The sequence below is a fragment of the Rhinolophus ferrumequinum genome, chromosome 10 (assembly GCF_004115265.2).
Source record: "Rhinolophus ferrumequinum isolate MPI-CBG mRhiFer1 chromosome 10, mRhiFer1_v1.p, whole genome shotgun sequence".
Classification (NCBI taxonomy): Eukaryota; Metazoa; Chordata; class Mammalia; order Chiroptera; family Rhinolophidae; genus Rhinolophus; species Rhinolophus ferrumequinum.
Window position 1 is genome coordinate 66,744,692 of NC_046293.1, and position 72,089 is coordinate 66,816,780.

The 72,089-nt window shown below is 37.5% G+C and overlaps 1 protein-coding gene across 2 annotated transcripts; it reads right to left on the reverse strand.

Annotated features, from left to right (window-relative positions):
- Positions 1–1,381: 1,381 nt before the first annotated feature.
- On the reverse strand, positions 1,382–34,272 carry TSPAN8 (tetraspanin 8). 2 transcript variants are annotated; one of them, XM_033118709.1, is made up of 8 exons: positions 33,928–34,270; positions 21,980–22,042; positions 16,192–16,329; positions 14,712–14,786; positions 14,504–14,611; positions 10,383–10,517; positions 7,490–7,573; positions 1,382–3,500 (listed from the first exon to the last, which is right to left on the reverse strand). In XM_033118709.1, the coding sequence occupies exons 1-8, from the start codon at positions 33,985–33,987 to the stop codon at positions 3,447–3,449; spliced, it is 717 nt and encodes a 238-aa protein (XP_032974600.1). In that variant the 5' UTR covers positions 33,988–34,270; the 3' UTR covers positions 1,382–3,446. The 2 variants fall into 2 exon arrangements, with proteins under 2 accessions (XP_032974600.1, XP_032974599.1); XM_033118708.1 differs by lacking the exons at positions 1,382–3,500; positions 7,490–7,573 and adding an exon at positions 9,395–9,733 and having other exon boundaries at positions 33,928–34,272.
- Between the last annotated feature and the right edge of the window lie 37,817 nt (positions 34,273–72,089).

Here is a 72,089-nt window from a genome sequence, read left to right on the forward strand (position 1 = left end):
TATTAGAGAGACCACTTCACAGACTGTGTAGATGCCCGACCACTGCGCCATACACCTGAAGCTGAAGTTATACTGAATAATACTGAATGCCAAATATATATATATATATGGTCCCATGGGAGGTGGAGTACAGCATAGGGAATAAAGTCAATGGAATTGTAACAGCTATATACGATGTCAGAGGGGTAGTAGATTGGGGGTGGGGTTACTTTGTGAGGGGTGTAAATGTCTAACTAATACATTGTTTTATACACCTCAAACAAACAAACAAAAAAGATCGAAATAGACGGGAGGGAATAAGTCAGGCTACTTCTCCCTTTCTCTGTTCTGACAGTAGCTTCATTCGGTCACCTTCATGGCTCCTATTCCTGCGAGGCAGTCCTTCCTCTGTTGTCCCTGCCGTGCTTCCATCTTCCACCCCTTGGTCCTGGATCCTGGGCACTGGTAACATTGTCATTGTCCCTCCAGTCCTAAGGGTGGTAGCAACTCCCTACTGCTAATTTCTGGTTTACCTTGCCATCCCATTTGGCTCCTTCCTTCTTCTCTCAGCTGTGTAAGCAGTAGTTGCTATGGACTGAATTGTGCCGTCTCCCAGCCCAATTCATGTTTGGGCCCTAACGCTCAGGGTGATAATATTTGGAGTCAGGAATTAATTAAGGTTAGGTGAGGTCATAAGGTTTGGGCCCCGATCCAATAGGATTGCTGTTTTTACAAGACATCAGAGAGCTCATTCATTCTCCCTCTTCCATACGAGGACATGCAAGAGTGTGGTCCATCTGCAAGGGAAGAGGAGGGCTCTCACCAGGAACTGAATCTGCCAGCACCCTGACCTTGGACTTCCAGCCTCCAGAACTGTGAGAAAATTAATGTCTGTTGGTTAAGCCACCCAGACTGTGGTATTTTGTTATGGTAACCCAAGCCGACTAATACAGCAATTCTCTATATTATATTTCCATTATTTAAATAGCTAGAGAGTTTTTGTTTTCCTGCCTACCCTGGCTGACATAGTTCTTTATACCATTGACACCATACAAATATTTCTAGAAAGTATCCTAATATGTGCCCGACACTATGCAAAGGAGCTTCCATATTTGTTTCCTTATCTACTTCTCCTAACAACAGTGTAAAGTAGGGCACAAATGATATAACATAAGGAGCACAGGTTTTGAGTCACTTAGACTGAATCACAACTCCTCCACTTAACTAGTTCCGTGACCTAAGGAAAGTTAGTTAACCTCATTGGGCCCAAGTTTCTTCATCTGTAAATTAGGTCTAATAATTGTATTCGCCTAAAAGGGTTGTTCTGGATTAAACAAGTTACTCTATGCAAAGCGCTTAGAATATTTTTAGGCATATAGTAAGCTCTCAATAAATCTAAGTGTTATTTTTAGCTACAATTTATTGAGTGTCTATTATGTGCCAAGCACTGCAATAGGTACTGGGGACATATAGACAAATAAGACATAATCAGTGTCTTCAAGGAGTTGTAGTATACTAACAGAGGCAACGTGTGAATAGATAATTATAATAAAATATGGCAAATTTATTTATTGACAGATTATGGGAAAACCGAATAGAACACGATCCACAGCCAGAGTCTGGGAAGGAATTGTCGAGGTCTGAGTCTCAGTTCTGTCAATTACTAATGGTTTGGCTCTGGACAAGTTACCTAACTTAGAGCTCCAAGTCTCTATTTTCTCACCTGCAAAACGAGGATAATAGTTGATAGTATCTACCTCATCAGGATGTGGTGAGAAGAAACAAGGTAATAAAAGTATAGTTTCTGTTATAGTTCCCAGGAGAGACATGTGCTCACAGGAGGACAGTTACTTTAATCATCAATAGGGGAGCACAGAATCAGGTTACCTAACCTAGTCCAGGACTCCCCCAAATTTCCCACTCCTTACTGGTCACTCCGATCTACTTGACAATGACTGCCATTCTTCCTCCTGTGCCTCCTCAGAAGAGGAGGTTGAGTTTGTCATACTTTTCTAATATCAGCACAGATTGGTACAACTGCTTTAGAAAAGTTCTTGACAGAATCTACTGAATATAAATATATGTATACAAAGCAATTCCACTTAAGCATATCTACCTAGAACTGTATACATATACATACTAAAAGAAGTAAAAGAATGTTTATAGCCGCTTTATTCACAATAACACCAAATCAGAAGGAAACCCAATGTCCATCAACAGAGGGATGGATGATATATATTGTGATATATATTCATATACAATGGAATGCTACATAGCAATGAGAATAAAATACAGTTGCATGCAATACTGTAGATAAATCTCACAAATGAAATGCTGAGGAAGAAAGAAGCTAGAGTGCACATTTTACTATTTCATTTATAGAAAATTCAAAAATAGGCAGAATGAATTTGCGGTCATAGAATTCAGAAGAGCAATTACCTGTGGGGAGGAATTTGCTGAGAATGGCAGTGGTGTACTGGTAAATGTTTAACAACCAGCTCTCAAAAAAAAAACAAAATCACTGATGTTTATATCATATGTCAATTCCCATGGTATAAATACTCCCACCGTGGTGGTTTTCAAGCTCCCATTGTGATGTCACGGAGCACAGTTGGGGAGAGATGTATATGGATACAGTCTGATTGGGCACATAGGTATGAGCCAGCTCTAGCACACCCTGGGAGGTGTCATGGAGGAGCATTCTGGTGTGCCGGAAATATCATATACCTTAATCAGGACACTGCTTACACAGGTGTACGCTTAAGATTTGTTTGCTTTATTGTGTATATTGTACCTCAATAAAAAGTAAAATGCAAACATGTCTGTGAGAAGTAGAAAGATAAAAGCAGTTAAAGCTATGTCCCAGAGGAAGGTCCAGAGAGGAACTAGAAATTCAATGGCTAGAAAGACAGCACTCAAATCTTGTCTCCATAAATGGATAGAGAGAAAAGAAAGACACTGTTGGTAGATACTGGCATAAATAAAAAGGAGATGGTGACTCTTTTAGCTGGGCCACTCTCTCAATCTTTCAGCTGGAGATTTAATTCAATCTCATCACTAATGGTCGATATACCACACAAAAGGGTGTTGCTTCTGAAAAGACCAGATGCTCTGCCTAAATTTACTATGGCTCTGTCACTCAGGGATGAAGATTATTCCACTGGATGGCTCCAGATGAATGTTTTAAGCACAGTACCACCTGAACACAATACGATCAGACCAACAAAAAAGCACCAGTGTAAAGAATGTTATTTTTATTTTGAGTACAAACGAACATTTATATCATTTTCCTAGTATTATTGTTCTAAAATCCTAAATATGTTCAGTATATCTGGGGTCTAGATAAATGAGAAATTTTAATAGGACAGCTGCCCCTAACATATACAGTACTCATATGTTTACAGTTACAAGGCCAAAGCAAAATTTTAAAGGAGTTTGACTGATGATACCTCGACACATCCACAGATTCATTTGTTCCCAATCTGGCAGAATAGGACCATGGAAAATACCAGACCAAGTATCTAGAAAACAAAACAACAGGATTAACATGGAATTTAAGGGGAAATGCTAGAGACATAAACAGCCTGAAAGAACATTATACATGAAAATAGTCTGGTTACTAACCATTTTAATTTTATTTATCTAAGTCATCTCTCTTCTTGGGAAACTAGAGACTCCAATGGGACAACAGAGCATTGAGAAAGTTCTCTGAGTACTTCTGTGTTTTAATCAGTTTTCGGCCAGCCAATCCACCTCCAACCTGCCCTATTTGATTGTGCAGTAGTAGCTGCCACCAAACACCCCACTCTTCTCGAACACACACCCCCTTTTGTAGGACATCTTCCCTGGAGCTTGGGGAACGCAGGACTCTGGGGGCTCAATGTGTCTACTGCTTCCATAAAAGGGTTATGATCATCTGGTCTAGATTATCTGCATAAAAATCAAGGAGTCTAGAATTTCTCTTGCCATATTGTTAGGCATTGCAAGAAGAATGAAAAAAAAAGTGTTTTCTTAAAAAACTTCTAAATCTATGGAGAAGAGCTTAATTCAGGAATTTCCTTTGAAGTGAAAAAGCACCGTTAAAAATCCAGGACATAATTTCTGTCTCATTAAGCGACTCTCCCAAGAATTAGGGACTCCAAAACTTGCCCTAACTGGCTCTGCAGTTGGGGACTTGCATGCTGTGGCTTTGTTATAGAAATGACCCAGAAAGACCGGTGGGTATTACGGATGGAAAGTTTCCTCCCCATTAGCCTGCTTTGAGGGGAGGCAGTAGGAGGGCTAGCTGCCATTTATGCTGAGTCATCTCAAGTGCTGCTACTGTATTGAGACGTCTTGTTTAATAATTCTTTCCTGGAAACGCATTTCAAATGAGTACTACTGCCCAACATTGCTGTCTTATTAAAAAAAAAAAAAAAAAGTAGGCACCAATTCTCTGCAAAAATAATGATTTTCATTCAGAATGTTCTCAATGCCACTCTTTTAGAATGACTTCAAAAAGCTCTGAAATGTAGTCTTTTTGTCTTGGTCCCAAGCCTCAAGTCTGGGAGACAAGCATCAGGAAAGAATAAAGAAAACGGGCAAAATACTGGAGAAGGCAACTATCACCTTTCACTGTCACATCCTTGCAACAGAAGCCACTATTCATCAGCAGACTAGACAGTTAATACCCCACTTTCTTGCATCTCACTGCCTCTGAGAAGAAAATTTATCCTCATTCCTAAAAATAGCAGGTAATTAAAAGAGATTCATCATATGGTAACGTATGTGAAGAGTCAGGATAAACTTGCCAAGTAGTGTGCATGATGAGTTCCCATATTCTGGAACAGTCTAAAAAATGTTATAAAATGATCCTTTTTCTGTCTTTTAACTGTGCTATTCTATTCCTAAGACCTCCTGTCAGGATAACTTTTATCCTATAAAGTGATGATGACTATCAGTGCCAGTGGCTTTTTTTTTTTCCTTAGTTAAAATGAGACGAGAACCTGCTGATCATTTTTTGTGCTTGTAAGTTGCACAAATGAGGAGAGATATGATGGTCTGGGTATTTAATTTGGAATAATGAGATTTCCAAAAATGTCCGTAGGTAAAATTTTCTTACACAATGAACCATTTTTGCATTGATTCCTAACAGCCGACCTAAGAAGAATCCCTCAGGTATTTGGTCTTAACAGAGCCTTGAAAATAACTAGTGGCCCATTCCATCAGAACCCGTGCATGAACAGACTAATACCGAAGGTCTAAATGCCAGAGACTAATTTTTTTCATATGGTATTTTTTATGGAGATAGTCTGAGTATATTTTCTTCAAAGATATATTTGCCCCTGTTTTCCTTCTTAAAAATATTTATTAGAGGGATTTTTCTCTCTCTGATTCTTTGTGATTTCTTGAATTTGAACTTGGGAAACGGAATGGAAACAGGTGTAAGTGTTAGGCAACTAGTATTATTGACAATACGACTGACTAATGTACATTTTTTAGATACATTTTTACAGATTGAATATCAGAAGACTATTTTCAAACCTCCTTAATGAATAAAAAGAGGGACTATAAAATAATGTTTTTCCCTTCAAATCTGGAGGTTTTAGATTGAGAGACTGAAACAAAAAATTCAAACAGTTCTTTAAGCCATCTACATATAGTGCAGAAATCACACTTAATTGTCATAACTAAAAAAATGTTCTATTTTATGATATTGACATATATAAATTCCACACCTATTAAAAGGGTTTTATTAAGGTATTCTCTAATCATCTTTAGAACAACCAATAAAAGAGCTAAATATGTAATGAACTCATGGAGTTTACCAATTTCATAGAATGCTGAAATGCTATTTCTCTTGTAATCTTATTTTCCATTAAATGTATTTAGATTTTGGCAATGCCTTTGGTTATGATATCAGAGACATCACTCTCCCCAGTTGATTATATCCTTATTTTCTCTGGCTTTACTTTTGAGAAGTTTCTTCAAAGCATCTGTGGGTTGGAGCTAGTCATGGTCAATTTACATCTAACATGGAATTTGATACTTATATTGACACTTACATTAAATACCTCATTTAAAGCCAGCTCTTTCAATCATTCATTTAAAGTCCACTCTAGCAACATGTATGTGTATGTGATCTATGTTTATAAATGTATGAGTATAAATGCGTGTGATTCTTCACTCACCTCTATGCCCACAAGCTCATATTTCTAAATTAGCATTAACCCAGAACACAAAGCAGAGAGATAAAGGACATTTCACAAAAGGCAAAACAGAGAGAAATAGACTTCATATACAGCACCATTTAACTTTGGTCCTGTATCAGACATAAAGAAAGACAGCCATGTTTCCAGCAGAGAATGCTTCATAGTTAGACCTATTCATGTGGGCTACCAGGAAGTAATACTCAATATCGCAATTTATTGCTTAATTGCCCCTACCTTTTCTGTAATGGCTGGCTGGGGCATTCCACTGGTAACCTAAATGACCACTTAGAACACTACATTGCTTCAATCCCAGCAAACATTCCAATCTGGCAATGACGTGGCACAAGAAAGAGGTAGAAAGCTACCAGAAATCCCAAGGAGGACAGTGCATAGCATTCCATGAGAGTGAAGCAGCAGTCACTCAGCTGAGCGAACGAGCCTCAGAGGCATTAACCTAAGAGACATCCCACACATCATTAGGATTCCTGCCAGTGCAATGAACAGGACTGGGAGCAAATCTGACGCACTTGATATCTAAATGAACCAAGAGCTAAGATGATTCCAAGAAGGCTTCTCTGAAATAGTTTTAGTTAATCTTTCCGGCAAAGTGTTTAGGCCATGCAAAAAGTATCCTTTAGGTTCTTAAGAAAATAAAAGAGCAAACATGCCAAGAAAGTCCATCAAGATAAAAATCCTATGCAGAATTTTTTTTTCAACAGCAATAATCAAAATTATAAGAGTAAATACATAAACCTCAAGTAGAGCCTCCTTAGAAACATCTCCCAGTGAGTCCAGAGTCCTTACAGTGAGGAAAATCAAAGGCAACTCTCTGGAGTTTTTAGAACTTGTTGGATTTCTCCAGAATGGAATAGCAGGAAAACAGCTCCCCACACTCTGGAGTTCGGTTTTTACTTTCAGTCTCAAAATCAGGAAGAGAGATGAGAAAATGTAAAGGTTGTATTTTGGATTTGTTTGATGCTTTTTCTTTCTACCTTCAGGAACTTTAACTCTTGTAAATCATTTTCAATGGGAAAAGTATATCTGGAACTAAGAACTAAGTGGAAATAAATTCAGTGTTTATTTCCCAGTAGAGAGATCACTCAGAAATAATAGGCTTAGCCCTGCTCAGTTCATAAGATTGCAATCCCCTCCCCAGACCCAAAGCCAGTAGAGGGAGATGATGGCCCTTGGGTACTTGGTACCCAGTGCTTTTCTGAAGCACCTGGTTTTTATTTTTCTCACCATAAATATTTGTTAGAAGAATTAATAAACAAACAAGAGAATGAATAAAGAGTCAGTAATGCAGGATTATACTGTACCTCAATAGCTGCCAGTCCAAATGCTATTCCAATAATTATGATAATGTGTTTTTTAACTAAGTCTTTTATCAAAGAAATGCATGGCTGTTAAAAATAAAACAAAATATAAAAAGTTACTTTTAATTAAATTTTAATGACCTTATTTGAAAAAGATTCCCCCCCCCCCATTGGGTTGACTTTTTACGTTGTTACCAAGAAACAAACTCAGCAGAAAGGAGTTGGATTATTGCCTCCACTTCACGCTCCTCCCCACTCCAAAAGGTGGAACTTAAGATTTTTCGTATCTTAGAAGGCATTTGAGACACAAAATTTTGCTTCAACTATGTCATTGCTGAATCTAAGGATCTTTAGTTATAAATAATAATTTTATCCTATATTACAATTATTAATTTCAGAGCTGTTATCATCTGGATTGTGTATTTTTTTAGTTTGGTAATCTGCAGCAGACAGTTCCCTGGTTGGGGTTTCAGCTAATTGTAGTGCAAATTTTCATTTTTAAATAAAGTTTTTCAAAAGTCCCTTACTGATATTTATCAGGTTTATTTTTACCTTACAAAGAAAAAAAAAATCATTATGTCCATTATTATGTCCTTACTTTAGATAAAAATGAGAATTTGGAAAGTTGCTTCTCTACTGTATTTTTTGAAATTTATTCAAACCAGCATGCAATTCCAAGCTTAAAACATTTCAGACCAGACCTAAAAATACCAAAAATTGTAAATTATATGAATAATTTTAAAAATGCAAAGTACTACACAGTGTAATAGTGCTATTATCTGGATTGCCAGAAAAGATAGCATTGCTATCTATGACAGCCTTTATATGTGCAAAGGGCTAACAAAAATATTGCTATTTGTTAAATAAAAGTTCTCCATAAGGCTGAGTAAAACAGTTTTTCCCCCTTCATTCCTGAAGGCAATGGGTTTCTCCATTCTCATCTGATCCAAAGTGGTAAACATTAGAAGAAATTATTATGTCATTTAGGATTAACCAGGAGATTAATGATTGTATCTACTGAGTCACATTTGTTATACTCAAGGAGTTCTCTCCCCCTTTCCTCTCTACATAACCAGGTTATCTTGGCAAAAGAGAGGGGGGAAAAAAGAAACAAATTATGGCCCATTTCAGATTTTTTACTTTTCCAGATTTCTTGTAAATGACACAAGGCAGATGGAAGTATTTTATGAATTTATGTCTTTCCTTTTGGGAAACTGCTGCAGCTTTCAGCCTATACTCAACTGAATTATGTGTGAATTTAGAGAGAATGCCTATTATTTTTTAAGAATAATGCTAGGGCTTTTCAAAATCTATCCTGAGGAAAAACGTCTTTGAGTTGAATCTTTAAAATGAATCAAGGAGACCATAGCAATCTGCAACTGAATTTACTAATTTCCTCATTATCCTAAGTGGAAGCCACATTTGTTTACACCATATTTATTTCCCTCTTCCTTGTGGATATTGTGTCACTAGAATTAGGTAGGAGGAAGGACGCAGGAAAGAATATAAAAAGTAAGAATAAAATATTTTTACTGACATTACTTGGACAATAAAAAGACATGTAGTCTGATAGACAATGTCTCCTCCATGTGTTACCGTAAATACTAGTAACGGCAATTCCCTTTCAGAATAGTCTCCTTAATTTTGATGATTAGTAAAATCATTAGGGATATGATAGTCTGCAGGAGAGAAATTTCTCCTGAGATACTTTCTATTTCCTAATATAAAATTAACCTCAGTAGCCATTACTAAACCAATGCTAGATTGAAAATAATCTTTAGGTGTTACAGAAATTAATTCATTGAATTATAATAGCTGTTATATATCTTTCTCCCAACTAGACTATAATCCCCTAAAGGATCCAGAAGTATGTCTGATTCTAGCAAGGGTCTGTCAGACACATAGCAGGGGCACTAAAGAATAACAAAATAAATGAAACATTAATATCAATTGTCATTTTTATACACATTCCTTCCAGGCCAAAGAAACAAATTATAAAAAGCTCTATGGTTAGAGACAGATACCATGCCCTCTAGGAAGCCATACTTTGAACCCCGAAGACGAAGTTAGATGGGGTCCCATAACACTTTGTGCCTGCCCCTATCCAAGCAATACCAATAGTTCTTTGGGTTGAAGTTGCCTAATTATCTTTCTCTCTTCCCTGAGAGCAGACACTGTGCCCTGTTCAGGAATGGATCTCCAGCGGCTGGTAGAAGGCCTGGCACATAGGAGGTGGTCAGTAAGTATCTGATGAATTCAGCAATAAGAAATATGACATTGACAAATTGCCATCCACGAGTGATATAAATATGACATCTACAACACATAAAAGAGAAACCCAGATTTTTCAATTGACTTTAAATATCTGGGGCAACTTTTAAATTGGAGTAATAATTAGACCAATTAATAAGTACACTTAACATCCAGAGCTGAAACCCCAAAAAGGCCAAGTCTTTTCCTTATACCTATACGATTACTTGAGAAAAGGAACATTAGGAAAAGAAAGATTTAATTTTAAAATTAAAGTGAAAGCATAGAGTTCTAGAACTTATGTTAAAATAGAAGAAATAGAGAATAATGATTAAAGTCACCAAAGAGAGAACAAAAATAAACCTTTATCTGTTAGTTTGTACTTTGCCTCCCTTTGCAGTAGAATGTTCCTCTGATCTATTAGAGTTGAATTTAAATGATGCCAGACTCACAGAAGAAATGAAATATTTTCATCTTCTTTATATCCATTTTTATCTTTAAATAAGGATTTCTTTTTTATTTGGGAAATTCCTAGGACTTTTATTATCATGATTCCCATTAATTGCAATTTAATTTTTTGTAAAGACTGGCATTGTGAAAAAAATTAACAGAATGACTTACTGTGCCAAATTTGATTTCTTCTTACCTGTTTGTAAACAGTCTTGCCTTCATAAACTACACAAGAAGAATCTGGCGTATTTGAACATTCACACGTCTCGTAGTTGTATTGAAAATTATTACCCCAGTCAGCAGCTCCATTGACCAAACCACAGCATTTAAACTGTTTGATGAAAAATAGATACAAAAAGCAGTCACTAAAGAAGATAAAAACACTGTCAATACTTTGACTCATATTCTTCTGAAACCATTCTTAAGATGTTTCTTATACTAAAATATTGCGTAAGTTACCTCACCTACATCTCTGAATGTAGAAGCAAAAATGACAGAATTTTCATTTTGGTCTTAATATTAAGCAAGGAAAAATGAGTTGCAGATGCAAAAGTTTGAAGAACTTGGAAAGAAGATAAAAAACTCACCTTCCAGTTTTTCAAGACAAAAAGAGAGGCAAAATCAGATTTACATACCCTAGATTTTTGGACAGAAGCTTCCCAAGAGGTCCTGAGAGAGTCAAGATCTCTTTAAAGAACTTTTACTCAAAGGAAATGAGAGGTTTTAAAAATGGAATTTCCATCTCATGATCTTTGATCACTTTTGGAAGCTAGGAGGGGAGGGAGGAGTAAGAGGCCTCTTCAAGGCCAAAGAAAATCCTCAGCGTGCCTCAACTCGGATTAAATTTTACATGGACCTCTGTACAAGAGGGAAAGGGGTACAAGTGAGACAAAACTCTTCGAATATGTCAGAAAGATTAAGGCCCAGAACAAACCGAAACATGGGGAAACACTATGGGAATTTGTGGTCATGTTTGGGGAACAGAAAGAAGGAAGTGATAAGCCCAGTGACTCAGTCAGTGTACATATTATTAGATAAAAGAGAGAACTAATTGTTCTTCATCTTGTCCTGTTTGCTCCATTAGGGAGAAAACTCTTCATGGAGAGAGGTAGATTCATGGAGAGAAAATTGCTGAAGCAAATGAAACCCAGACTGGGTGGTTTTCCAGGCTCAGATGTATTATAATGCCAGGGTATTGGAAGAACTTGCACTTACTGGCTGGGTGACAACATGTTACTTAAACCTCTCTGTGCCACAGCTTCTTCAACTGTAAAGTACAGATAATAATAGTTGCTAGCAATAGTATTAATTTGTAGATTTGCTGTAAAGATAATAATGAGAAAATCTATGTGAAGATATGAAGTGCTTAGCCCAATGGCTGGCTTGAAGAAAGCACTCAATATGTGTTAACTATTATTGTTGTTTTTGCTTTGTGGTTATTCCCATTATGTTCTCACTGCACGTGATCTGTTCAACATTGACAGCAATTATTTAGATAAAGATACGGAAAGTATCTTTTCAACTCTGTAGCTGATTAGAGCTGGGGGTGATGATTAATACATTGGAGAACAGAATTGAGCTCCAAAGATGGTTCAAACCATGGACTTAAACTAACAAGTTTAACTGATGCACTTTGGCTCAAAGACTTAATTGCAGAAATATATGACTCCATGGGCATTCATATGACAAAGAGCTGGAGATGTCAGTTGGTCCCAAGGTCAATCAATATGAGCAAAGAAGGCAATCTTGAAATGAGCTCCTTTCCTGTTCTCATGGTAGACATGATTAATCGCTCACTCTTTCTGAGTAAATAATCTTGAATAGTATTGATGCAGATATTCCAGACCAAAAGGAATATAAGTCCCACTATGTGCAGTCACATGTCAGTCCATATTTGTAATACAATATACCTCAGGATTCCTTAGGGAGGCATAGAGGCCTACACACAGAAGACAGAGTAGGAGTTATTATAGAACGGCTAAACTTGGCATGATATCTGGTCACCAGATCAGATGTGGGAGCAGTTGGGGAAGAAGTCGGTCAGGACTTGTTGAAAGAGTTATAACAGATGGATGAACAAGGCACTACGCAGGGAATGAGACAATAACCTCTGACAAACAGTCATCACCAAGAATCCAAGAGGGGCACATTCCATTATTATGTTAGCGGAGAATATGTATGGGAATTCCCTGAAATCCAAAGCAAAAGCCACTTAATATCTATACCTTCTGTCCATGTGTGGTGGGCCCCAGATCAACCAGCCAGAGTTTGAGTTAGGATGTTTTTCCAAAGAAGCATTACAGATGGATGGATGGAAGGAAAGAAGAAAGGGAGGAAAGGAGGGAGGGAAGGAGGGAGGGAGGGAGGGAGGCAGAGAAGGAGGGAAGGAGGGAGGGGGTCCTGGTGGATAAGAGAAAAAAAACTTAGACTGTACAATAGAAAAGAACTAAGGGGTCCTGTGAACACAAGGAGCTTCAGACACAGGATTAGTGTATAAGAATGAAAACAATTCAGAATTGTGCTACAACAAACAGAACATTTAGATCCCCACTGTTGGCACTGAGAGCTTGGATACCAGGGACAATGTGCAGCAAGTGTGACTCAGGACACAATCCAGAGACCCAGTGGTTACCTGTAGTACCTTTTGTTCCAGGACAATTACCAGGGAGAACCAAGGATGCTCAGTCCCACCCAGAGAAGGAACTGAGTTGCCTAAATTCTTCCTGCTTTAAAACTGGATTAATCCAGGATGTAGAGTGGGAATGATCCAGAGGGGAGAGGATCAAGGGATGCAGCTATGGGGGAACTAGGAAAAGCACAACACAGAGAAACTTGAGCAGGGACTGACTCATATCAGGTTTTGGCTCTTGGAGATGATACTTCAGGCAGAATTTTTACAAGTTGACGTCTATACAACTGGGAACTGGGGAATGCTTTGGAAAAATATCATCTGATAAATGGCTCAAGGAAGGATGTTTGAAACTGAACAGCAAAGCTTTTAGAAGTCACACGATAGCCATTTTCAAAGAAAAGGTTGCAGTGCATAGACCCATCTGTAGATTTGCTTTTTCCTCTGAAACTCCAGAAGGAAGAACTAGGACTAAATGATGTAAATTCTAGGGAGGCAGTTTTTGTTTCAGATTAAGAAAGAACACACTAATCATCAGACTTAGATATAAGTGGGATGGGGTAGGATGGGCAAAAATTGGTAAACTGTCAGCTCTTCAAAATTTAATTGGAGGGTCGATGAACAGAAACATAAAATACTTCAGTCAATGAGAAGTCAGGGTAATGTTCTGTAAAATCCAGTTCTCCTCTAAGATTCTGAGAGTTTCTACGACATATGTGACATGAATGCTACATGTAGTTAATATGATGAGAATTACGAGTAAAGAAGGTATGGTTGGAAGGATTTTCACTGAGTAAGTAATATTATTTCAGTCAAGCTTTAAAGTACATGTAGTATTTGGAAAGAAAGAGAAAAGCAGTAAGCATCCAAAGATGGGGAATGATGCAAAGGCAGAAAGGCAGGGATCCTGGGTAGACAAACCTAGCTGGACTAGTGTTTTCATTATGAAGCAGTGTTTCATAAAATTAAAATATTAGGTAGGAGCCTTCAATGCTTGCCCAAGTTGTGACTTTACTCCAAAGATAGCAAAGCAGCCTAAATAAATAAATAAATAAATAAATGAGCAAACTAACTACAAACTGGGGGGAGAAGGGGTTAGTGTATTGATTAAAGAGAATTAACTAGTCACACAGACCTGGGTTCAAATTCCAACCCCGTCACTTGTCAGCTGTCAGACCTCTCCCAGCCCTAATCTCCTCATCTGTCAAATAGGAATAACGAGGATAATTATAGTATCCACTTCACAGTGTTGTTGTGCGACTTAAATGAGTTATTCAAAGGTAAAGCCTGGTGCATAGTGAGTAGTAATAAATGAGAGCTATAATTATTTTTATGAGGAGGGGGCCATGGAGTGAGAGAGAGGGATACTCTCCAAACACCCCAAACATACTATCTTTCTCAATGGTAAACATTCAAACAATTATTGATTTGGCCCAAACGAGGCTTAATCTGTCATAAAACATATCTTCTTAATCTCTGTCATTCTAAACTGCTTTAGAACGTCACAAGATGCTGAGGGAAAAGTAGAAATATTTGTGGATTTTTCTTAATGCACGGTAACAAAATCATCAGTCAAAATCTGCAAAATGGAGAGATTTTTTAATCTGTAAGGAATCTGCCTGTTAAAAATTAAGTAAACCCAGAAGAATTATGTCCAACTCCCCAAATAACCTGCGAATTCTAATTACCTCATCTTGAAATTTAGACAGGGCTTTCTGGAATGATTTTGCATTATCATCGGTTTTGCTCAAGAGCTCTACGTTTTCATGAAGAGTTGTATTCATAATTTGTTCAAACTGAAAATTAAAAAAATATTGTTAAATTATTCAAGCTGCAAGGTAGTATTTTGATTTTTCAGACTTTCCCAAAATTATCAAATATCATATTTGTACACACCTCAGATTTGAAAGAAGCTCCTAGGATACCTGCTGCCACCTGCACGATCAGGATCAAAAGCAAGCCTATGAAAAACTGAAAAAAAGGAAAAGGCATGTATATTATTCCCAGTTCATTCAATAACATATCGGGACGTTATGACATGGTCCTTCTTTCTGCAATCTGGGTCATATCACAGTTTGACCCACCCTTTATTTAGTCCACCTTTTGCCTTAAGAAGCAAATTTTGGGACCATTACTACTCAGAAACATTTGCTCCAAATACTGACCACAGAAAGTGGTTAAAACGAAAACTTATTCATGAAATTGTAGGCATCAGTATGATGTCGAATGGGGGAAAGTTTAAAAACTTAGATAAAATTATTTGAATATTATCTTTCTCTTCATTCTTCATCAAACACAAAGTTCAAAACAAACCTCAGAACTGACTACAAAATGTTTCTACCACTATCAAAATCACCTGGGCCTTGCTATAAATGTAGTCCTGAAACCTGCCTCAGATCTGCTGAATCATAACTTTGGAGAATACAGCCCACAAATTAATTATTTTTTAAAACAAGCTCCTCCTGTAATTAAATTCCTCAAATTGCAAATGAGGCCTTATTAAATAAAAAATCAACCACTATGGATGTTATGGAGTCTCATTAAATCTCTTTCTCTACCTTCCCTCATAATAAACAATTAAAAAATGTTTTTTCAGGACTGATACAATATTTATTTTATGAGAGACACAAGTTTAGAGGAGCACTGGTAAACTCTTATGTCAGATTTATATCTAATCAATATTTGATGATTTTTTCTAATATTTTTCTATATCCATTTATTATTTTCTACTGTGTATTTTAAAAGTGAAGTCTGTGGGTTATCCTAAACCAATCCATCCTTCTTGAAGCTTTCTAAGTGACAGAAATGATTATCTCACTATCTTTCAATTATTTTAGCATGGGATATGATTTTGTCACAGTCCACACTCAGACTCATCTCCCATCATTTACCGAAAATAGCCTCTGCCACTCTCTAGCCATACCCAAGGCTTTGCAGTCCGCCCAAAAGGCCAGGTCCCCCCCGCCCCGGAAAGCTCATTACAACCTCACCTGTACAAATACCATATTCACTTCTGGCTTCTGCTTTGAAAGTTCCCTCCTATAACCTTGCCCTTTTCTTCTTGGGCCACTCCCATTGTAGCTAATTTTTTACTTGTCCATCTTCCCTAATGGGTTCTAATTGCCTTAATGTCCATGCATCATTTAGCATAGTATCTGGCACGTAGCAGGTATTCAGTAATAATGAACAAATGAAGACTAAATTTGTCTTCTCTCAGGGTGTCCTTTAACCTAAACATATTAGCTACCACATCAAACCCTCTAAACAGAAGTTAGTGTTAGAGTTCCATCAATCTTGGCAAGTCCTTTTGACAGACATCAGGGATGGGAGATAATCCTCAGAAGTGTGAAGGCTGGGATTTGTCTGGAGCACTCACCAAAAGAAGCATGCAGCGGCTCTCTTTCACGGCACCACAGCACCCCAGGAAACCCAGAATCATGATGGTAGCACCCACAGCAATCAAGATATTCACAGCAACATAGGGGTTAACGCCGGAGTCCCCATTGGTAAAAATCTGAAAATAAAAAAGAGAAATCAGAAATTTCCTCTCCTTGATGTTTTTTTATTCACCAAAAATCCACTGGGTACCTACTATGTGTCAGGCCCTGTTCTTGGGCCTTGAGATATTTCAGTGATCTATACTGAGGGCAAAAATCCCTGCCCTCAAAGAGCTTACATTCTATTGAGGTGTTACTTGTCTGAATAATGTTTCCAACTTTATATTTTTCTAAGCTGATATATTGGATATTGGATGGAAGCAATGCAATAGGCTTTTAAAACACCAGTTAGCTTAAATTTAGAAGGAACAGCATAAAAACCACAATGAGATACCACCTCACCCCAGTCAAAATGGCTATCATCAATAAATCAACAAACAAGTGTTGGTGAGGATGTTTAGAAAAGGGAACCCTCATGTACTATTGGTGGGATTGCAGATTGGTGCAGCCATTACGGAAAACAGTATGGAGGTATCTCAAAAATCTGAAAATGGAACTACCTTATGATCCAACAATTCCACTCCTATGTATCTATCCAGAGAAATCCAAAACTAATTCAAAAAAATTTATGCACCCCTATGTTTACTGCAGCAGTATACACAATAGCAAGATATGGAAACAACCAAAATGCCCATTGGTAGATGACTGGATTAAGAAACTGTGGTACATTTATACAATGGAGTATTACGCAGCCATAAAGAAGAATGAAATCCTACTATTTGAAACAATAAGGGTGGATCTAGAGAACATTATGTTAAGTGAAATAAGTCAGACAGAGAAAGACAAATACCATATGATCTCACTTATATGTGGAATCTAAAGAAAAGAATAAAGGAATGAACTAATCAGAAACAGTCTTAGAGACATAGAGGAAAAACTGAGGGTTGCTAGATGGGAGGGGGGTGGGGATGCGGGAGAAGGTGAAGGGATTAGAAAGCACAATCGGTCACCACAAAATGGCCACGGGGATACGAAAGTCAATTTGGGAAATGTAATCAATAATATTGTAAAGATTTTGTAGGGTATCCGATGGACACTTGTCCCATTAGGGAGACCACCTCAGGGGTGATGTAGATGCCTGATCACTGCACTGTACACCTGAAGCTGAAGCTGAACAATAATGAATGTCAACTATAATTTTATATATATATATATGTGTGTGTGTGTGTGTGTATATATATATATATATATATATATATAGTTACAAGAAGCGGAGTACAGTATTAGGAATAGAGACAGTGGAAATGTAATGGCTGTGTGCGACGTCAGAGGGGTAGTGGATGGGGGGAGGGGGGTTGTCACTGTGTGAGGGATATAAATGATAAACGTCTAACTATTACATTGTTCTGTGCACCTGAAACTAATTTGAAAAATGTTAAAAAAAAAAAGAAGGAACAGCTGTTTTCACCCATGACATCCTCTTTGGTTTGCATATTTTGTGTTTTATACATAAGAGTAACATAGTAAAGTATGCGGTTTTATAGCAATTAAATTAATTAAATTATAAAGCCCAAATTCCTCAAACTACTGATAGACCAAATAATATGAATGAATATCAACCACATTATGTTGAGCTAAATAAACCATACTCAAAATAGTGATTACTGTACGATTCCATTTATATGATAATCAAGAATGGGTAAATCTAAGCTATGATGATAAAATCGGAACAGTTCTTGATTTTGAGCTGGGTAAAAAGGAAAGGAGGAACTGACTATAAAGGGATATGAGGGAACTTTTATGGCTTAATAAAATGCTTTTTATATTGATTATAATAGTAACTTCACAGGTCTATACATTTGCCAAAACAAAAAATTTAAACTACGAAAAAAAATTTTCTAGTGTCTGATATTCCTCATCAATTCTGTCTCCTTGTTCCCCAAAGGTATAGTCCGTAGAGTCTTTCAGAAACTCTTTATTTTGCCTGACTGTTAAGTAGTGGGATATTCAGGCAAAAACCCTAGGGCCCTACGTGGTGGGTTGGGCTACCAACTTCCAGAATTCAATTCTTCTTCCCTACACACATACGCTTCTTCATCACCCTCATAACAGGTAGCCTCAGTCTACCATTAGTCCTCTAAAATCTCCAGAAGTAAATTATGATGAAAAAGTGAATTTTTGTGCCTGTGTTATACAGGAGTGACATTATATATATATGTGTGTATATATATATATATATATATACACACACATATATATACATATACGTATATGTATATATGTATATATATGTATACACACACACACACACACACACACACACATATGTGTATATATATATATCCATCTTTCTTTTATTACTTCTATTTACTGGGCTATTTCTAGGTAGAGCAGCTGATTCTTAGACTAATTCAGAGACTCTGCCTCCTAGAATCTTCTAACAGCAGGTAGGTCAGCTCCCTTAACAGGAAATAAAACAAAACAAAACACTACTATGAATGATCTTTACATTTTAAAAGATTTCTTTTTAAACCATCTCATAGCCTAGAGGAAACTTTTATTCAACAATCAGTAGGAAGGAATGTGGGAAAGTTGTCAAAACATTAACACAAAAATCTATATTCTAGTCTGCATCCTAGTATATAACTAAGTTTCTAACCCTGGAACAGTCAACTAACCCTGCTGGGCCCCAGTTTCCCATTTATAAAGAGAACTGGGTCAGCCTCTGTGATATCTAAGGCCTCCTTTGTCTCTAAGAGTCTATGCTTACAGATAATGTTTCAATTTACATATTTGGAAACCTTTTCATTTACATATGTCCTAAAGATATTTTTGTTTCTTTTTCATGTTTTGTATTTGATTGTGGTTTGTTTGCTTAAGATTGGAGCTAAGAAATCAGTTTTGTTAATATACAGGTATGGCATCTGGGTCAAAACAGAAAATGACAAAAAAACAAAAACACAAAAAACAGCTTTAGGAAACCCACTCTAACCACTCACCATCAAATACTACTTTACTAAAATGTGTGGCCAGTGCAGACAAACCCTAAGGCATTGGAGAGGGTTGAAGCCTCACTGAGTTATCAGAACTTTGCTTAGATAGCCCAGACAGAGAAATAACAGGTCAAACATCTGCAAGTGAGACCTGGAGGATGTAGCCAGCACTTATTCAGCAGGTAATGGAACACTTCTATAGCCTGATCTGGGCAGGTGACCTATGGCCAAAGACTGGCCAGAAAGCAGTATGCTGGCTGCCTGAGGATCAGTGTTCCAAGTTCAGCCCAACAAGTGGCTATTCTTATTCAGGGAAGACATAGAAATCTGAGTTCAGGTGTTTGCTCCAGGAGAGGGAGAGCAGTGTTAAAAGCTGTCTGGATGAACAGTGTCTGAGTATCTCTTAGGACAAGGGGAGAATTTCTAAAGGAAAAGGAATGGCGGAACCTGGAAGAAAAGGGCTCAAGATCCTCTTTGGATTCTAAGGGATCTCATGGGACAAGATCCACGAGATAGATATCCATGGGCTTTGCCTCACCAGGAGACACGTCAGTACAAAGAGTTAGGCACAAAAACCTCCCTGACACCCTTCTTGTCTGTGTTTATGCTCATGTTTCTCCTTCTAAAATTGCTACTTCTGTTTTCCACCAGTAAAATTCAGTTCTTTACACAGTCTGGAATCTGTCACTGACTTCAGATAAAATAGAAATCAAGCCAATTCATAGAAGTCCAGCTGATTAATGTTGGCCTGACAGATACTGACTTTTGTTCAGGGTTAGAGGCTGACAGAGCTCAATGGTCAAAATGTAACTGAAGATGCTGTCTAGCTCTAGTCATTCATTCTTATGCCCAGATGTGGAGAAACACACTCTCAAGGACAACAGTGCTCCTTTAAATACATTCAGTCTGTGTAATTTTTTAACAGACTAAACACAAAATTTGTTTACCAGAAGCACTGTGGGAAAATAATATGTTGTCATATCAAAGAGAAATAAAATAAAATAAAATAATAAAATAAATAAATAAATAAAATAAAATAAATGAAATAATGAAATAAAATACAGGCTGCACACACATCTTAGAAAAGTCAAAGCACCCTCTAACTAGGTGGCTGTTAATCTCTGTGCTTAATTTGACTCCCAAAGTCAGACATCAGTTTCCAGATAACAGAGATCCTGCACATCGTCAAACACCCTTAACCAGCTGAAATTCCAGAGTCCAAGCCCATCAGGAAGTCACGGTTACATTTATCAGGTATAAAACAATAAATGAAACCCTGATGGGCTAGGATGCTATCAACTAGTGGCCACACCTGTCCCCCACGCAATTTTTTCAACATGAGGAGACACAGAATGAGCAAGCAACTAATTCCCACTGTGATTCTCTGGGTTCTCTAACGATAGAAAGCAAATTTTAAAGGAAAAGGGAGAGGGAAGGAGAGAAGCAGGGAAGGAGGTCACCCATTTTAGGAAAGGAACCACAACAAACGGTAATTTGCTTTTACTCTGTCTTTCAACTAGGCTACGTCCAAAGGCATTTAGCTGCACCATGGTATAATAATTTTATACCTTCATTTTACATAACTTATACCAATAATTTTATATAATAAGTTGGCATGACCTTAATTGCCAACTTAATAATTACTGAATAAGAATCAGCATTCCTCTTAGAGAGGGAAACTTTTGGGGAAACCACTTTGAAGAGGCCCTAGCAGTAGAAGATGTGATCCTGAGTAGTGGTAAGAGCCGCAACAACAGACCAAGAAAACTGCCTTGCATGCGCTAAGAATAATAATTTGAACGGTGGAGTGCCCCGGAGAAGAAGGGAGAGAGAAGAATGGAGGCAGGGAAACCAGGAAGTGGTGACAGGCATGATGTTGGGTACAACTAATAGGACAACCCCCACACACACACCTTCACCCATTTTCCCACACACATACTTTGCCCACATTTGCACCACTGGCCTGGAACAGAAACAGCATATGTGGGATCCAAAGACTGGAGCCAGAATTCACTATATGAACCAAACTTCCTCCAGACCTGTGGAAATCTGGGGAAGAGCTTTGCCACAGGGCATGCATGACAGGGTGTGTGGTGAGGGCAAGGGGGTGATGCTAATCCAAGTGTGACCAGCCTCTTACTGTTATAAGGTGTCACCCGCATTTCCAGCTGACACAGGCAATTACCAACTATCTTTGTACTTTGTTGCCTTTAAAACACAGATTCAAATTTTTCTTCTCCAAGAGAACTTCTCATCTTCTTTCCTTTTGGACCACCATCCCACCTTGGGACGAGCCAAATTATTGTCAACACCTTACACTACAAAAATTTTTCTTGATGGGAAGGAAAGGCGGTCTATATCCTCCAGCTACGCTTATGGCTTGCCTTTAGCAAATAACAAAGGAGGTTCTAGTCTCCACTTTGGCCCCCTCCTGCCTCCACTTCCATTGCAATCATCCTATTTTGGGAATAACACCTTCTCCATTCTCCAGAAGGATTGATTCATGTCTAGCACAGTGTCAGGCACATAGTAGATAATTTTGATTAATTAAATTGAATTAAATTATAAACTCCCATATGCAAATGATTACATGAGGCAGTGAAGGAAAATGCTATAAAAATCATCATCATCATCATCACTGTCATTGCTTTGATCATTATAAGAGAAATAAAACTACTCTAGGAACAGAGAAGTTTTTATTTATTTACAGGGAAGTTTGTATTTATTTACTTACCTGTTGATCATCTTTGCTTACTCGTATCCAAATTGCTACTGCCAGGATCAAGATACCACAAAGCTGCAGGGAAAAAAAGTACAAATATATATATATATATAAAGTACAATTTAGATAAACTGCAACTCTAATTCCACATACCTTTAGCCATCTGGTTACAATGGTTTATCATTAATCACACCATTACAACCTAAAAGATATAAATGAGGTATATTCGTGTGCAGATAACTGCTACAATGTTCCACTGTAATTGGCAAATTCGCTAAGAATAATCTGTTTCCCATCCAGTCTATTCATAGGTGTAGGACAAGAAGTAATCTCCAGCACGGGGAAAGGGAAAGATGATTTTCCATGTTTCAATTCTAAATCTGTGTTTTTGCTAGATTTTAACATAAAAAGAGTCACAACAGTTTAAAGACACAATATCCTTATTAGGCCCCTGGGTTTGTCTCTGAGAAGCTGATTAGACCAAAAGAAAGGGAAGAACTGACTAATTACCAAACATTCCTTCAAGATTCAAGAAGCAAGAAGTTGGGAAAGACAGGGGAAAAGTAGAACATTTGACAAAATTTGCAGTTAAGCAACGAGGGTTTATAACACTTTTTATACCCAAATAAGCTCTTTTAAAATAAGCTCTTTTAGGTAGTAAAGCTTACCCAGAGAAGAGGAACAATGAGGAACAGTACTTAAAGTCTTAAATTCCTTTAATGACTTTACCAGATTATTTCATTTGGACCAAGGCCAACACATAAAATGTGAAACACATTTTACTTTCATGTAAGTAAAACCCTTGTCTTTTACAATTTTTTTCTTTAAAGATATATATGTTGTGGCCTCAAAAAAAAAAAAATCAACGATCTAGTATTAGATAGAGATGTTGAGAACAAGTTTGGTAACATACCAAACCCAGCAGGCCTTGGAGGACTTTCTAGACTATTCTGGCCTTATGGTGCTCTGACAGAGAAATGCCTGAGTCTTCCAAAGCCCAGTGACCTTGGAGCATCATTGCTTTCATACATGGTTGAGCCATCTGTCTAGAATCCCAAAACATCAGGTTCACTTTTAATGGTTTCTCATTAAGTGTGCCATGGAAGTAGAGTCAAGGGCTTTGTTAAGGAATGGGGAGTCCCAGGAGTAGCTAAATAACCAGAGGATCTGTGTTCCCTAAAAGATCTCAAAAATCATCCTGGTTCAAACTCTTCACCTCAGATAAAGAAACTAGAATCCTGAGCGGTAACAGTCACATTGTGAAAATCCAACACAACTCCTGTGCAGTGGAAAACCAAAGTCCTTTATCAAATAAATAACCTATACAATTTAATTATCTTACAGGCAAGCACATGCACACACTATAAAATACAAACCACTGAAAAGAAACAACTGTAGAGCCTGACAACCCATCTTATTTCTTCTCCCCATTTTGACTAATTCCAATTTCATTTGCAGATGAAGATAAATACTCATTTTAACAGTTCTTTGTTAATAAGTCTATAAAAATTTGTGTCAAATGATAATAAGACTCTCTGGGATTTTTCAGTAATTTTATAGCAGGTGGATTTTTTGTTTTTGATTTGTTCACTAATATTTTCTTTCTTTTTCTTCTCCTTTCATAAGAAGGTTTACATTGATTATCTTAACAGTCACTCTGGCTTTTCATTTTAACTGAAAATAATATAATTATCTAAAAGGTATTATGATTATCATTCTTATCTGATATTTATTGATGAAACTATAGAAAAAACTTGAAGAACTCTTAAAGACTAAGAGTATAATTTTGTTTAAACCCTTAACTTTTTTTTTGTTTGTTTCTGGGTGACTTCTTAGTTCACTTCTTCAATGTATTTAGACGTCAAATTATTCAGAGATCTTAGGAAATTAACCATATTTTCCCCTTAAATAATAACTTTTAGTCTTCTCAGCCATTGAAAGTTATCTGTAACATTAATATTTAAAAGAATGAGTATCAAAACAACAATGAAATACCACTACACACCTATTAGAATGGCCAAAACCTGGGACACTGACAACACCAAATGCTGACAAGGATGTGGTGCAACAGGAACTCTCATTCATTGCTGGTGAGATACAACATGGTACAGCCACCTAGGAAGACAGTTTGGCGGTTTCTCACATACTAAACATAGTCTCACTGTATGATTCAGCAACAGCGCTCCTTGGTATTTACCCAAAGGAGTTGAGATTTACATCCACACAAAAACTTGTAGAAGGATTTTTACAGCAGCTTTATTCTTAATTGCTAAAACTTGGAAGCAACCAAGATGTCCTTCAGTAGGTAGATGGATAAATAAACTGGTACATCCAGACAATGGAATGTTATCCAGGGCTAAAAAGAAATGAGCTATCAAGCCATGAAAGGATATAAAGGAACATTAGATGTACATTGCTAAGTTAAAGAAGTCACTCTGAAAATGCTCCATACTGTTTAATTCCAACTATATGACATTCTGGAAAAAGCAAAACTATGGAGTCTATAAAAAGATCAGGGGTGGCTGGAGGGGTTATGAAATGAAGAGGCAGAGCACAGAGGATTTTTGGGTCAGTGAAAATAGTCTGTATAAGGCTATAATGATGGAGACATACCAATGTAATTATACATTCGTCCAAACTCACAGAATGTACACCACCAAGAATGAACCCTAATGTAAACTGGTCTCTGGGTGATTATGATGTGTCAATGTAGGTTTATCAACTGTAACAACTGTACCGCTTTTGGTGAGTGATATTGATGATGGGGGCTGCGAAGCATGTATTGGGGGCCAGGGATATATGGGAAATCTCTGTACCTGCCTCTCACTTTTGCTGTGAACCTAAAACCACTCTAACAAATTAAAGTCTTTTAAGAAAGAAAAAGAAAGTATTCAATTATTTCAGAAGTCAAGAATATTTTGCCCAACTTCAGTCTTTACAATTAGATAAATTTTTCTTAGGGATTTTGAAGTTGGCCAAACTATCATTTCCATCCCTATTTCTATTTTTTCTTCAAACTGCATCTTAAAAACAAAAAAGAATACATGTTTAAAATATACCATCCTCATCTTATTGAAGAAATTCACATGTGAAAATCAGAGTGTCTTAATGACATGAAATCATTCATAAATTTGCTGAATGACTTTAAAAGTAAATTGATTTTCTCTCAAGAACAATCATTCTAGAGCCATGACTGATGCTAACCTATTTTATCCCAATTGTTAGAAGATGGGCTCTCATAATGGTTCTTTGAGCCTTTTTCCAGTTTGGCTTTAAGGGTTTGTTCCCTGATCTTTGTATATGGTTTTAAATAATTGGGAGTATAAATTAAGAAATATGTCTAGCTCTGCCCTTTCTTGTTGATAAGGTTCTAAAAGGAAATGGGCTGATATGTTGGGCCCCCAGGTCAGCCCACTGTGGGTGGACACTGCAGAATTAACAAGGCTTACTTCTCCCCAACCCCCACTCTTCAGTGAGTCATTGTGTTTGCCTCTCAGCTCTCACAAGACATCTTTCTTTCTATGGAATTAGGATGCAGTTGGTCTGAGCCACCAAAGAAATGAGGCCATTTTTGCTTATGAGCATGTGATGGACTGAATTTTAACCCTCTTAAATTCACATGTTGAAGCCCTGACTCACAATGTGGGTTGGGATTTCCAGTCTCTGTTCTATCATCTTCTTTCACATCTTTTATCTCTTTTTGATTTTCCTCTGGGAGAGCTTCTCAATTCGGGATGCTTAACCACTGTCTCCATGTAATGTGATTTCTAGAGTGGATTTTAATTCTATCATTGTGTTTCTGGTTTACTGGAAGTGCGTCTTTATTTTGAGGTAGGGCTTTTAGGAGGTAATCAAAGTGAAATGAGATCATGAGGAAGAGATCCTACTCTGATATGACTGGTGACCTTATAACAAGAGGAAGAGCTAGAGAGAGATCTTTCTTTTACTATGGACACACGCAAGGAGAAAAGGCCAGGTGAGGGCACAGCAAAAAGGCAGCCATTAGCAAGCCAGAAAGAGAGGACTCACCAGAAACCACATTAGCTGGTGCCTTAATCTTGGACTTCCAGCCTCCAGAACTGTGAGAAAATAAATTTCTGTTGTTTAACCCACCGAGTTTACGGTATTTTGTTATGCAGCCCAAGCAGACTAACGAAGGGCAGGAAGAAAATAGGAAGCACTATCCAGGACACAAATAAACGGTGTAGAACAAGCTGATTTGTCCTCTTCTCTGATATACAAGTAGTGTCCTTCAATAAACTTTACTCCCTCTCAATTCTAGCCTTTGATTTGGGTGTTTATCAAAGTATTTTTGAAGAGTGTTGAAAATAGAAGAAAGTGCAGAGTGTTATGCTGGGAGTAAGAATGTACTATGACCTAAATAATTATTGGTTCAAAATAGACACTCTTTAGATAAACTTAAGGGAAACCTTCCTATGCTGCTCCAGAGAGGTTACAAAAGAATAAGAAAATATCCAAATGGATAACTAGAAGATTTGTTTCTACAATAACCCCAGATCACTGGAGGACATAAGCACAGGGGCAAGGATCTTGACAGCCCTTACATTTTCCGACAGTACTGCTGTTGTTAGTTTTCAAGTTTCCTCTTTTATTAAATACGTATTAAAAGTCCCGTTTAATTGCACTGTGGTAAGATAATGCAGACTGTGAAATCATTGCTTGTGAGAATTTTTTTATATTAATTTGATCATTGTTTTTGTTCCATTTATTTTGTCCTCTTCTTCAGGAATACAAATTGTTCTGGATTTCCAGTCTCTGTTCTATCATCTTCTTTCACATCATTTATCTCTTTTTTATTTTCCTTTGGGAGAGTTTCTCAATTTGGGATTTTTATAACTGTCTCCATGTAATGTGATTTCTGGAGTGGATTTTAATTCTATCATTGTGTTTCGAGTTTGCCTGAAGTACTTCCTTATTTTATCCATTTCCCTTTTCATCTCATCCTATGGTTTTCCAGTTAATTTTATCTTCTTTTATGGCCTCCAGCCACCATTTCATGGGGGGTTATTTTCTGGCATTGCATTGTGGATTCCAATTTCCTGATACTTTTCTCAGGATGCTGGAGTGTTTCTTTCAGGGGTGTGTGCTTGTCATCTAAGGCTTCAGGGTGACATTCCCTCTCACTTGTTCAACAGTGTTTTTTTATTAAGACTTATGTAGGGGTTTTTCCCTTATTCATCTTTAATAAGATGAGACCTATTCTGATTTCTTGTTAATTGAGAGTAGGGTGTATGCTTTGTCTCACTCTCTAACAACGTGGATAATGTTAATTCTCACATCTCCTACTGGAGGGGAGGTTGCTGTGCATTCTCTCTGCAGGCATGGGTCTAATACAGCTCTGATTTACTGAGATGGCCTCCTAGCCTTCACACAGTATCTGATTTTCTGATGCTCTAAACCAGTGGAGTAAATGAAACACTACAATTCTTAGCAGGCTCTGCTATTATGGTTTTTCTATCTTCAGCAAAATGAATGTTTTGGCTTTTCTATCTTCCCAACATGAATGATATTGATTGTATTAATGCATGTTAAGTACACAGTCAATTGTCCCTATGGTTGCATCCATGTGTATCGTCTAAACCTGCTAAGTAAGCCAACCACCCAGTACAACTGCTGCAAATTCTAATTTTAAATAGCTCTAAATTTAAGGGAAAGAAATCAACCACTTTTCCTTTTGACATGAATAAGGCTTAGGCAAATGTGCTTCGGGTTATATTTTTTGTGCTAAAGTACAAAATCACTAAAATTCACATAACTTCAAAATATGTAAAGAGAGAGATGAATGTTCAGCATTTGATTAGAATCCTAATGTTTCTGAATCACATTTTTATCACTTTGTTTCCAAAGTTCAACTGCCATAAAGTAACACCTGCAGACCTGTACATACATTTGCAGGGCCTGGGATAAGAATACAAATAATAGACCACAGACCATAGGTCTCTATATTGAGAAGTTATATAAAATATGTTTTATCTTCCTAGCTTGAAAAATGTGCCCACTTCATGACCTGGAGGACAAAGTTTGATTTAGAATTTTCAGAAACCGGCCAAGGGAGAGCCCGCCCTGGCCTCCATACCTCACTTCCAGTTCTGTCTTGAACTCTAAGGGACATAACAGAATGGGTATGAACAAACTCAGCCTGCAAGCCAGTTCTGTTTACCCTGCTCCTATTCCTGGCAAATAGCTTACCTAGATCACTCCTGGAGAGTCTCATGCGGACCCTGGAAACAGGTGTGGGGCCATTTGGGCAGGGAAATTTCTGGTCCCAGATACCCAAAGTGGAGGCCAGGCTCAGGGTGAGCATATCCTCTAGCCTCACAGATTTCTTGACCCATGAGGACAGAGAAGGGTCAGAGTATGGCTAAAGTTATATTTAAGGTTTAAAAGCCCATTATGTATAAAATACTATCACACCAGATTCCAATACTTTAAAATTAAAAAGCAATAGGATTGTTGGCATTGGGAAAAATAGCATTAATTGAACAATTATCTCAAGAGCTCTGACAATTAGGTTCACAAACTTTGTTGTAACGATGTTGCTAACCTTTTTTGATATCAGAGGGATTATTCATTATGAATTTGTACCAATTGGACAAACAGTTAACCAAGTTCACTATCTGGAAGTGCTGAAAAGGCTGCATTAAAAAGTTAGATGACCTGAACTTTTCGCCAACAATCCATGGCTTTTACATCACGACATTGCCCCAGCTCACACGGCACTGTCTGTGAGGGAGTTTTTAGCCAGCAAACAAATACCTGTATTGGAAAACCCTCCATACTCACCTGATCTGGCTCCCAATGACTTCTTTGTTTACTCAACGATAAAGGAAATATTGAAAAGAAGACATTTTGATGACATTCAGGACATCAAGGGCAATACAACGACAGCTCTGATGAGCATTCTAAAAAAAAGAGTTCCAAAATTGCCTTGAAGGGTGGACTAGGCACTGGCATTGGTGCATAGCTTCCCAAGGGGAGTACTTTGAAGGTGACTGTAGAGATATTCAGTGATAAAGTATGAAGCACTTTTTCTAGGATGAGTTCAGGAACCTAATTGTCTGACTTCGTATGTCAATCCTTGGTTATAGGCTTTCATAAAGTACCTTAGTGAATCTTCACAATTAATCCTTCTAGGTAAAAGGACCATGCTCATTTCAACAAACGCAGAGAAGGGAGCACAGAAAAGTCAAGGAAACTGTTCCAGGCCACAACGCCATATGGAGTGAATTCAGGATTTGAATGTCTGTTTACAAAATATAATTTCTTTCCATTCCCTTCATTAGTGATAGAAGAAGTTCCACCTTTTAATCCTTACCATCTTATTTCCTCCTCTGTTTCAAAATCCATGATTGGAATTTATTCATCACTACACATAGTAATTTCATATTGTCTCATAAAAATGCTTATGCAATGTTGGCTGAAAGGCCTGTTTCTTAAACAGTTCTTTAGCATTACTCTGAGTTCTATATATGAGTTAAATAATTCACAACTCCATGGGGGGGATACCACTACTATTCATTCCCATTTTACAGCTAAGGAACACTAAAGTAGACAGGTTAACTAATTTCCCCCAGGTCACACAGCTAATGATGGAGGAGCTGCGGGGTCGGCCTGAGGTCTCAACCCCTAGGCTCCAACCTCTTTTGTCATTGTTATAGTTCCACCCTGATTGCCTAGTGGCGGGCAATTGCTGTATTTACAAAGTTCATACATTTCAGCCATGTCAGGCCATTATCTTGAGAGATTTCATCAACTGACAGAATGAAATAAAACTGTGCCCTATTTTTTAATGTACCCCTATCTCATAGTTATGTCTGCTCTGTCTAAACTCTTACTTGCTCTCAGAACAGCTAATATAGAGACCCAGGCACCACATAAAATACCCTGATGAACATCAAAATGCTCGTTCCTGGACACTCTCCAAATTCTGCCTTCCTTCTGCTCTCTTCAAACCACTTTATGCATTGGCTTCTTTTACTTGCTGATGCATTTGGCTTTACATCTTGGACCTCTTTCTCACCTCACCTCATTTGCGATTGGTAATGTTCCTTCACTCTGCTTTCCTTCATAAAAAGCTGGCCTCTCCATAGCTCTCCTCCTCTGGCAATGGTTCCACGCATCCATTGGCTGCAGGCCCCCTATTCCATGGTTACCCAGACTCCTAAGACAACCCAAGCATCTACAGTACTCTGAAGCCTAACTTACCTGAGAGGAGCGTAAGAAAATGTGGGCAGTTCATCTGTTTTGACACAAAACTCAAAGAAATAGGTTTTGTACCTATAATTTATTATTTACAATACCTCCAGTTCACTCGAACTTGCATCAAACTCTAGCATGAGTGATTAGAAGTGATTGTCACTTTCACATGTTTTTCTTCAATTACTAATTCTAACAAATGGAAATCACTGCATATTTATGTGGCATATCTCAAGTTCTCTCACAAAAGAAACTGGTATGTTTAGTTTAAATGACCATATGCCTATCTTAGAGATATTTCCACATCTGGCCCTACTTTGCAAAGGCTTAGTTTTGCAAGTTACACCAGAAAGAATGCATTTGAAAACATAAGGCCATGGATATCTACAAGAAAACCACATCAGTGGGACTGTTAAAATTCTGCTTAAGTAAACATTAAGGATGTGACAAATTGCTAATTTCCTACGAAGGACTGTAAAATTCCAACTGAGAACTCTGGGTCAGGGGTAAAGGGGGAGTAGAAGTAAGAATGGTTCCCTAACCTCAGAGACTACTCCTGCAGTCTAGATTTTCAATGAAAAGATGTTACCAGTTGGCTGAGAAGTTATCGTTGGTCTTTATAACTGCTGCTTTCATCCAAAGACTCTACTTCAAGATGCTCATATAGAGGTCATAGATCCCACCAGAAAATTTATGTTAAGAACAAGGCCTCTACTCCAGGGAAGTTAGAAATATTTAACTGAAATCTACAGTATCAGAAAGGCTTTATCTTCATTGTCAGAAAAACAAAGAAATAATGGTAACCATTAAACAATCAGAGTTCCCTAGGAAAGCAATAACAGCATCTAGGTACAGGATGGTACAGATCTCTACAACTCACCTTGAAATCTCCTCTTACATATATAATCCTGGACCCATAACATACCCCTTTGTTAGACTGTCTTTATCAGTTTGTTTAAAATTCTGATCTATTCCAAATTTCTGGTTAGCTATTTAATGAAACACTGACCTTTGATATATTCACTTTGCATGCTCTACTTTTACAAAAGAGATATATTTAAACTGTTTTATAATTTAATAATGAAGATTGCTACAGGTTTGGGTATTTTGGGACAAGTTATTAAAATAGGAGTCATGTATTTATTTGCATATTCAAATTTTGGGTTGTTTAAATAGGCCATATATATTCTGTGTCATAAAAAGACAATGGTTACGGTTCTTTAAAAACAGACATCAGGACATCTTGGAGAAATGCGTGATTTCAGGTCTGGGGCAGGAAATAGGGACGAGAGTCTGGAACATCTCATCATACCAAATAGTGAAGAAGTTATCAAAGTTCTTAGGATCATGTCAAAAAAACACAGGAGCCAACTTGAAGAGGCTCCCACAGGCCAAAGATGGAATAAATTACACATCAATGAGGATGAGAACTGTGACAGCGTTTAAATTTATTATTTCATAGGATACTTACAGGAATACTTGCTTATCACTGTTGCATGATACCAGAAAATTAACTCATCATTTTGAAATCTCTTAGGTAAAGAGTAAGGAACGTCCATTGCCATTTAAAATAAAAACTAGATACCAATGGTAACCAATCAGTAAGTGATCAATTTCTCCTTACTGAAAGCATTCTAGTTAATAAATAAAGGAAAACTAATAGAAATGGAGTATCACCAATTTGAAACTCTCAATGAACTAAGGATTTAGGTTCTTGAGCATCAGTGGCTACCAACATCATAAAACGTGACTTGGACAGATGTTATATACCTCCTGATGAAAGAACACAGCATCACTTATAAAGTAGTTGTATCTGCCAAAAGTAATAACCTGAATCTTGTCAAGCTGCCTGATTAGACTAGAAAATTAGATAAAATACAGAAGACAGAGGAAATACACTGTGGGTATGCAAATAGCAAAATTCAGATGGTGGAAATTGTGATAAGACAACGTACCCAGTACATAAAATTTCAAGGGAGAAAAAAAAGAGATAAAGATGGAGGGATCTTTGGGGATCTAAAGACGAAAATTGACATAAAAGATACATCAACCAAGCACAATGTGCAGACTTCATTTGGATTCTAATTCAAATAGGAATATTTATAAGGTGATTGGAAATTTGAACTCTGGATGGATATTTGATAATTGATTGTGAAATTCTTATTAAATTTTGAGTGTGATAATGACAATGTGGTGATATTTTAGAAAGTATTATTTATCTTTTAGAGGTATATACTAAAATATTTACAGAGGAAATGATACATCTGGGATTTGCTTCAAAATAATATGGGGTGGGGAAAGGATAAGAGTATGGACAGGGAAAGTTTGGCCATGGTTTCATGGCTGTTGGGGCTGGATGTTGGGGTAGATGACCTTGTCCTATTTTGTAAATGTTCAAAATTTCTCCGTAATAAAACAAAACCAACCAAAGTACACAGGCATTTCATTGTTTATATTCTACTCTCAATGTTTAACCAATTTAAAATATTTCAGGGAAGAAATTTATCAGGACTAACTTAAAAAACCGGCACATATTCATGAGCTTCATTTAATATATTTGCAAAGACAGCCCATTTTTCTAGACAAAAAAAGAGAAAGTACAAAAGACGGACCTTCTTTATTTTAATTATTTATATACTCACTTCACCAACATATCACCTGTATTCATTAGGGCTGCTGACATTGAATGGGAAGTCATTCTATACAATAAGACTATTATCGTAGTTACATTTAATTAGGTACATCATTAATTCAATACAACAGAAATTTACCAACATTTAGATATCAGCTGCCTATTTACTAAAGGTAACCAGGTAGAAAACAAAACCAGAACTTATATTGCATAAGCCAGTTCTTAAATCAATATACAAAATGCATTTTTCATTTGAGCACTTTCAGCTATTTCTACTGATTTACTTTTGAACAATCTATAATTGCACCATATATACTAAAAATGACAACATCAGTTTTCTAACATCCTGGCCTGCCCTTTACCTTATTGCCTTTCCAGATGTAATTTTTCCACTTTCCAATGACAGATTCTACTTATCAATTTATTTGCTATACCTCATATCAACAGATTTTAAGGGAACCATAAGAACTTGCTAAAATACAAACTCTGCCGATTAGAAGGTGGGATGATGACACATCAAAATCCTAATTTTAAATTGCTGATAAAAACCTGGTGGTTTAATTTAATCTTTCATGATTAACCAATTTTATTGTTTCCCTCTCAAGTTTTTTATATGATCCATTGTTTCTTCTTTGGGTCTCTGAAAATAATTCTCTTCTCATGTCTTTATCCTCTGACACCCCACCATGCACCTGTTTCAAACCCATATGTAAACACTGGGATTCGGGGGCTTGGACTCCATCCGGATGGAATAAGATCAGCTTTTTCCCACAGGGTCCTTCAACTAGGAAGGCCTGCATGACATACAACTAAGAATAATTGTCCTTTAGTAAAGGGGTATTTTTTCTCTGTGATTGTTTTTGCAACAATATCAAAACATTTATAAAATGTTTATCCTCACAGATCCTGAAGTGCACTTTTTTGAGTCATTGGCTCATTTTCAATTACTGAAATAACAAAAGAAAGAACAAACAAATCCAAACAAGTAAATGGACAAAGGCATTTTCCTCCTCCTCCTATTTCTGTAGTGCAGAGTCTGTTCTCGTTTATGATATTTATATCAAGATCCCCTTTCTTGCATAAAATTGATAATTAAAAGAAAAACACTTACCCAGAACAAGAAGTTGAAGATAAACATAGAATATTTTATACAGCCACTCACACCTGCCATGTCGCAAAAGGATCAGGAATCCAGATGCCGGTGAACTTAACTGTTCCTTATAGGATTGTCCTGCAATGTGCTCTGAAGTAATTTGCCTGTAGAGATTTCTGTGCCCACGGCTTCAGAGCAGAAATAGAAAGCAAAGAAGTGTGTTTGTGGGGGAATAATCTAGTTATTAAAGTGGATAAAAAATTAACCCACACATTTAAATATCATAAGGGCAATCTCTAAGGGAGTGTGTTCTTTTGCTTGTCATGGCTGCTGGGGCATGCGGCCAGGATATTTATGATCCTTTCGCAAAAACTGCCTCCTCTAAAGTAAACAGATATCAAGTTAAGGGAGTGGCCCTGAACCAGGGAGAGAATGGCACAGCGATACTAGGTTGTTAGATTTCAGAAACCACAGTCTGACTTGCCTGCCCTCTATTTTGACTCTACAGAAATGAGATCGTTGTGCTCTGAGAAAAAGGCACATTGTGTCTCAACTCATTTTTGCATTGCATTTTCTCAAGAATGCAAAATTTCTCTCAGGTGCAATAAAATGCAGTTAGAAATCTGCCAAATGTGAAGGCTTAGACAAGCACCCTTTTATCCTGAACCCCAGAACAGTGGGAACAACCATTACATGTACCTGCCTTCCAAAACTTCCAAATCTATTTCCAAACAATTTCATGGAGCTGCCTTAAGTGCAGCGTGGCTGGCGGAAGTGCGGAGGGAGAGGTTGCCCTGCTTATCATAAGCCCATTCAGTTTTTATCTTTATTTCTTTACTATGTAAAAGGAAAAAACTTCTCAGGAGTCACTCTCTGACTGCTGTGATTGTGTTCATTTTATAATGTGAAGTCATTTTGATAGTTCAGTTTGTTTTTAAGGCGGACACTAGATTCTTCCCTTTCTCTGGTAAGTTATGTCTAGCAAAGCTCGAGTCACCACCAACTCAATTTCTGGATTCCTGGTCTCTTGGACAAAAAAAATTCAAAATGAGGAGGTGGTCATAGTTCAGTGACCATAGATTGTACAATTTGTTTCTAGTGCTAATAGAAGGCAGCTGTTGCAGGTAAAGGCAAAATTCTTTGACCTAATTAAGGAGGTGTGGACTGCTTTTGTGTAAACAATTTGGGTCATGCTAGTCTCCACATCCTGCCTCTAAAAGAAGTTCTTTTTCCCTGAAATAAAAGAACCCTATACTTCAAAAGGTTTTTGGAAAGATGAATTCTTTAAAATCTTTTTTAAATTCTGCACGATAAGCAAGCATGGACTTTTAAAAAATTTGAATAGTTAAAAGATTATTTTTCTAATTTTGAAACAATCCCACTCCTTGACTATAAACATAATATACTTTTAATGTATTAGCAGTAATAACATTTAGTGTTAAGGCCAAATTTAGGATTAGATAAAAAAATATTGCTTAATATTTAAATAATCACTAAAATTGGTATCTGTGCTGTTTCCTCCTAGAAAAAGGAAATCATTTTACAAATGTCTATTGAAATATCAGTGGATAGATTATTCATAGCTAAAAGAAAAGAGATTTTTTGACTGAATGAATAACTAAATGGATTTATAGTCTTAGAAATGACTATTCATTATTTAAGAGGTAAAATCAAAAGAAACATATAAATTAAAATGCTGCTTTGTTGACAAGCATATATTGAATATCTACCAAATTTTAATTTGTAATAGATTTTTTTTTTGTAGGTGTTGAATCTCCTTAAAAAGAATACAGTCTTTAGTTAAACCATTATTGAGCTCCGAAACACAAAAATCAATGGTATCATTTTACAGGAAAATTACTCTATGTAATAGACTCCCCAGTCCAATTAAAAATCTACATGAAACAGTTCACTCCTCTAAATTCCTATCCCAGTAAGTGTGATAAGCACACATTTAGTTGCCCAAGCTAAATACTGCAGAATCATTTGCATTCCTCCTTCTTTCTTTTCTTAGATGGAATCACTTCCCACCATTTACTGAGCTTCTAAATTTCCTTCAAATCTGTTTCCTCTCATTCTTTTCCCACTGTCATTATTCAGCCTTTTGTCATCTCTCATGTGAGCCATTTCAATAGTATCATAATTAGTTTCCCTGCCAGTTTCTTGCTCCTCCAGTTTGACTTGGTACTCTAGAAATTTCTCTCAAGTACTCTAAAATTGTCTTTTTCTTTCTATAACTCTCTTTATAAAATATTCATTGATTATGTAATACGCCTGGAATATCCTTTCCCACTTTCTCTACCTGGTGAATTATTGTAACACCCCTTGGTACTCAGCTCAAATGGCACTTCACCTATGGGTCCTTCCCCTTCCACATCCACTGTCCCCTCTCTGGGTGGATCTGCTTGCTTCTCAATCCTCATGCCGTTATAATTTGAAAAAATCTTTAGTCTAAAATTACCATCCTGTATAATACTGATTTTTGTCTCTGCCCTATTTGATCTCTCATGCATGAAAAACCAAGATCCTGACCTACTTATGTCTATATCCATTGAAGGTGGCATTGGAGATAAAGGGATGTGTATTTGCAGCCCAGATTCCCAGAAAGTTCAACTAGGGGTTCCTTCATGGAGTGCTAGGGAACTACCAACATGTTACCCCGCCCCCATAAGAAAGTAAACTATCCAGTAAAGAAAAATAGTTTCTTAATTCAAGACTTGTCAGAATCTCAACTTGCTAATACTTAAGAAGGTGACAACGTACATAGCAATTCCAAAACGAATGTGACCCCAGACCATGTTTTTGAAAGACATATCCTTGGACCACTGTTATGGCTCTTATCACAGAAAGACTAACCTAGACAAACCCTCACATTTTATACATGAGAAAAGAAGCTCAGAGAGATTAAGTAGCCCAAGTTTACAAAACTGGTTAGTGTCAGAGATCTTTCTAGAAACGAGGTCTCGTGATGATCAGTGCGGTATTCTGTCCGCTTGCATCAACTATCTCTTGAGTTACGTATACCATGATTGTGGGTCAGTTACCAACTTAATCTTGAGAAATTGTCGTTGAACAGGTTTTTAACAGTGGAAGGTTGGGGTGAGGAAGGATTAGCGGATGTCATTAATAAATCTTAGACTCAGGGAAAGACCAGGCCAGGAAGGAAAGGCAATGGAAAGTGGGATAGCACGAGAAATTTCTCTGAGAACTAAAGGAAAGGGCAGAAGGAAAGTTTCGATAAATTTAGATAAAATTTTCCTAATGCTGTCATTGTGTCAACTATTATCACTCATAGTGAATGCACAGGGTAACGCAGAATGAGGATTCAAATCAGATTAATCATGAAAACTCTCCACGAGGCAGTCCTACTGAGCTCGGTTTTGATAGCAGCCTGGGGAATCGTGCTGGTTTTGACAGCAGCATGAGCACATTCCTTGTGCTCAGAGTAGAAGAAAGGGCATGAGTAGAACCATCAGACACCCTATATAAAATACAGCATTTTCTCTAGATCATCAAGCAATCAGGCCTACACTTGGGACTTGAACCAGAAAGCAGGCACAGATAAGAGGTTCCTATTTTCATCATGATATCATGTTTCCCTCTATAAGATACACCCAATAATTCATTCAACAAATGTATTGAATGCCTACTATACTCAAGGCACTTTACTAGGTGCTAAGGATACAGCAGGTTACAAAACAAGATAAAAATCTTTGCCTTCATGGGAAATTTTACAGTATATATACTTATATACTGGGTACCTAGATTTTGGAAACAAAAATATAACAAGGAAGATTTTTGTTTCCCAATATATTTGTCAGTGGAGTAGGTACTGAAAAACCAAAACATGTGTTTTAGAGAAGGGATTATATTACCTTTTATTTTATGTATTCTCCCATTGTCATTGCATTCTCTATGATACGGGTTTTTGTTATGGCATTGTGAAAATTCTATTCATTTTCTCAAAGGCTGGTAGCAGTAGCAAGAAAAATGGTGCTGAAGTTTCTCTTCCTCATGAGTGCTCTTGGGTGTGAGTGTCTAAGTACATGAGGTCACCCATTTGAAACAATTTGAGTGAAGAGAAAATTTTGGTAGTTTAGCATTTTTCATTTTGAAAACCCATTTTTCTTATTTTTGGAAAATCGAGCCTGCTCATTTATGGGTTTTATGACCCCTTTTAGAGGGGCACAGTCTTGGCCCTTATCCTCCAGTCCAATTCCAGCGTCCTGAGACCATCATTCTTCTTATGCTTTCATTTGAACACAATGGTCTATGCTTCATACCCTGTGTGCTAATGGATGGAGCCTGGCTCATAAAAACCTTTTGCATATTCCCACTGGGGTAGGAAGCATCTGCTAGGAGAATGATCCCTCTCTTCCTTTGCAGGATACTTTAAAATAACATCTACATGTAGTATTAATTTCAGCTCAAAAATAAAGTGTGGCTTGGAATTGTCATTGTGAAACAGTGATACGGTATCCACAAAGAATGGATATCCAATAATTTTCCTCTAAAAATGTTCATCATTTGCACCTGGACACAAAATTACTAACCATATAGGTCACATAAGGAAAAACATGAAAATGTGTATGAGAAAATACCCTTTAGATCACCAAAATCTATTGTTAAGTGTTTAGAAGTAAAGACTGGGACAAAATGGTGCAATGATTAAAAATTTAGTTTCTAACCATGATGGATTAGAGATGTCCGTGAATTCTTATTAGACCTCACTGCAGTGTTCATATTCCTTTTATACTTGTAGCTGTTACAGCAAGATGAGAAAGAGGCCATCTTATGGGTGGAGTCCAGGGTCAGGTCCTTGGCTTGGTACCCTTGAAGCTCAGCTTTGTCAACCCTTCCTGAAGTGATCTGTTTCTTAGGAGGACAGATGCACCTTAAATGATCTCGCAGAAACCAGAATGTTGATTCCTTAGTTTATCATGAGAAATGCACCCATTAAGCCATACAGCATAAGATAGTGGGTGACCAGAAAATCCTCTCCCTGTAAGAAAGCAGCACAGAAGACAGACCATATACAGTAGGTATCTTAGGAGGTTGGGGGTTGGGTAAATTCAGTAAAGGAGTCAATGAATGCTTTGTCAGGATTTGATAGGCTGATGAGTCTAGAACCATCCCAGGGATCCAACAGCCATACCCCCAAACAAAGCTCTGAGTGATGGCAGCATCCTCTCTCTGAATATCTCTGTGACACACCACCAAATTCTTTGTCCTCCAGATTGCCTTCTCTGAACTCCACACAGTCCGTGGTCTGCCTGTCTCTAGACAAGGAGACATAAAAATTGACTAGGTATCCATTTACGAGATGGTAATTACAATTCAGTCCTGCTTCCAAGACCACATTTTAATTGCATTTTAGATATATCTGAAATTCTTCACTTAAACGCAACTGTGCTCCTGCTCCATTCTTTCAGATTTTACTATTTGATTTCTCAAAGGTCAATCTTATTTTCCTTCTCTCTAAATCAGGATGTGTGCCCACGTACAGACTACCATACTCAACACAAGAATGAAGAATACAAAACAGAGCTTTGTAATCACCAGCCCAGGATCATTGGATACTCCATTTTTTGTGTGTGCTGAATATTTGCCTTGTTGTTTGCTTTTTAAGTTTAAAGTTTAAATGCCAACCTGCTTTTCCACCAGTTCTCTCTGAATCAGTCCTTTGTTTGGTCAGTTCACAAGGTACACATTAGCTGCCAGGCATGATTAGACTCTGAGGTAACAGTGATTAAGAGGTAGGGAAGTGACTGGAGGCCACCAACACAGAATTTTAAAAAAAGAAGAAAACTAGAATAGAGTGGGGATGTTTAATGCTTATATCAGACACCAGCTTCTCAAAGTGAAGGAGTCAACAAAATGCTACAATGAATTTAACACAGGCTTATCCCATGACTGGTCAGAAATAAACATAGACATTTTACTCATAATGCTAATTAGGATCTCTCAAGTGACTAATTCTAAATTAGAAAGGTTTATTCAACCTCACACAGTGGGAATGTTTTGCATGGTTACTCTGGATCTCAGGGGAAAATAAAATAACAGGAAGTCACTGTAAAAGGTCATTGATCAGGAAATCCCAAACTTGCAATTCACATCTTTATAAGAAGGAATGTATCCCAAAGAAGCTCAGGGAAAAGAGAAAAAAACTCAAAAGTCTGGTTTGAATTACTTTTTAAACCAGAGTGTCCTATTTAGATTTTCCTTGAGCACTTGGAAGACTTAATTCTCTTTTAATGTAAGAAGGCAAAAGAAACAGATATTCCAGGAAACCTGTGGCTTAACACCTAAATCATAGTTCCTGAAACAAGAGGACCTGGCTACATTTTCCTCACTGTCATCCCATTTGAACGGATCACCCCAATTTCAATCCTTACCAAATAAAGTACATGTCTTTAAGAATAAAATATTCACATGCAATCTTTCCAGAAGCCAGGCACAGAATACACCATTTCTCCTAGAATTCTATTTTAGTTCCTTTCCTCATTTATACTCAGGTATGAAAACGTCCTTCCTTGACCTTCCCAGTAATTCTCTTACTTATTAACACCGTGATTGATTCAGAAAAGGGCTTCATCCAAAGGCCAATCAAGTGAGGAAGTCAAAATTTTAAAAAATAAGCTACTTTTGGGATCATTAAAGTGCCTATGGGTAAAATAAGCTAAGGAGTTGTTTTGCTTTACACGGAGTCATGCTACCTCTAATTTTGCCTACACTAATCATTAAACCTTCAGAAAATATTCCAAAGGAGAACCTACTGATTTTTTTTTTATTATTATGGAAAGGACAGAAACTCTTGCTGCACACTAATTTATTTATACCATATTCATATTTGAGGTTTCAGAGAGCCACAGAATTCCCATAAGTGCTCTGCTCTTTCCTCTTCACTCTTCATATCTTCCTGAATACATCAGTATGAAGAGGTATTGTTAAGCCAGAAAGATTGACCTAGCCAAGGCCCCTCAGAAAGGAATGTGCAAATCCAGTAACACATTCCAGGATTTCTAGCTACCAACACAGGGCCTGATGTATAAGAAGTATCAGCCTGAAATGCCAAGTTTCTCGAGAATCACTGATTCTCAGCCAACCCCCTAAGGAACTTTCTGAGAAGGAAATAGTTCATAAAGCAATTCTCTGTGCAGTAAAAGATTATGTCACTCCTAGGCTTTGAACCCTCTAATGGATTCCCATCATAATTAGAATGAAATCCAAAGCCACACAAGATGGGTCCTTGGCTGCCTCACTGAACTCATTTCCTCCTACTTTCTCTTCCACTCATGCTGCTCCAGCCACAGTGGACTCCTGGCTCATCCATGGACTTGCCAAGTGTATTCCCAACTCAGGGCCTTCCCATTTCCTCTCCCCCCTCTGGAAACCTCTTCATCTGCAGAGCTACATGGTCTGTCGTCTCAACTCATTGTGTTACATATTAACTTATTTATTTTTTGTCTACTTTTCTGGAATGTAAACTTCAGGAGATTAGGAGCATTTTCTGTGTTGTTTATTGCCATATCCCCAGAGCTCAGAATATAGTAGGTGTTCGATCAATATTTATTGAATGAATGACTAAATAGCAAGTTATCTGAATACACTATCTAATGTATTTTTTAATAGTAACAGAGAGCATCTGTTTGTGTTCACCATTATATTGCTACTGCCTAGTACAGTGACTGGCAGCTTATAATCCCCATATGTGCTGGGATACAACATTACAAAAGAAATTTAAAGTCCAGGCTTAGTTATGGACCTTATATTCCAAGTTGAGACAACAAACAAACAAATATACAAGTAAATACCCAAGAAAACACCAAGAAGAGAAAAAAAATTGCAGGATCTTCTGCTACAAAGTAACTGAGGGCACTACTTCACCTTAAATGGAACTCTGAGAAGGTAACATTTAAACTGAGCTCTGCACCTGCCTCAAATCAGGAGGAAACACTGAAGAAGCCTAAACCAAGGGCATTCTACAAAATAACTGGCCTTCATCATTTAAAACATTAACATTGTGAAAGTTAAGGAAAGACTGAGGAATTTTTCCATATTCAAAGAGCTAAAGAGAGACATGGCAACTGGGTGAAATACATCATCCTAAATCATATCCTTTGCTATAAAAAAGATTGATGAACGTGAATGGGGTATCTGAACAAAGATACATGGAGATTATTTACATCATTCCTGTGACTTTTCTGTAGTTTTGAGATTGTATGGAATAAAAATAAATGATCACTGTGGGGGAAGGGGGAAAATGAGGCACAGAAAAATTAAATAACTTTCCCAACGTCCCAAAGTATGTGATAAAGCCTGGATGTGAACTCAAGCCGTCTATCTCCAAACTACATATCGTCGACCACCAGGCATACTGTTTCTACCAAATAGCATAATGCCTCATGCCAAGTAAGCTCTCAAGTGATATCCATTATTATTATTATTATTAAAAATTAATATGCTAAAATAAATAAATATCATGAGCCCTGCATAATAAGAAGGCAAAAGCTGTGGTAAGACCTAGGATAAGAGAATTCCGGACAAAAGTAACAGATAGTACAAAGGCTCTAAGGTGAGCATAAACTTGGCCTGCAGGAGAAAAAAGGCTGGTACGTATGTACTGTAAAGAGTTATGGGGAGCATGGTGTGAGGGGAGACCAGAGGAAGTTCTTCAGGTCAGATCCTATAGAGAGATGTAAGCCAGGAAAAAGAGAATGGAGTATATTTAAGTGCTTTTGGAAGTATAGGCAGGTGTTACAGGCTGAATTGTGCCCTCTACCCCCCAAATTCATATGTTGAAATCCTAACCTCTAATATCTCAGAATGTGACATCAGCAAGATGTAGGAGGCCCTGGACCATTCTTCTGCCCACTAACACACCAATTCAAAAATTCACAAAAAATTTCCTTTATGAGAAATCTAGAAACTAAGTAAAAGTTTTCTCAACACTGGGTGACCATGAAAACAGATATATTAAAGCCAGTAAGAAACTTTTTCCTGGAGTCCCTTCCACTGATGCAATGCCATACTGACAGAAAGAGCTTTCCTGTGTCACAGTTCTCCCAGGGGTAGGAAGGGGTTCATTTGCCTTTCCAGTACTCCAAATGTTCTGAGGGACCTCCCCAGAAGATTGACTTCAGTCCTGCTAGTCTTGGCACTCAGATGGGTCCACCACAGCCTAGCAGCCTGATGGAAAATTGAGATGGCAATTTGGGCTCACCGACACCATAGCCCCACCTCCTGCTCTGCACAGAGTGAGCAAATGAAAAAGCCCAGCCCTTGGATTTCCCAGGGAGGAAAGAGTAGAGTTAATTTCTCTGAGGAGGTTCCCCAGAAGATTGACTTCTTCTGTGAAAGTCTGAGAGCTCATACAGGTGCACCAACCACAGTCTAGAAGTTTGGGGAAGAATGGGAATGGCAGCTTGGGCTGGTAGAAGCCATGAGTCACCCTCCTGGCTTGCCACAGAATAAGCTGACAAAACTTCTGTTGCCTGCTTCTTCCTGGAGAGGGAAAGAGTTGGTAGAGGCCCCCAAAATATCTCACCAGGCTGACTGGTGGAGGTAATCTCCTTTATGAGGCTACTGTATGAAGACCAGAAGAGTCCCTGCTTTGTCTAATGCACAGACACTAACACAGAGAGTCAAGGAAAACGAAGAATCGAAGCAAAGGTGTTTTAAACAAAGAAACGAGATAAATCTCAAGAAACAAACTCTAATGAAACAGTTATATGATTTACTTGACAGAGAATTTGAAATGGTAACCTAAGGAGAGCAAGAATGGCTGTGCCTAACCAAGCAAAATAGACTTTAAGTCAAAAATTGTCACAAGAGACAAGGAAGAACATTAACATAATGATAAATGAATCCATCCACCAGGGAGATATGACAATGATAAACATATATACACAGAGCATTAGAGCACTTAATTATGTAAAGTAAACATTAACAAAACTAAAGGGAGAAATAGACAGCCATATAATAATAGCAGTGGAATTCACTACTTCACTTTCAATATTTGCTAAAACATCCAGACAGAATATCAATAAGGAAACAGAGGACTTTTAACAATGCTATACACCAAATAGACTTAAAAGACATATACAGAACATTCCATCCTACAAGAGCAAATACACATCATTCTTCTCAAGGGAACATGGATCTTTCTCCAGGATAGATCACATGTTATGTCAAAAACGAGTCACAACAAATTTAATAAGATTGAAATTATATCAAGCATCTTTGACCACAATGAAATTAAACTAGAAAGCAACAATAGAGGGAAAAAAGGAAATTTCACAAAAAATGTAGATATTAAACAACGCATTCCTGAACAACAAATGAGTCAAAGAACAAATAAAAAAGAAAATTATAAAATACTTCAACACAAATAAAATTGAAAATACAACATATCAAAATTTATGGAATGCAGCAAAAGCATTACTAAGAGGTTACGTTTGTAGCAATAAATGTGCACACTAAAAAAGAAGAAAGATCTTAAACAACCTAACTTTACACTTCAAGGTGCTAGAAAAAGAAAAACAAAACAAGCCGAAATTTAGAAGGTGGAAAGAAATAACAAAGATCAAAGATAAATGAATTATAAAATAGAAAAACAATAGAAAAAAAATCAATAAAACTAATATTGGTTTTTTAAAAAGATAAACAAAATTGACAATCCCTTAGCAAAACTAAAAAAAAAAAAAAAACAGAGCCGACCCAAATAAATAAAATCAGAAATGAAATAAGAAACCTTATAACTGATGACACTGAAATAAAAAGAATCATAAGAGACTACTATGAACAATTATATGCAGACAAACTGGATAAACTAGAAGAAATGGATAAATTTCTAGAAATATACAATCTAACAAACTAACTCATGAAGAAATAGAAAACCCAAACAGAGTTATAACTAGCATAGAGATTAAATTAGTAGTCAAAAATCTCCCTAATAAAGAAAAGCCCAGGACCAGAAGGCTTCACAGGTGAATTCTAGCAAACATTTAAAGAAGAATTAACACCAATCTTTCTCAATCTCTTCTTAAAAAAAAAAATTTAAAAAAAATTGAAGAGTAGAAAACCCTTCCAAACTAATTTTATGAAGCCAGCATTACCTTGATACTAAAGTTAGACAAAGACACCACAAGAAAACTATAAGCCAATATGCCTGATGAACACAGATTCAAAACTCCTCAACAAAATACTAGCAAACTGAATCCAACAGCACATTAAAAGTATCATACACCACAACCAAGTGGGGTTTATCCTTGGGATGCAAAGATTGTTCAACATATACAAATCAATAAATATTATAAGAGTATGTTAACAGAATGAAGGATAAAAACTACATGATCATCCAAATAGATGCAGTAAAAGCATTTGACAAAATTTAACACCCTTTCATGATAAAAACTCTCAACAAACTAGGAATAGATTTAAAAAAAAAAATACCTCAGTGAAATACAAGGCCATATGAGAAAAGCCCATAGCTAATGTTATTCTCAATTGTGATAATCTGAGAGTTCCTCCTCTAATATTAGAAAGAAGTCAAGGATACTTACTCTCACCATTTTTGTTTAACATAGTACTGGAAGTTTTAGTCAGTGCAATTAGGTAAGAAAAAATAAATAAAAATTATACATATTTGAAAGGAAGAAGTAAAATTATCCTTATTTGCTGACAACATGATCTTATATGTAGAAAACCCCAGACTCCATAAAAAACAATTTTTATAAATGATACACAAAATTCACTAAAACTGCAGGATACAAAATCAATATACAACAATTAGTTGCATTTCTATATACTTGAACTATCTGGGAAAAGAAAAAAGAAAATAATCTACTTTGCAATAGCATCAAAAATAATAAAATACTTAGGAACAAAGTTAACTAAGGAAGTGAAAGATTTATATACTGAAAACTACAAAACATTGATGAAAAAAAATGGATTGGAAGACTTAATCTTGTTAACATGTTCATACTAAGCAAAGTGACCTACATATTCAATGCAAATCCTTGTAAAAATTCCAGAGACATTTTTTACAGAAATAGAGAAAAACAATTCTCCAATTTATATGGAACCACATAAGACTATGAATAGCCAAATCAATGCTGAAAAAGAACAAAACTGGAAAAGAACATCCTGAAAACACTTCCTGATTTCAAAATACATTATGAAGCTACAATAATCAAAATAGTACGGTGCTGGAAAGACAGACATATAAACCAATGAAACAGAAAAGAAAGCCCAGAAATAAATTTACACATACATGGTCAATGGATCATCACCATGGGTACCAAGAATACACAATGAGGAAAAGATTGTCTCTTCAACAAATGGTGTTTGGAAAACTGGGTATCTACATGTAAAAGAATAAAATTGGACCCTTATCTTACACCATACACAAAAACCAATTCAAAGTGGAACAAAAACTTAAATGTAAGATTTGAAATTATAAATCTCCTAGAAGAAGACATGGGGGCAAAATTATGACATTGGTCATGGCAATGATTTTATGGATATGACCCCAAAAGCAGACAACAAAAATAAAAGAAACAAGTGAGATTACATCAAACTGAAAAGTTTCTGCACAGCAAAAAATACCCAAACAAACAAATAAAAAAAAAAAAAAGCAACCAACAGAGTGAAAAGGCAATCTACAGAATGCGAGAAGAATATTTGCAAACCAGATAGCTAATAAGGGATTAATACCTAAAACATATAAGCAACTCATAAAACTCAACAAAAAAAGTAATAACCAAATTTTAAAATGGGGCTAAGGACTTCAGTAGACATTTTTCTGAAGACATAAAAATGGCCAATAGGTATATGAAAAAAAAATGCTTATTGTCACCAATCATTAGGGAAATGCAAATCAAAACAATGGTTATTATCAAAAATTATATATGGTCATAGAATATGGAGTACAGCATAAGGAATAAAGTTAGTGGAACCATAACAGCTATATATGATGTCAGAGGTATAGTAGATTGGGGGAGAAGGGTTATCTATCACCTTGTGAGGGGTATAAATGTCTAACCATTACATTGCTTTGTACACCTGAAACTAATAATAAAAAAAAATTAAAAGACAAGTGTTGGTGAGGATGTGGAGAAATTAGAACCCTTGCACACTGTCAGTAGGAATGCAAAATTGTGCAGCCATTATGGAAAACAGTATGAGGGTTCCTCAAAAATTAAAAATAGAACTACTTATGATCGAGCAATTCCACTTCTGTGTATACATGTAAAACAACTGAAATCAGGATTTCACTGACAAAACTGCACTCCCATGTTCACTGCAGCACTATTCACAATATCTAGGATATAAAACCAACCTAAATTTTGATCAGCAGATGAATAAAGAAAGAAAATGTGTTATAAACATAAGATACTATTCGGACTTAAAAAATGAAGTTGTGCAATATGTGACAATATGAATAGACTTTGAGGACATTATGCTGAGTGAAAAAAGCTAGACACAGAAAGACAAGTAATGCATTATTCCACGTATGTGAAGTTTCGAAAATAGTCAAATTCATAAAGTCAAAGACCAGAATGGTGGTTACCAGAGGCTGGGGAGAGGAGGAAATGGGGAGCTATTTATCAACAGGCATAAATGCTCAGTTAAGTGAGATAAATAAGCTCTAGAGGTCTGTTTACAATATTATACCTATATTCAATAAGTGTTCCATAATAAGCGTTCAAAGTATCGTACACTTAAAATTTGTTAAGAGAATAGATCTCATGTTAAGTGTTCTTCACATAAAATAATAGATAAATAGGTAGAGGATGATGATGACGATGATGAAGATAGATCGATAGGTAAAAAGTGTCAATATTTAGACATAGGGTCTTAAAAGAGGTAAATAAGGTAAAACGAGGTCATTAAAATGGATCCTAATCCAATATGATTATGTCCTTATAAGAAGAGGAAATTAGGACACAGACATACAGGGAAGAAAAACCATGTGAAGACATGAAAAGAAGATAGCGAAAGTGAGGGGCCTGCTGACAGCTTGATCTCACACTTCTATCTAACCTCCAGAATTGTAAGATTAATTTCTTACAATTAAGAAATGAATTCTCCCAGTCTGTGGTACTTTGGTATGGTGGCCCTAGCAAATTAATACAGCAGGCTTTAAGCAATTAAAGTAGCATGATGCTGTGGTCCAGACAGAGGACGATGGTCGCTGGTCTAAGGTGATTGTAATATAGAGGAAGAGAAGTAACTGGATTCAAGATAGCTTTAAAGATGAAATCAACATGGAGGGCAAGAGAAATAGAAGAATGTGGAGGCCACCCAGACTGTGACATAAAAAACTTGGTGGATAGTGATGTTAACGAGATGGAGAAAACTGGGGGAGGAGAAGTTCTGTTTTGAACATCTTAGATTTGAGATGCCTATTAGACGCCCAAGTGGAGATGCCAGGTGGATAGTTGAGTATATAAATCTGGAATTCAGGGGAACCATCAGACGTGGAGATAGAAATCTTGGCATTCTTGCTACATAGAAGGTATTTAAAGCCAAAGTACTGGATAAGATTATTTAAAGAGAAGGCACTGGGTCAGAACTCTGACCCAATTCCTGCAGCATATCAATATTTAAGGTTTAACAAAAGAGTAAATATATAGGATTGAAAAGTGGTTAAAAGTGAGTTAAAGGGAAAACTAGCAGAGTGGTGTACAGGAGTCAAGGAAAGAGAGTCTTGAGAGAGTAGGACAGCTGTCACGTGCTGTTGAGAGGTCTAGTAAGATGGGAACTCTCAGTCACCATGGGTTTTGGCAGCATGGACATTACTGCTGGCTTTGAGAGAAGACCAGTCTTAGTCACATAGTGAGGACAGAGTCCAAATGGAAAGGGTTAAAGAAGGAAGGAGAAGTATGAAAGTGAAATCATTTACTCTAGACAATTATGTTAAGTTTCATTGGAAAGGGAAGTGCTTAGTAAATTGAAGCTGGGATAACATATAGTTCCACTGTCCACTGGAAATTCCGGAGGCATCTGAAAATGTGTTTTCATATAAAATAAACGGGAGGGCTTCGTACCAAACATACAGTTAAGCTTATGATGTTGTATCACCTAGAATTAAACTCTTCATTGATTCTATGAAAACCTATAGGAAATCACAAATACAGATTACAGCTTAGTAAATTGTAACATAAAACAGAAAAAATAGAAACGTAGGGTGTAAACAAAAGCTCCACAAGCCTCTTCTGAGGAATTAAAAGAGGGCTTTATTCTCATATATTTTGCAAGTCAGAGAACGTAGCCTTGGACATGTACTGCAGACACACACACTCTAAGGTGGGAAGAACAAGGCAAGGGATTTAAAAGCAAGAGTCAAACGGATGTGTTGATAGGAAAACAAGACCATAAACTTAACATCATTCATTTTCTGATTGGTGGGGGCAACTGGACTCTCCAGGGTCTGCTGACTCAGTGGTCAGCAAGTGGGGTTGTGAAATGAGAACAATGGGTAGTTTCGGTGACTCAGGGTCAGCAGGTACAGTCAGGGAGTATGGCTGACAGTTGGAGCCATAAGACGTGGTCAGCAGGGGAAGGGGATTCACAAGCCAGGAGCCAATGCCTCAGTTTCCCTTGGCGTCTGCAAGATAAACTAATAAAACAAATTTTGTAGTGAAACCAACAAGGCAGGGATTGCAGTTTCTCAGGTAGGTAGAGTCAGAGTGTAAACTGCAAAATGGCCTAGTTACTAGAGCAGGTTCAGAGGCCAAATGGCAAAAGGTTCTAGATATTTGATGCCAAAATTATGATATTAGAATCCAGAAGGGTTTCTTGGATAATAACTTCCTATAGCCTTTTAGGTAAATTTCTCTCACATGCTTCAGTCACTAGGAATCGTACCTTACACAATAGATATTAATGAGGAATATTACACATCAACGGAATTAATAAATCCATTCAAATATTTAAAATATTGGATAGGAAATTAAGGAAAACATATAGTGAACATTTCAATAGCTTTATCATGCCATGTTCCAGAAAAAATTCTTAGGCAACCTAGGAAAAAATACACATAATTGAAAAATAAATAAACGAGGAAATTTAAGGTTAAGGAATGGATGAGGACGAGACTTCTGATGGTATATCGTTTTATTTCCTTTTGATGTTTGAACTGCGCAAATGTATCAGCTATGCAGAAAGTTAAATTTTTAAAAATCTAGTTTCAATTCAAAGCTGAGGAGACGGAAAACTGCACAGGTCTGAGCACAGTCTGGTGATGATGTTTTTAGATCTGCTTTGGGTCATATCAGAGGGACAGCAAGGTATGAGCTCTGTGTTGGCTGAGTAGAGACACAGCCTTGCTGTATAGAAAGGAAGTCAGCAATCAGGAGCCCAACTGAACATTTAGGAAACTTTTCAGGGTAGGGAAAATGATTATATCAGGATATTATGCAAGGCAGATATATATAAAAGAACAAAGTTCTGTGAGCATCCATTCTAGAACAGGGTACTCTACTCCACGATTTGATTTTAAATATTTTCTCAGAGTATAAGGCCAATTTGGTACATGTTAGCTTACTCTCCAGAAGAAAAAAAAAGTGGGTTCTGCTGGAGTTGGAAGCTAATGATGACAGCAAAGAAAAGAGCTAGTTCCTGTCGAGGATACTTAGGGTTCGAGCCCCAGATCTATTACGGCTCTCATGAAGCATATCAGCAAGACACAGGCAGTATTCTGACTGTAGGGGGGATCCCTTTATTCCCTCCACCAGGGTAAGTTATTATCCTCAATTTGCTGCTGTTTTACTCAGCATTTTGTTGATCTTAATTGGGTCACATTTCCCTCCCCCCCACCGACTATATAATTCCTTTCTGTACCATACTGATGTCTTCATATATCTCAGGATCTCAAACTCAAGACCGTCAAATTAAACTGATCTGTTCCATCAAACAACCATCCTCTTCTATATTTACTGCTATCTTTACTATTAGTTTTTAATGACTAGACTTAATTTTTAGAACAGTTGTAGGCTTATAGAAAAACTGAGCAGAAAGGACAGAGTTCCCATACACTCCCTCCCTATCCCTGGCACGGATTCCCTTATTCTGAGCATTTTACTTCAGTGTGGTGCATTTGTCACAGTTGATGTATTAATACATTAATAGCTAAAAACCATAGTTCATATTAGGGTTCACTCTTTTCACTGTACTTTCTATGGGGACATACATAATGACATGTCACCCACCAGCACAATGTTATACAGAATAGTTTTATTGCCTTAAAATCTCCTGTGCTCCACCAACTCATTCATTTCTCCTTCTCCCCCTCCAACTCTTGACAACCGCTGATCTTTTTACTGTCTCCATAAAGTTTTGCAATTTTCAAAACACTATAGAGCTGGAATCATACAGTATGTACCTGTGGCATAATACAAAATATACATTTGGTCTTTGTCCACAGTTTCAGGCAGACAGCTCCAAAAACCCTTAGAATCTGCAGAGAGGTAACAGTGTCTTTTGTGTGGAATGTGATGACTGGTGGTGGGGTAAGAGGCCCCTAAATAACTGCAGGATGGTGGCTGGTTGCCAGAAAGACCAAGGGATGATTACAACTTTCAGCCCCACCCCTTGACCTCTGCGAGGAAAGAAGGGCTAGAGATTGAGTTAATCATCAATGGCCAATGATTTAATCAATTGTTCATATTTCCTAAACAAAATAGGAATTCCTTAGCAAAGTATTCAAGGCCCTTCAACACCAGTCTCCCAATCTCCCCTTCTAATCTTAATTCCTAAGACTTGCCAACATGGACCGTTCATGACATATGGGTATATGGACTTTTCTATCACTTTCCTGATTTTATCAGCTCTATCCCTTTATTCCTCCCGTCCTTCCTGTTGCAAATGCTCTCCCCATATCCATAGCTTCATTAATACAATCAGATCTGTTCAATTCTTAACTCAAATGATACCTCTCATATGAGAAGTTTTTAAAAATTGATTTCTTTTTTCTCCTCATCTCTTATAGAATTTTTCCCACCCCATAATTCAATTTAAGCATTTTCTATTGGAGTTAGTTGTCTACTTGAATTTTCTTTCTAACAGTATGCAAGTAACCAGGGTCTATATTTCTTCAACTCTATGTGTCTCTTACCATAAACTGTATCTAGCAAATATCAAGTGAATGAAAGAATAAATAAATGCGATTTTCCCCCTCTAAGGAATTTCTAGACAGAGGAAAGGGGATGATTTTGAAAAACAATCACCTTTTATCGATGAAACAACTGTACCCCAACTCACCACCTTTGTCTCATCACCACCATAGAGATATTTTTCAGACTTTTTGGTTGCTTTGGCACAAAACCCAGGGCTTCCCTTCATTAAACCCACTGCAATACTTTAACTTAATGTGAAAGTAGCAAAACCAAAAACTGCATTCTGACTTGTCAGCATCCCTCTGTGTATTCTTTTTATCTCTTAACCAAAATCCTTCTCCAACTTCCCTAACTATTTGACATCCTTTGAGGGCTTTCGTGTTAGCATTGCTCCTCATGAAGTCACCTTGCACAACCCAGCCCTCCCAAGAGGAGGGCAGGTTCCAATTAAGCTAACAGACAGCAGGCTGAAAACAGTGTCCACTGACATCAGAATAGCACAATGTTTTCAAGAATGAAAGGTTCACAACTTTTTTTTTCCTCCAGAAACAGTAATGTACAAGGCAGTTTGGCTTGCAGGGAAGACAAGAAGGCTCCATCAGAGAGACTGTGAGGTAAACGGGCAGGGAGACAATGAGGTCTCCACAGAGAAGGAGGCGCAAGCCAAATGCTCTTGGCAAAAGCGTGAGCTTTGTCTTCACAGAGTCCAGAGTCTGAAAGTAAGAATCCGCATCTTACCAGCTCAGAGAACGTCGTTCTTTTGTCTACTGAGCAAATATCTTTCAATGCCTACCAAGTGCTAGATTCTGGGTGTATGATAGTCCTAGTAGAGCTGACAGTCTAGCAGGGCATAGACACAAAGCAAATAGAACAACCAATCAGTTTGTGCTTGTACATTATGATGAGTGCCGTGAAGGAAAAGGACAAGGTGTCCAGAATATCAGCCATAGGAAGAAGCTACTTGGAAGGCACCTCGTGGGAGATGTTTTAGTTGATACGAAAAATAACGAGCCAGCCATAAATACAGTGTGAGAGAAAGAATGAATCGGGGAGAGAAAAGATGTTTTACTTCATTTACAAGGAGGATGTTCTTGTGAGAGTTTACATGTAAAGTGCTTGGCACGGGACTGGCCTTTCGTAAATTCTCAATAAATGATCATTCTCATTACTGCTATGGCTGTTGACCTTCTATTATACACTGGGCAGCCAGCCTGTAATAGCCTACTGATCACTGCGCTATCCTTTAAACCTAACAGACATTCAAATAACAGGCATCAGTAGTCACGGCTTTAAACAAGAGGGAAATATACAGAAACTTTACAAAACAGAGAGAAAATCTCATGAGAAATTCAGCATCCTTTTCCCCTTCTTTCCTTGATTAGTCCTTCATCTGGATTTCTGTATTATGACAAAACCTCACTAATTCATATGCTGATAATTAAAGATTTTACATTTGCTCTGTGAAGCAAATGAATAATGTAATCAAAATGTAAGGAGGCAGAATGCTTAATTTAATTAAGGAAAAATGTTGTTTCTGAATATACTTAACCACATACATTTGCATATAATTAATGTTTTGATTACAAATGACTTGGATTTTCTCATTAAAGCGAGGCAAGTTAAGATCTTTGTAACAGTTGACCTTCATAAACTTACATTTCTTGTCAAAGTTTGCCATAAATAAAGTATGCCAGTAACTCAGATTGATTCTTTTCTTCAGTTAGTCCAAATTAGAGTTTCCTGTGTGGCCAGTCCTAAATCGACCTGCTTTCTTTTAGTAGCTTTTCCTAATTTATATTTTGTCATTTTCCAGAAGTTAGTGGATCCAATTAAGGTGGACTCTTTTATGGTTAAATGATCTTTGTAATAGTTATAATTTGATAAAATTGAAAGGGTGTTCAAGGTACAATTTTCATTCCTTTATTTTTCTGCCAACTCTTCCCTTCTATAATCCTCAAGACTATTCCCACATCTCTGATTCCATATGCCCAGAGCCCCATAAGGGCCCCATATGATTCTCTACATACTTAAAAAAAAAAATTGTCTTTGTTCTCTGATTCATGGGAGGAGGAGATGAGTTGTTAGAAGAGTTGTGCAAGTTTTAGCACAGAGATGCTGAAATCAGGCCTGCCATTAGACAAAAGGTTTCAAATTTGGCTCTGAATGACTAAAAAATTTTAATAATCTTGAATGATAATCTCGATGTCCCATAGGAAGGATGGTTTCAGATTATCTCTAGAGTGTATCTCATTCAGATCATCTCATGAAATGTTTTAAAATATCCAAAGATCATCATTAGATAAAGTTTTGGGCACTGTTAAAGGATTTTTTTTAAAACAAAATCATGATGCTTATACTGGTATCAAATGAACATGCGTTAAAGATTTCATTTAATTAATCATTAATGAAGGAATTGATAAGAAGTTTCAAGAACTTTAAAGAAGGCTCCAAAGACAATTTTTAGGTCAAGAATATTTAAATGAATATGCAAATGGAAGCAAAGTTGGCTACTTTCATAGTGAGGGAAAGGAGACAATTGAACCTCCATTATGCTGACTTTATTTGCATTCCCAAAATAAGAATTGTTATTTATTGCTATCAATTACCTACAATTTAAAAAAATATAAAATAGCTCAAAGGCCATAAAAGGCCCAGAGCCTCCATAAAATCAGAATTGGGTAACCCAGAAGGGAATGCTTTAACCAAAGCAGAGTTTTCCACTGAAACACAAATTTTTCCCTCAGTGCAAATGGCACATATGCTTTCCACTGTTATTCTGATATTCGTTGATGCACAAATGTGTATTAAAATATTCTGGCATGCCAGACAGAAGGCAATTCTCTGGGAACCCAGAGGTGAATTATAGATAGTCCCTGTCCTCAAAAAAGCTTAAAACATCATGGGGGGAGACATATGTGCCAACAACTGAGTGCAAAAAACTGCCAGAGGGGTTATAATAAAGGTTTCTGCAGAACATAGTGGGGACAGAAATAATTAGTAACCTTCAGGAAGTGCTTATATGCCTGGAATTGTTCTAAATGCTTTTACACGATTGCTTTCTATAAAACTCATAGCCCCCGTGGTGATTACAATTACTGACCCTATTTCATAGATGAGGAAACTGAGGCATAGAAATGTATCCAATTAAAGAATTAAAGCAATTCTTTAAATTAAAGAAATGTATCCAAGATCTCACCGTTCATAAGTGGTAGAGCCAGAATACAGACCTAGTGTAATTCCCAAGCCCATACTGCAATCTCTATACTATACAATCCACAAAAGACTAGACATTTAATTCTACCTTTGGTGAGGGGTGTGGGTGGGAAACTAAAAAAGGAGACAACTGAGTTGAATTTTGAAAGATGACTAAGGTGCATCTCTAGATTGGGATAGGGGTTTTCCACAAAGAAAGACAGTCCCATAAGCCAGTGTACCAAGACCTGGATTGCAAGGAAAGGGCCAGATTATGGATAGCCTCTTGCTCCAAACTCAAATGTTTAACTTTATCTCCTCATATGGGAAATGGATAACTGAGAGAGTTTAAAGCTGGGGAAAGTCATGACTGATTTTGCTCTTTAGAAAGAACTATGCTCTTATTCTTTTGATGGCAATATGGAGGATGGATTACGGACTGGTATAATCATGAAGAAACTATAGGAATAGGGCAGACAAGAGATAATAAAGACTTAAACCAGAACAGTCATACTGGAGAGGTAGAGGAAGAATGTGTGTGTACACTTGTACGCGCGCGTGCCCGCACACGTATACATATACATACACACACACACATATACACACAATGTGAAAAAATAGACAGAACACAGATATAGGGCTTTCAGAGTCCAATGGTTTTAAGATTGCTTATTTTAATGTGACTTGTAACAAAGTTTCTATTTTACGTTACTGGGAGATGTGATATCATTCGCTGAGGTATAAAAAAAAAGTAAGAAGAAACAGATTTGGAGGAAAGACGAGCTTAGTTATGGGCATGTTGAAGTTGAGGCAAAAACACCCAGAAGAATTTTGGATACAAAGGACTAGCGTTCAGGAGAAAAGTCTAAACAGTGATGGAGATTCATGAATCTGTCATAGCAAGGAGGTAATAAAAACCATGAAACAGAATGCAATGACTCTGGGTAGGCAGAAAAGTCAAAAAAGTAAAGGCAAGAAGACAGAAAGTTGGGGCACAACGACAATAAAAGTATGGACCAAGAGAGAGGACACCACAAAGGGACCAGAAAGGAAGAGAAATAGGGATTCAAGAGTGAGAGTTGCAAATCCTAGGAAGGGAATGGTTTGAAGGATGATAGAAATGGCCAATTTCAAATGCCCCAGATAAGACAAGTTCCACTGAGGCCAGAGTCATTAGTTCCCTTGCTGGAGCAGTTTCAGTAATGTGGACGTGTGGTTGGAAAAGTTATTTCAAAATCGAGTGGGAATACCTTGTTAAAGGTAGTAGGTTGAAAACCTACTCCTTTACCCTGCTCTCTTCTGAATCTACTAAGATGACAGCAAATAGATTTTTAAAACTATTCACCTGCAAAGACAAAGCAAACAGGCAAGGAGATAACAGAAAAATTGTGGAAGCTGGAAAACTGGTGGATGAGTGGTAGATGATTTAACAAAGTCAAGAAAGAGAAATCCTAAACCAACAGTGAGGAAAGCTAAAAAGCCAACCCTTTCACACTCCCCCATCTGCCACTCAAATATTCTGGAAATAGTGGCATCAGATTCTGATGCCAGTGGAAGTTTGAGTAAAGGCAGGGTTAAAAGGAGAAAGTTTATTTGAGTATTTAAAAAAAAGGCAGACTCAGAGATGGCCTCCATTCTCCTGTAGACATGCTTCACTGCTTTATGGAAGACTGGAAATTTATAGTCAGCAGGGTGAAAAAAAAATTCTTGCACTAGAAGACACCAGCAAGTGATTGGAGTTGTGCCATGCTGAATTCAAGGAGATAAAGGAAGATTTCATACCCAATATTGAATCCTTCAGCCCTCTTCCCTAACTCTGCTCCCAGAAAACTGGCAGCCAGGATTCCAGGCAGGAGACTAAAAGAGTCTCCTCCAGAGCCTCTGACCAGCCTAAGGGACTAGACCTAAAAATACTGACATCAGGGATTACCCAAAGAAACAGCCCAACTTGCTCTCTACCATCAAGCTGACTGCCAACAATGTGGAATGCACCTGACCCTTTCAGAACTTCCTATCAGCTTCTTAGTACTACTTCCTTAAACATGAGCAGATAGTCAATGATCCCCAGATAACAAAAGAAAACTTCTAACATAAAAGACAGAAAACAAAAGCAGCAGCAAGGAAATAATCAACTGACAAGGGAGATGAGAACCTCAAAAAACTACCATTAATATAGTCAGAGAAAATGTATTATCCTTGAAATAGGAACAGAACAAATAAATAAGGAAAACAACCCAAAATAAGAAAAAGCTCTTGCAAAAATAAAAATATGTTTGCACAAATGAAAAACTTAGAAAAGGGGTTAAAAGATATTCAGGAAATCTATAAAGTAGAGCAAAAGATAAAGAGATAATAGAGAAAGGAAAATTGGAGAATTGATCAAAGTCCAGCATTCAAATAGTAGAAATTTCAGAAAGAATAAATAGAGAAATTAAAGATAAGAAAATCATCAAATAACAAATTCAAGAATATGTCCTATATTGAAAGCATCCTAGAGTACCCAGAAAAAAAATATGTATATAACAGATAAAAATATATCCACATCAAGACACATCTTGAGAAATTTCAGAACACTATGTACAAATACATGTTCCTAGAAAGCAACTAGGGAGAAAAATAAAATAAAATGAAAATATAAGAGAAATTAAGTCACCCACAAAAGAACAAGAATTAGAATGGCTTTGAATTTCTTAACAACACAGGAACAATGGCAGAACGGTTTTAAAATTCTAGGGAAAGTGATTTCTGACTCAGAATTCTAGACTCAGAATACAGCCGTGCTACCAATTAAGTGTGATGATAGGCTGCACATATTTTTAGACATTCAAGGACCCAAAATATGTATACACATCCCCCATGCACCCTTTCTCCGGAAATTACTGAGAGTATTCTACGAAAATGAGGGTGTAGAAACAGGGATTCCACCTCCAGGGTGAGGCAGAGGAAATCCTGAGTGATGAAGAGAGATTCCAGAAGGACAGCTGTGTGCCAGGTGTGGATAAGAACCCGCCCAAATTGAAGCAGGTCAGAAGGCTCCAGGAAAGAAGCCTGCAAAAGGTGAAGTTGACAGAATCCCTGATGTGTTTGAACACTGGAGGAACAGACTCAGACAACTGAGGAGGACTTATATAAGTTGAAAAAACTAAGCAAATGAGGGAAAGAAAAATTGTTCACTCCAGCGGATACAAAAAGATGTGCAGGAAAGAAAATGTAATCATGTGACTCACCTGTGAATGACATTTAACAGTCAGAGTCATAGGACACCAAAATTAGTATATACTGATATAGGAAAGGGAGTTCTTGAAAGTGTATGTGTGAAAGATAGTGTCAGTAAAAGACAAATCCTCATCTTTCATAGAAGTGGTCAGTAGAGGTTGCCTACAATGGAAAATCAAAGAGTAGTATGTTATGTAAAGCTGTGAAGAATGCAAAGATAAAGAAATAAAGTGTCTGCCTCTGGGCCGCAAGACAGGCAAAGCTTGGGAGATGGCTGATTTTGTTACAAGCCTTAGAGAACTATTTGACCCTTTAGACTGAAATTTGTATCAAGTGAATGGGAGCTGAGAGGGTAGAGGTAAGCACACGTGATTTGGGGATGATTTTTTTGATGAATTTGGTGGGGAAGGAAAGATAAGAGATAAGGAGATAGGTAAAGAAGGACACAGAAGGTTTTTTTTTATATTTATGAAATGCTTGAGTATCATATATATGATATGTTATACAAGTTACAGTGTCAGGTCAGAAAATCAAGAGGTTGAAAATACAGATGAGAGAGGAAACCACATACCGTGTTTCCCTGAAAATAAGACCTACCGGACAATCAGCTCTAATGCATCTTTTGGAGCAAAAAATTAATATAAGACCTGGTATTTTATTATATTATATTTTATTATATTATATTATTATATTATATTATATTATATTATATTATATTATATTATACTATATTATAAGGCCTGGTCTTACAGTAAAATAAGACCTGGTACATATTATATTATATTATATTATACCCAGTCTTATAGTAAAATAAGACCGGGTCTTCCATTAATTTTTGCTACAAAAGACGCATTAGAGCTGATGGTCTGGCGAGGTCTTATTTTCGGAGAAACACGGTGCAAGTAAGGACAGTGTCCTGGCCTGCACCGGGGTGGGACGGCTGGCCTGGAGAGCACACCTTGGCACAGCAGAGGGGACACCACTTCTGAAATTCAAAAAAAAAGGAAGGCAAAGTGCATGTGGATGCAGACAAGAGTGACGTGAGCTGGCAGGGAGGGGACGGGAGCACACAGCATTCTAATGCTGACTTCCCAAAACCCAGGGAATTATGGAAGGTGAATGTTCACTAGGCATTTGAAATACTCTCTCTCGTTTCCAAAACCAGTCTCCATTATTTTTGTTTTAAATTTTGTGGGGTCAGTGTACTCACTGATCCTTGGTTTATTTTCTTGCTCCTCTTCAAGTCACTCCTACAATAACAAATGTGAGCTCTATACACACACACACACACACACACACACACACACACACACACACACACACACTTTTACTCACTGACAGGCATCTGCTTTCTGAGACTATCCCTTCAAGAAAACCTATGCTGATAGCTTAGCAAAGAAGACTTTGGTATTATCTTGTAATTAAAAGATTTTGTTTTCCTATTTGCATCTCTCACGGAGACTACAGCGTCAACGGTATCTTGTGGCTACCAGCTCAGTTCTTGGAGATGTTACGCTTAACTGCAGCCCAACCATAGGTTCATCAAATTGTATTTTCTATGCATTTCTATGGCTACGTTGATCCAGGATGCCACCAATAATGTTCTATTAAGTCACATCTTTCAAATGACAAATCATAGGCCTATTGCCTCTGCCCTCTTCAGCATTTTTTAATTTTCTATTTCAGTTTATTCACATTAACGTGCCTTTTATTATAAGTCATTCCTATTTGTATTTCAAACACAAACAACTAACATTAATAGAGAATTTACAATGCGTCAGATACTGTGAGGAGCTTTTACATTCCTGTATGTGTTTTACATTCATTAACTTATGTTAATGTCTTAACAGCTACTCTACAACATAAGCATGATATTAGCCCCACATTAAGGAATTTGAAGCGACTGAGCCAGGATTCAAACCTAGTCTTTCTGCTTCCAGAGTCCTAGTAGCGGGAGCTACTACCTCTCTATCTCTCACGGTCCAGGGGTAAAAGAATGGGGCTTAAACCTTGAAAGGTGACATAGATTCCTTCTCCTTTTCACCCCACATCTCATTTGATGCAAGTCCTTAATACAGCTGACATCCACTACAAAATTATATAAACACTCCCTCCTATTACAAACCTCCTTCCTGAATGCATTAGGGTTTGGAGATGTGTGTGTGTGTGTGTGTGTGTGTGTGTGTGTGTGCGCGCGCGTGTGTGGTGTGCGCTCATTTGTGTTCATATGCCAGAAACTATGTACACGTTAATTCATCAAATCTGACAACAACATTATGCATTACACATTATTATCCCTGTTTTATGAGGGGAGGAAAATGGAGATTCAGAGTGGCTAAGTGACGTGTCCCACTTTAGACAGCTTGAGACTGCTGAGCCTGAGAGTTTGAGAGAAAGTGTGGCAATAGAACCATCTTTTGAGCCAAGCTTTGAGTCCTGCAGCTGGGACTCCCCTCTCTGTTCAGTACATAGCCCAGATGCGATGGTGAAATGTAAGCGGGTTTTTTTATTAATTTAAAAAAGAAACCTTTGATGGTACCTATTTAGTAAATAATATGTATTAGATAGAAACACACAAAGTACATTCTAATTCCCATGTGATTTAAATGCAGGAATCCATAGGTTAAACCCAGCTCATTGTTTTTTATGATATAGCAATAGACCAAAGATGTTCATTGCACATAAACATAAGATCACGCAACAAATATTCCTTCATAGGACTTATGTTGTACAACCCAAGGTGAAACAATCACATGTGGATGCTGTAAACAGATGTGCCTGTTCCTCAAAAGACAAAGGTGTCCCACTGAACGACTCATTTCTTTCCTGCTGAAGCAGCCATGCTTATCATGAGTTTTCCTGCCTTGCAATAGTCAGAGGACAATCTTTTCTCACGATGAACCAGGAAGCAATATTCTGTTTTCTGTGGAACTTGGCCTCACAAATTATCCTGACCTTGAGATGTTTTTGAAGTAGAATCGCTATGAAAACTGTCCTTGGGCGCCCCTCTCCACAGAAAAGTTTCGTGATAAATTTCCATTACCTGAATGTTTAATCATGGTTTTTACTTGACTCACATCTTATTCTTTGGATGTTGAAACGGCCTTTGTTTGTTTATTTCAACTGAAGCAGACAGAAAGACTGGCAGAGCACAGGGCCATTTTAATAATAAACCATGCCCTCGGGAGTTAGAAAGGAAATTCACTTCTTTTTAAAATCACATAAAACTCTATTTTCCTTCTAAGGCTATCTTGCTGGACACATGCTACATGTGCTATCTTCAGAGAGCTCTGCCTACTTTAACAGACTTTTTTCTTTCCGCAGAAAGATTCTAGAAACTATCTAAGCTTACCCTGTTAGAAAATAAAAAAGAATTTGTACACATCTGCCATCTAAACCCACAACAGACTTTAAAATACAAAACAGTTCCACATTCATAATTATGCAAAACATTCTAAATATGAGGCATCACACCCAAGGGAAGCACACACATTAAAAATCTCATCACTTGTGTGACTTTCGGAGACTTACACTCTTCTCCCATTTCATGCTACATCATGTGTTACAGTTTCATCAAAGCAAACAGTTTGTTTCATTTAAAATATCTTCAATGAGCTAGTGAGAACAGCTGCAATGCAGGTCTCTCCTCTCACATTAATACTATTGAGTATCCCTTTTTGTTCCGTTTCCAGTCTAGACTTGATTAACCAGATTTGCAAAAAGTCCCCTCAGCCACCTGTCTCCATGTTCAAAGTTAATTGTTGTTTTTCCCAGGTGAGTATAAGAGTAAACGAACAACATTAGTGTACCTTTTACAGGGAGAACAAACAAGCTATTAACAGTTAATAAGGAGGGAAGGAAGAAGGAAGGCAAGGAGGGAGGGAGAAAGTTGCAGAGGGAGGGAGGGAAGGGAAACGTTACCTTACAGTTTGCCCTGCTCATTCTGGTTTTTTGTTTGTTTGTTTTTTGTCACGACTAATCAACCTAATAGTTTAATCGCTGTATTATCATTAGCATGAATCAGTTACCCTGGACAGAAGTCAGGGCAGAGGCAGAGAGCATCATTTGCCCACTGGCTTCAGTACATAAAATATAATGATGGATCTTACACATGTTATCTATCATAACATCATTTGGGCAATGAGTAGATGCTCCCCAAGTAGGAAGGGGTAAAGCACTCCCCCGTCCCTACCCTACCATCAAGTGAATAACTTCACTATGTTTCAAACTGGTTATAATTCAACCAACTATTTTCTTGCAAGAAACAAAGACATATGGACAAAAGTCAAAGAACAAATCAAAGAAAGCATTTAGCTGTTAAGATGAACATAAATATACTCTGCTTTAATAGTTAATCAGACGTTCCTCCATATATCGCACATAGAATCACCATCAATAAGGTAGAACTGCCAAGACTGAATCCTGGAAATTAATTAAAGGAAATGCTGACACCAAATTTACACACATTTTGGATGTATAGCATTAATCCTTTAATTCTCTTTAATTTCACACATCTGGTCCCCTTTTTTTCTTGTGCATTTCCATATATAAAGAAATACTAGCTTAACGTCATGAGTTTTGCATTGTTTTCTAAAGCAACACAGTCCCTTTGTAGTTGCCCAGGATGCAACTTTGCAAACACGTGCCTCTTAGTAGGGGCAACATATTCAATAGAAACTCATTATCTCCAGGAGGTATGGTTATAGTTATAAAAAACCTAGGAGTGCAAGAACTCTCGTGTCAAAAGCCATTAACTCTAACACACACTGCCAAACCACTAGTAGCAAAGTATATGTACATGACGGCCTGATCACAGGTATATCACCACCTAAGCACATCCTATAGAGTAAGAAAGTCTTATCTCTGGAACAAAGAAATCTGTATAGACATTAGTGCATGCATCTATGATCCACTGATTAGGGATAAGAATCTAGGGGTCATAGATGCATCCAAGACTAATTCCAAGTTTTGTCTAATAACAATCCATCTTCTCAAGTGAAAGAGTTGGGGGGAAAAAAAAACAAACCTCCCCCAAGAGCCTGTAAATTTCATTCCCTGCTAATGAAGAAAGTGAATCGATTAATCTAATTTAATTAGCTAAATGCCCTTCCAATGCTTTTCCAGGGAAAATGAGTTTCAAAAAGCGCCCCAATCTGAAATCTGTAAGGATATTCTTCACCATGTCGTACATATGGCCATTTCATTAACAAGAAGCATCATGATGCAATGAGGTGTGGGGATACCTGGTTTTCCCATTCAGTAGCTTTGTGATATCAGGAAGTTTGGTTAATTTTTCTGTGCCTCCATTTGTTCACATTTTCCAAATGGATAGGAGCCATGTTTGTTTGTCTTGCTTTGTTCTCCCATAATGGTTTTTAAACTCAGTTACTGAAATGTATACAGGACAGAAAAATCATATTATAAAACTAACAATGTTAACTTGGAGTTATATCTCCTTCTATTTCAATTTCATTATTCCCGTGCAGGGCACAACCATTACCAGGCAACCTAGACAGCTCAGCACAGGCAAATATTAGCTTGATTGTCCAGTATCAATATCCACTGATGCAATTAATCAAGCTGGCAGAGGTTCCTGGGAAAAGAAATGCCTACAAGGGGGAAATGGCATGGACCTGCTTCACAATGATTTCCAGGCAGCTCTCTTAGTTAATGCCAGATGAGTGACTAAATCAGGATTCAGCAAACTTTTCCTGCAAAGAGGGAGATAATAAATATTTTAGGCTTTGCAGGTCTTTGTCAAAGCTACTCAGCTCTGCCATTATTGTACAAAAAAGCAGCCATAGACAATATGTAAATGAATGAGCTTGACTGTGTTCCAATGAAACTTTATCCATGGCTGCTGACATTTGAATTCCATGTAATTTTTACATACCATGAGATATTATTCTTTCAGTTTTTTCCCAACTATTTAAAAATGTAAAAGCTATTCTTAGCTCTTGGGTATACAAAAGCAGGTGTTGGCCAGAATTCTACCCAAGAGCCTTATTTTGCCAACTTCTAGATGAACGTTAGGAAATTCTAGAGGTTTTTCATCTGGGCTCTGGTGAGATGTCTGGGTTATATTGTGTGATGATTAATTGTTCTCAGCACCGATAACCCTTTGAACGTGTGTTGATTGTGCCTATGGCTCAGGGACACTGCACAAAGTGTATGCACAGAGACAGAGAGAAAAAAAATCCCGTATGTTTTGCAGAAAGACAAGCACTGGAGTGCAACTAGACCTCAGCCAGGGGGCAGATGCTCTGATCTCTGATTCTGCTCTTGGCACGGAATCCCCACAAGACTAGAGTGAAGATAAAGGCAGGAGCCCAGACACAAGGAAAGCAACCCCATGCTCATGCCTGCAAACAGAGCAGAGCGTTCTCCCCATCTGACAGAGCTCCTCTAATGCATCAACAGTCCCCCTGCTCCCCAATTGGTTTGACAGGCTTTGGAAGCCCCCTGCCTATCGTGGATAGAAAAAGTCTACACGTACACTCAGTCTTACTTCTAACTTCCTTTGGAAACTGCAGATGCTTCTCAAAAATAAGTCACCAACGTTAGTGTGATGAGGTAGCTTAGAGAGGGCTTGGAGCAAACAGGAACAGCAGGTAGGGGCAAGTGGAGACCAGGCCTTCAGGGAGGAGAAAGAAGGCCACCGACAAGAAGAAAGCACCCAACTTCACCGGTTTCATAGCTCAGGCTAAGGGCATCCTCATCACCATTCATTCCAGAGTATTTATTGGGCGCCTGCTCAATCCTAAGTGCTCGCCAAGCGGATCCTTTACCTTCATGATGCTATGCACAGACAGATGAGTATGACTAAGGCATTCTTCCTGGGTTAATAACAGCTAACATTAACTACAAGGTCAACTGTATTTTAGTAACAAAGCCAAGTTATGGAGAATTTTGGAAGTATCCATTTTCTTTGAAAATAACCCATAATGAAAATCTGCCGTAAATGATACACTGAGCTGATTGCTTAGCCGATTCTTTTGCTTATTTTTTTCCAAACTTGTAACCAGAATACATGGGTTATTCAATACTAATGTAATGGTTGTAATGGTTAATCAACCATGTGCAAGAAAAATACATAAGGGGAATAATCCCAATTTGAGTTTGGCAAGAATTCCTACTCTTTGCTTCACTAATATTTTGTGGTAAGAACAAAAGCTCAAGAAACTCTCTGTGGAACAGTCAGCTCATTGAAATACACATCAATTACTATATTGCCACTAACAATGTTGGAAAGACAGATCAAAATTGGAAATGCCTAAAAAATAGGGATAACGCCAGGGGTGAAATAAACTGAGAGTAAGATGGGCCCGGATTTGAGTTCCAGCTCAGCCACCTAAAAGCTGTGTGACCTCAGACAAAATGATGTCCCTCTCCAAGCCCCAGTGTCCTCATCAGTAAAACGTGGGCAGGAATTCCGACCCATAGGCTTGTTGTGAGCATTCCATGAATGCTATGTCGAAGAGGGCTTAGGACAGCGTCTGGCACAGAGCAGGCCAGTCTCTTAAGAGACTTAAGAGAGCCCTGTGAAGTCAGAATCAAGCTCATCGTCACTGGCTTTCTGGTAACTGACGCTATACAACAACCCCCTTCCCCAGTCACTGGGAGACCTGGATTCACTTTCCTGCTTTAAGTAAGTAGGCTGGAAGAAAAGATTTAGGGATTTTCTTGATAACTGAGGACGTACCAGTGACTCTGTTTAGATCTGAATCCTGTCATTGACTAGCTATACGACCTTGCAAGTTTTTTTTTTTAATCCTTTCTATGTCACAGTCCTCTATCTTTATAATCAGAATAATAATACTACCGAATTCTTAGGCTCTTAGAGTTATTGTATAGAGGTTATTGATGAGGTTGGACAATTAAGGCTGCGAACTCAGCCTAGAAAAAGTGCTACATACCTCACTGCTGAATATCACTATCGTCAACCTGTGAAGTACACCCTTGGGAAGCTGTGCACCGATGCCAGCGCCTAGTCCACCCTTCAAAGCAATTTTGGAACTCTTTTTCTGGAATGGCCGTCTGAGCTCTTGTCATATTACCCTGATGTCCTGAATGTCATCTGAATGTGTAGAAGAGCTAGCCTTACTTAAAATGGTAGCCCTTCATAGAATGTACAGTTAGTGCAGCTTCCAAGTGCAAGGATTCCTTTAAGGGGCTTTCATTTCATGGCATAGCAAGAATGATACAACCTCCACTCAGAATAAAAATTGAGAGGTGGAGAGGTAAGAGGACTCCTACAGAACTAAGCAAAGGAACAAATTTATAGGGGACCATAACTAAGAAAAGATTCCATGGACTGTTGTTTTTCTCTCTCTTCGTATTTTAGGAGAAAGAGGCCAAATGGTCGTAACTTTACAATGAAGATTTATTTAAAATTTAAAAGCAAGCAAATAACTTTGAAGGTATAGTTTATAGGTGTTTCCCGTCACCTAAATGGAAGGTAACAAAGAACAGTGCCTTGCACACTATAATACTTAATAATGGTTTCTCAACTGAATAAATCTTGTTCTATTAGACATTTAGCGACTCCCCTGTACCTTCTCAATCTTTTAGCTTCACTATTTTTCAATATATGCTTATCATTAATTATGATTAGTATTAATCATACTTACAAACTTACATAGGATTATTACTGTTACTAAGACACACACACACACACACGAGGTCAGAGAATTAAGTTCGTAAACGCATCCTAGAAAAAGCACTCCATACCTCATTGCTAAATATCTCTATGGTCACCTTCCAAGTACTCCCCTTGGGAAGGTGTGCACAGATGCCAGTGCCTAGTCCACCATTCAAAGCAATTTGGAACTCTTTCCCTGGAATGGGCCATCAGAGCTGTTGTCGTATTACCCTGAATGTCATCAAAATGTCCCCCCTTTCAATATCTCCGTTACTTTCAGGTAAAGAAAGAAGTCTTTGGGGGCCAGATCAGGTGAGTAGGGAGGGTGTTCCAATACAGTTATTTGTTTACTGGCTAAAAACTCCTTCACAGACCATGTGAGCTGGTGCATTGTCGTGATGCAAGAGCCATGAATTGTTGGTGAAAAGTTAAGGTCATCTAACTTTTTCATGCAGCCTTTTCATCACTTCCAAATAGTAAACTTGGTTTCACTGTTTGTCTAGTTGGTACAAATTCACATGAATAATCTCTCTGATATCAAAAAAGGTTAGCGACATCGTTGCACAAGTTCTTGAACTTAATTGTCTGGCCTCGTGTATACACACACACACACACACACACACACACACACACACACCAAAACCTAAGTTTGAAGATGGGATCTGGCAAACTAAACTTATGTCAGGATCATGAGAGAATTTGTTGTCAGTTTTGTTTGGTTAGCAGTTTTGTTCAGTAGGGAGAAACAAACTTTTGCCAACTTAAGTCAAAGAGAACAGAAAAAAGGAGAAGACAATTTATTGAAAGGATGTGGATAACAGTCAGAAGCAAAGAAAACATGGAATAAGCATGTCTTTGAAAGAATCCAGGATAGCTAAAGGACTCCCGGTAATAGGAGCAGATGGACAATCCTCTTAGAGTGTCTTAATCTGCTATAAAATCTAAACAATCAGCAATAAACTCTACACTATATACCTGAGACCAATCACTTGCACTGCTTTCAATCCTTCCTTCTCTTCACTCAAAATTGAAAATTTCCAGGAGAGAATTGGTCTATCTTGGCCAGGGTGCAGAGGGTGTCTTGCATAACAGTCCCACAAACCTGTAGGCTTTGGGATCTGGGCACTTCCCCAAACTAACCTTAATCGTATGGCTCCCAGAAGGGCAGAGAATGGACATTCCACAGGCAAAAAGAGACCCATAAGAGTCTTGCACGCTTTGCCAAGGAGTTTGGACTTTATCCTATAGGCAGAGGGAAGCCAGTGGAGGTTGTAAAGATGGGATGACCCATGCTTATGTTCTCTCTGGGAACACAAGACACTCTGGGAACTGTGACAAATACGATCATAAAACGAACATCATATAGTTTGTGTCTAGGTTTACAATATATGAATAACATATGAAATTCTCATGACGTTTATTATGAGCATATCACATACAAGGATGTTAGAAAGAGAAGTAAATTTAGAAATCACTTAGTGAATCCCAATTTCATCTTACAGGTAACTAACTATACAGAGGTTTTTTTTCTAGGTCACAAGTCTACTTGTCTGCATGTAGGACTTGTGACTATTTTTTCCTCGGTCATGATCATATCCAGGCCATTGTGATAAAGCCTGTCCTAAAATATCTTCATTAAAGCATTGTGGCCTAACACAGTTCTATGGTGCCTTGACTATGTCCTGCGGTATACATAATATAGGGCATTTCTCACACCATTGCTTAAAATGCTGAAGAAATGATGGTGTCCTTTCACTATCTTTCAGTTTTCAGCAAGGACAGGCCATTCTATTGGCTGAGGGTACAAAGATAATAGCAATGATATTGATAAAAATAACATGAATGACAATATTAGCAATCTCTTATATAGCACTTAGTAGGTGCCAGATAATATTCTGAGTGCCTTTCATTCATTCATTCATTTAATCCTCATAAAAACCTATGAGCTTTAATGGGCAGCAATTACTGATGGGATCAGGGGTTCTTTGGAGAGTGATAAAGATATTCTAAAATTAGTTTGTAGGGATTGTTGCACAACTCTGTAAATATACTAGAAAGTACCTGGCTTGTACACTTGAAATGAGTGAATTTTATGGTATGTAAATTATATTTCAATAAAACTGCTTAAAATTATAAGTAAAACTCAGGAGATAGAGTATTACCTCCACTATGCAGATAAGTAATCTGAGACACAGAGAGGTTACACCAGTTTTCCAAAGTTGCTAAGCTGGTAAGTGACAGAGCTGGGATTGAAATCCAGGCAGTCAGATACAGAGTCTGTACATTAAAAAAACTATACAGTCCTACCTGGAAGAACTCACAGTCTGGGGCATCTTTAAAAACACAAGGCGTAAACATCTTGGCCCTTATAGCTAAATGTGAAGATCCATTAAACACGTATTTGAGGGAAAAATGGAGAACTCTATAAAGAAAAGCCCATAGGTGACAGAATGCCAAACACTCTGTAGATTTGCCATCACGTCTAAAGCCTGATTCTGCTTCTGATGTGCTGGTGGAATCAGAAAGAGTATCATACAATAAGTTACATTAGAAAAGATGAAGAGAGCCCGTTTACTCATTGGCCGTTACCATGACAAGTACAGTCCTCTCTCTCTCTCTCTCTCTCTCTCTTCTCTCTCTCTCTCTCTCTCTCTCTGCTGGAAAATTTCCCTCCAGGAAGTCATGCTGTTCCTCATTGTAATACCCAGCACCTGAGGACACACTGGTGATAAATGGATGATGCTGAATGAATGACTCAACTAGTTAAAGAGTACCTTAAATTGATCTCCAACTTCCTGGACTTTGGATTGGCTCAAAGGTAGAACACAAGAGAAGAAACAAGCACACATGCTGATCTGAAATATGCAGGCATAGATGACTAATTCGTCACCAGGTACTCACCAAGTGACTAATTAGTCATCCAATGCCTGCATATTTCAGATCGTCATGTGCACTTTTCTCTTCTCTTGTGGTCTACACTTGAGCTAAAGTCCAGGAAGTTGGAGATCAATTTAAGATATTCTTTAACTAGTTGACAGTTTTCATACATCATCATCCATTTACCGCACGGCATTGATGCACACGCATTGTCCTAATTGCTGGATAAACAAGAGATGACCTTTTTACCGAAGGAGTTCATGGTGTGTTTCTACCCCCTTCAAAATTTTTAGAATTTCTGTATTATTATTTAGTTGAATACTCTTCACACTGGGTAACAAATTATAAATGTAATATTCATCAGGTCCCAAATACTCATAGGACGAATCTCATCTGTGAGAAACATACCAAAAAAAAGCTACATTAAAAACTACAAAAGTATACATTCTTACTGGAGTTTGAACTTAAAGCTCCACTTATCATTTAAATGGCAGAAGAAAATAAATTTTAAATGGAGTAATAAATCCCAAATAATTTATGTTTGGCTTTTGAATTTCCAAAGAAAAAGATGTCTAGATCCAATTCCTCCATCCGCCACGAACTTTATACATTCCTCTCTTAGTTTATTTATTGTATGTGTTAGTGGCAGGAGAACCAAGTGGTTAAAAGCTAGGTTATCCATATAATGTGTTATCCAAATCAGAGCCCTTTTGAGAGTGAATAAAGTCACAATAATTGCACTAAGACAACAGAAGTAAGCTGGGACCATCCCGGGCAAATTGAGACATATGTTCACCCTATTAAAAGCTTGTGCCCTGAGGTCAGAGCTTGCTAGTGGGCAGGGAGAAACAACTGAAGGCTTTGGAGTCATGCTGTTAAATGACCAGAATGCCAAAAAAATTTAGGCTGAAAGTGAGTTAGGGCTGGACTGGAGCAGAGAGAGACTGAGGACAGAAAAAGCTACGAAGACGTTCTTAGGGCACTAGGAAAGAAACAACAGTAAGTCACACCAGGATGTTGGCAATAAAAAGAGAAAACCTAGATAAGAGATCAGGCAGTTAAAGAAGTCGTCAGACAGGTTGTAAAATGAGCCTTAGTTAGAAAATATTAAACATATCTCAAGGGACTTGACAGGTGAAGGTCGGGTACAACTGAGAAACTGCCAGTAGGAGAGACCAAGAGGACCTCCGATTTTAGGGCAAAAGCTGTTTGCTCCCTTTGCATTTTCATACTTCCTGTTCATGTGATTGCTACGGTCATCAGCCTGTGCTTCATCCCAAGGAGAACTGGAGGTCCTCAGAAAATGCCACCAACAATTGCTCCAGACACCACTTGGTGGCACCAGTACCCTGAAATGATTTAATGCAACCTGCTCTTGATCTTACACTGGAAACCTTAGACTCAGAAAGGTCATCAGCCAACTCTGAAGTTCAATTTTTTTTCCATTATTATCTAACTTCTTCCAGAACTTGCACATTCCCCTTTATTATAATCTATGGAGATCCTGAAAACTAGAAGATGAAAACGTTTTATTTTAATAAACTCTTATTATTTCAAAAATTCCTCTGCATATATCTACACATATAATCTTGCATACATACGACCATACCTTTCATACTGAATTTTTCTTTAGTCTTTCCCTTTTTTATCTTCCTCACCTACCACCACTACAATTCCTCCTACCCCCTTCAAGATAATCCATCTTAATAACCTAGTATGTATCCATCTATATTTGTTTCCATCATCATAAAACCTTATACCAGTGTGTATAGATACAAATTATAGATAAATATATATTGGTTTTTGATCAATGGTTTATAAAATGGGCTCATATAATTACTCTTCTGTACATCTTGCTTTTCTCCCTCAATAATATCTGGTGGTTCATCCACTGAGCAAATGCTATTGCTCCAATTCACTCTTTTGGAGGCTATATAATATTCTCTCATTTAACAATAGTCCCTTGTTGAAGGATATTTACTTTGTTTCATTTTTGTTGTTGTTGTTTTTCCACAACAATTAAAGCTGCTGTAGAAATCCTGTGTCCAGAACCTTTATACTAGTGCTTCTGTTTCTATGAGTTAGATTCCCAAGAGGGAAATGCTGGATTGAAGCATAAGTATATGTTTTTA

Excerpts from the sequence above, each read along its gene's own strand:
- TSPAN8 (XM_033118708.1), bottom strand. The coding sequence starts at position 33,987 with ATGGCAGGTGTGAGTGGCTGTATAAAATATTCTATGTTTATCTTCAAC. Across the intron at positions 22,043-33,927 it reads TCTTCAACTTCTTGTTCTGG|CTTTGTGGTATCTTGATCCT; the intron begins GTAAGTGTTTTT and ends TTTTCCCTGCAG. Across the intron at positions 10,518-14,503 it reads TGTCTAAATTTCAAGATGAG|TTTAAATGCTGTGGTTTGGT; the intron begins GTAATTAGAATT and ends TTCATCAAACAG.